At 31.1% G+C, this 72089-nt stretch overlaps 2 protein-coding genes and 1 non-coding gene across 4 annotated transcripts; all 3 read right to left on the bottom strand.

Moving 5' to 3' along the window:
• Positions 1–25301: 25301 nt before the first annotated feature.
• LOC139876823 (probable folate-biopterin transporter 8, chloroplastic) lies at positions 25302–28933 on the bottom strand. Of its 2 annotated transcripts, none has more exons than XM_071864197.1 (2): positions 28285–28933; positions 25302–27102 (listed from the first exon to the last, which is right to left on the bottom strand). In XM_071864197.1, the coding sequence occupies exons 1-2, from the start codon at positions 28784–28786 to the stop codon at positions 25955–25957; spliced, it is 1650 nt and encodes a 549-aa protein (XP_071720298.1). In that variant the 5' UTR covers positions 28787–28933; the 3' UTR covers positions 25302–25954. The 2 variants fall into 2 exon arrangements, with proteins under 2 accessions (XP_071720298.1, XP_071720299.1); XM_071864198.1 differs by having other exon boundaries at positions 25302–27091; positions 28285–28483.
• Positions 28934–30193: 1260 nt separating this feature from the next.
• On the bottom strand, positions 30194–33628 carry LOC139876927 (haloacid dehalogenase-like hydrolase domain-containing protein At2g33255). The gene is made up of 5 exons (XM_071864324.1): positions 33135–33628; positions 32775–32817; positions 32181–32241; positions 31941–32075; positions 30194–30674 (listed from the first exon to the last, which is right to left on the bottom strand). Exons 1-5 carry the CDS (start codon positions 33583–33585, stop codon positions 30510–30512), a joined length of 855 nt encoding a protein of 284 aa, XP_071720425.1. The 5' UTR covers positions 33586–33628; the 3' UTR covers positions 30194–30509.
• An 8396-nt stretch (positions 33629–42024) lies between these two features.
• Positions 42025–42131, bottom strand: LOC139879294 (small nucleolar RNA R71). The gene has a single exon (XR_011770142.1). It is a non-coding gene; the product is annotated as a small nucleolar RNA R71 (small nucleolar RNA).
• Positions 42132–72089: the final 29958 nt, after the last annotated feature.

Genomic DNA, 72089 nt, shown 5'->3' on the forward strand with positions numbered 1-72089 from the left:
TTTAACTGCGACTAAAGTTTTAAAATCGACAAACCGGTCATTAAACGGTAAAAACCCCCCTTTATAATAATAATATTACTTATATATATATATGTATTTCTATAAAAGTAAACTAATATAGCGTTAAGCTTTGTTTAAAAAGATTCCCTGTGGAACGAACCGGACTTACTAAAAACTACACTACTGTACGATTAGGTACACTGCCTATAAGTGTTGTAGCAAGGTTTAAGTATATCCGTTCTCTAAATAAATAAATATCTTGTGTAAAATTGTATCGTATTTAATAGTATTTCCTGCAAAAATATAAGCTATTTTATATACTACCCCGCTGCACATCAGTTGTCTTCTTGATCTTGTATGTTGATGATATACTACTTATTGGAAATGACATTCCAACTTTGCAAGATGTCAAATCTTGGCTTGGAAAATGTTTTGCCATGAAAGATCTTGAAGAAGCTAAGTATATTCTAGGAATCAGGATCTATAGAAATAGATCCAAAAGGCTTATTGGTTTGAGTCAAAGTACATACATTGACAAAATCTTGCGAAGATTTAACATGCAAAACTCCAAGCGCGGAGCATTGCCCATGCAAAAGGGCATAACCTTGAGCAAGTCTCAAAGTCCTATCACACCTGATGAGATAAGACGAATGAAATGTGTTCCGTATGCTTCGGCTATAGGATCCATTATGTATGCCATGTTATGTACTATACCTGATGTCTCGTTAGCTTTGAGTTTGATGAGTCGTTATCAATAGAATCCAGGTGAAGAACATTGGATTGCTGTTAAGAGCATTCTTAAATATTTGCGGAGAACTAAAGATATGTTCTTGGTTTACGGTGGTTTGGAAGAAGAGTTGAGTATTAGATGTTATACAGATGCTAGTTTCCAAACTGATCGAGATGATTCTCGATCCCAGTCAGGGTATGTCTTTGTCATGAATGGTGGGGCAGTTGATTGGAGAAGCTCAAAGCAGAGCACAGTTGCACAGTCTACAATGGAAGCAGAATACATTGCTGCCTCAGAAGCTGCTCAAGAAGCTGTCTGGATTAGGAAGTTTATTACTGAACTCGGAGTAGTTCCCAGCATTGAATCCCCTATGGAAATGTACTGTGATATTCAAGTGCTATTATACTTGCGAAAGAATCACGTGTACGTAAAGGTAGCAGACACATTCTTTGAAAGTTTGACTATATTCAAGAAGTCGTTGAGAGGAATGATATTAGTATTCTTAAGGTTCATACAGATGATAATGTGGCTGACCCGTTCACGAAGCCCATGACACACAACAAGCATGATGATCATGCTAGTAGTATTAGACTTCGTTATGCTATGATCTTTTTAATTTGTAATTTAGCATTTGGATATTTTTGGAACATTAAACAGTTTTATCATAATGAATTGATATATTGATGGTATGTTCATTTTCATTTATATCACTGTGTTTAATATTAGCATGTTTAATCCATGAGTAATTGTTGATTATTCAAAATCTCCATAATCAATCATGTTATGGGAATAACATGAATTAAGATTAATGTGAATGTTGGTTATATTTATTGATGATAAATAGTTAACTTGTTGAGACCAAAATTCATATGTATTCATTGATGATGAATATTGGAATGACCCAACCATAAGATGTCACTACATGGATCATTGTCAGTAGTGAATCTTTTAGTGATTATGTCTTTATGTCCTTAGACTTGAGATGCACGCCAGTTTTGATGTGTGGAACATTGTACTTTGATATGGTTAAACGCTGTCCTGAATAAGGCTGTTATAAAGGCCATTATTGGGTATAATGTAAAGCTCGTGATAGACACGTGTATACAATATAGGATTTGTTCCTCTAAAATGTTTGGAGTTAGATACTTTTTGAGCTCCTCGATGAATGAATAAGATATTTGTGTGGCCGCACCCAGATGTAATTAAGATGATACTTAATTAATTTGGTGATCTAATTCAGTTCTAAGATCGAGAAACAAAATTGTTAAACAAATGAGAATGACCGATGATCCATATCTCAAGTTTAACTAAAGTATCTGAAACAAAAGGACGAATAACATTTAAAACTTACCATAAACAGTTTCGAGAAACTACCCTCACATGAATTTGGGGACAATGACGTGTTGCTAGACGCTTACCATTGTTTGTATAGTTACTTGGTGTTGTGCCATGCACAAGTGGGAGTCTGTAGGATTAATGTGCAAGGTACAACATATAACTATATGGCCAACATCATTTGAGCCTTCGGGGTCACACACATATACACCGAGACGTCAAATAAAATATATATATATATGATGTATATATATTACTCAAGTAACAAAATAGTAAATCGAAATTAATTCATTTACTATTCATATGAATAGTAAATGAATCGAAATTAATTAATTTACTATTCACATGAAAGCGACGTGATAGAAATTATTAATTATAAGTTACATAACATACCCCTGAAGTATTTGAGAAATACGACTTTATGATACAAATTCACGCGTAGGTTCACGGATGAAATATTAAAATAAAATATCTATATATATTGTACCATATTACGGAGTAATAAATCTCTCATTCTTCTTTCTATGAACTAAAAATTTTGATTTCATAATATTAACCAAAGGTTGATTAATATTACTTGGGTTTGAACTAGCATCCATTGACGGTCGTTTGAAGTGTAGTATGGACTATCCAAAGAGACGGTCATACTTTTGATCGTAAGTTTCTCTCCGTCTCATCAATTTCTCCAAGAAAGGTATATCGTCAACTCCTCTTTTGTTTTATATTCATGACAATTATTATGGTGTAACTGGATCATTAGAAAAGATTAATCGTGTGCATGTTTCATTAAATAAATGAAAATTTAATCTTGTTAAATTTTGTTCATAAAATAATAAAAGATTATTATTTTAACTATTCGCTGCGTTAATCTGATTTGGTAAAAGTACACACGATTTTCCATCAATTGTTGGCCTTGGATCCATATCCTTTTTGTGATCATTTTAGACTTTTCATCTTTTAAGGACGCTTGACGAGTTGATATCGGTCCTTTTGGTCATGTTGGTTCTTGTGGTCTGGTGGTTTTAAAAGGTGCAACATAAAAGACATCTGATTATCCCTCCCCCTCAACATGATCTTTTTTTACTATTTCTGAAAATTATTTGCTTAGCAACATATATAGGCTTCATAGACATTCATCTATTCCGCTTGCTTTGCATTAGCCTCTTTTACTGTTTTGAAAGCTTCCACTTTCTTTCGTTGCTCCTCTGATTTCTTGAAAATTGAAAATGTGCATGAAGAACCTACAAAACAAAATTTATCTTCATCATCAGAATCATCATATATCTTTATCTTCGGTTAACGTCCATCCTCACACTTCCTCTCATATGCATGACTTTTCAATGTATGGTTCTTATATATGTTAGGCATCATTTTTCTTGGTTTGACCTCTCTCCCCTTTTTGTCAGCACCATTGGGGTTTGAAAAGGTACAAGGAGCATTAGTTTATGTGCCATTAGCAAGTATACGCGAAAGAACAAGTTCACTAACAAGAAAGAAAGAGGTTCAAGATTACGCTCATGATATGGGTAGGCGTATCTTCTCGATTTTTTTTTTAAAAATAGTAATTTTTTTTAAGTCACTTTCAAAAATGGAAATTTATCAAAAATCGTTGCAAAAATGGTAAAACCGAAGTTTGAAACTTCGGTTTTGCCAAATCCGAAGTTTCAAACTTCGGATTTTTTATTTTATTTTATTTTTTTTACAAAAAAAAATTAATAAAAAAAGCAAAACCGAAGTTTGAAACTTCGGTTTTTTTTTTTTTTTTTTTTTTTTTTGTTGTAAAACCCTATGTCCATCCTACTGCTCTTGCACAATAGGAAAGAGAGGCAAAAAGAAGAAAAGAAATTGGTGTTTTAGTTGCAGGTTGGAGGGGACTCTTTTAAGAAGATGGCTTTGTGTGAGGTGGGGGAAGATACACGTCTCCTATCTGTACTCTTTATTTATTAAAATTTATTTATGAATCCTCTTATTTATTGAAGTGATATTTTTAGTCCTTAACAATTTTATATGCACTTGTATCAACTGCAAAGCAAAAAAAAAAAAAAAAAAAAAAAAAAAAAGCAAAACTGAAGTTTGAAACTTCGGTTTTGCTTTTTTTATTATTTTTTTTTGTAAAAAAATGAAAAAAATAAAAAATTCGAAGTTTGAAACTTCGGATTTGGCAAAACCGAAGTTTCAAACTTCGGTTTTATCATTTTTGTAACAAAAATTCCGATTTTTCCATTTTTGAAAGTGACTTAAAAAAAATTACTATTTTAAAAAAAAAATATTCGTATCTTCTAAGTCTTGGCTTTCATTTAGAGTTCGGTTATACTCGAATATTATCTTTTGTGTAGGGCTTTTGATGAAGGCTTTGAACTCTTCGATTGCGGTATCAACTTTCTTCACACGATCCGTAACTTCCCAAACTACAATTTTAATACGATCTTTAATGATAGGCTTCAAATGGACAATAAGGGTGGTTAACTATAACTTGATGATTGAAATATGGTAACTTGGAAGTGTATGTTGTTGGCACAGGGCCATTTATGAACTTGGCCGATTGAATGGAGAACCAACACAAGTGTTTTCATGGTCCTAAATATCTTCCTCCTCCTCTTCCTCATCATCGTCATCTTCATCTTCATCATCGTCCTCCTCAAGAATAACATTAGGATCTGTTTCGAATATGACATACTTTAAATCATCATATTATAATTAGCCTTTGTTCATCAACATGCGCCAAGATCCCATGTTATGATTTCATGGATAACAAAAATTGATATCATTGGAGAAATGTCAGTTCTGTCGAAATCAAGAGAGCTATCAGGAGCATCCATATTTCTATTTGATATAGTTAAGGTTGTGAAAAGGGGAATTTTTAATTCATCCTGTTAGGGTTTTTGATTAACTTAGTTTCATCTGTAAGATGTTGAATATCAGATTGAGCAGACGAAAATGGAATGTGGCCGGAAAATAAAAGTGGTCGGGGTTTTACTTGAAGAGATAGTTAATTTCTTGAAGAGATAATTCGGAATAGACGTAAAATGACAAAAATACCCTTACATGCTATCAGCATTTATTCCATGTCACTCTTAGAAGAAAAATAAAAATAAAAAATCACGTAATTATTTTGAACCGGGAAGACCGGTAGGAAATAATGTTTTGTTGATCACTTTTTAAAAATTTATATGTCATAATAGTATTAGTTTAGGTATATATACAATGCAACAAAGGTAAAAGTATATATATTCTATTTGTAGCTTCAAGGGCAGAATTATTAAATGACAAAGGAGGGTAGTGGCCACCCTAAGAATTTGAGAAAGTACTGGGATTTGTAGTCCTCTAAATTACGGACGTTTAGACTTTTGAATCAACTGAATCAGAATTCGTATGAAGAAGATATGTCCAGAATTGTGAAGGCCCGCAGAATTAGCCAATTTTAACCGTTTTGGTCATATATCTTTCATACTAACTCGTATTTCATTGATTTAAAATCTCAAACGCTCGCAACTCAATGGGCTACCATTTTCTTTTTTAGATTGCAGTAAAATCGCACCCGCCCGTGTGATTTTAAGTGTTTACTATCGGTCAAGAAAGACATTTATAATTTCGCAGATCTTGAACTTCTCATTACAAATCTTCAAGTTCTGCCACTGTGTAGCTTTAATCCGATATAAAACATGTATATTTAAGATTAAAATAATATTTTTTGTTATAAATCATAGACTTGATAAAGTAAGTTTAGTGGCCGACACTTTTGATAAAGTAAATTTAGTGGATCAACAAATTTGGTGGATCAACTCACGGAGATATTACTATTCCACCTAACTGCACAGTGAATTATTGTACTATAAATATGCGATCGATTGTAATCAGTATGTGTACCAATATTTCAATTTACTTATGAAGCTTACTTTTCCTTTCTCCATTCTTATAATACTACAAGTTCTTAATTAGGGCATAGACTACTAAAGGTAGTTATATACTACTAAATTACAACACGTTATCAGCATGAAGAGCTCTGTATATTAAGGTGATTCTTCCAGTTGCCCAACCACCACTTCCACCTCTCAAGATTCCCGCCGGCAGTCGGCCACCATCCTTCGCCGCTGAAACCGTTGGACGATCTTGAAACCTCTTATGTGTCTTCTGATCAAGAATTTATCAGCTTGAGTTCTTCCACCACTGAGTTATACTCATCAGGTATTCCAAAATTTGTTGACGATATTTAATTTACATTACTTTGACTTAATTAATTAACAAGGAATTCGTACCTCAAAACTATCCTCTTCTTTTATCAATATTAATTGATATCTATCTGCTTGCTTGAAACGAAATCGAGAAAAACTTTGAATGTGAACTATAAGTGGTTGTTGAATGAGTATGTCCTGGTGTTGTTTTCTACCGACAATTTTCTTATGCTTTGTATGCTTGTACTCCATGCTCTGTTGCTTGTACCTTTCGCTGGGTCTTCTTTGTAGCTTTTAAAGTCTTATACTTTTTACATCTTCACTTGTATATCTTCACACTTGAATTAAAAATACCCTTACAATATTATAGTAGTAGAACGAACTTACTTAGAACTTAAAACTTAGAAATTAAATTACAAGTGAATATGTGAATATGATACGGAGTAAAATATTGTTGTGTGTTCGAACGTACTATGTGTTTAGAGAATATAATCCTCCATGGTAATTATTGGGGAGTTGGTGAGTGTAAATCGAGGAGTATTAGATATTGACTACTGAATTTCTTTCTTTTTCTATCGTGTGACAGAGAGTATATATCCCCCTATTCAACTTGGCCTTCCTTTGTATTAATTAAATAGAAAACAGTAGTAAAGACTTAACTTTTAAATATAGATTAATCTTGAGTGTAGAAAGTGTCTAAACCACTAAATCTTGTCTGTGTCGACAGTCACCTTTTGAACACGAAATTATCTTAATAATGAGTTCTTACTCCGTAGTATTTATTTATAAAGTTTTTTTTTTATAAATATGTATCTTTGTGTTATGAAAAAGGTATGACGAATGAAAATTGGTTTTAGCCAAAACTCTCGTCTTAATCTTATTTTCTTAGGTTTTTGAAATCATATTTGTTACTAAACGATTTATTTCAAGACCCAAACCTTCCAATATATAACTGAAATGATGAGTTTTATGGTGGGTTTTGGATTCGACGGAACATTTCGTAATATATAGTAGAAAAATAAAATAGTAGAGACCGGATAAAATATATCTTCAAATGAGACCCAGTTTGTACAAAATTGTGATCACAAATTTTTTTTTTTTTTTCCCTTTTTGTTGGTCAATATATATGTTTGCGAGATATGTGATGTTAGGTTAATATGAAATAGAGGACACATATATTTGTTATGAATTCGTGTACCAAGGTACTGGAATTTGTATGTATATATACACATGTTCCAGTTGAATCATATGAGGAGGTGGTTGTATTATTTTATTTGTAAACTAAGCGGTGAAATCCAAATAATTAAGAGTGTATATTGAGATAAAGATAATAAATATTGTATATTGTCTATTTACATTAATAATTTGGCTAAGTTTGTCATGAATCAAAAGTGGGACCGAAAAGATGCGAAAATGTGGCAAAGATTTCGGAAAGGTAAGTATATTATAATTAACCACTATAATAACTTCACTAATTATTAATATTAATATATTTATCTCTAAATTACTCGTATTATTTAAAATTTAAGTTTATTCTATAATATACATATCAAGACAAATTATTACACTGATAATATTTGAGTCTCATGCCAATATATTAAATGTAACTTGTTTGCAGGTAATATAATTTATTATCTTGCTGAAATTTTTACTCATTATTTGTTTATCTTATTTGAAGTTTTAATATGAATCTTGCTGACATACAACATCAATTAAATTATGGAGACCTATGTATTGCAGATAGTGGTATCACACACACTATACCCAAATCTAAGAAATATTTTATTGATTTAAAATCAACAACTATACATACAATATCAGGTCTTGCAGACTTGATAAAAGGAACGAGAAAGGAAAATTTTGTATACAAAATGGTACAAATTTTTTGATAAATAATGCCTTATTTTTTCCACGGTCAAAGATAAATTTGTTTAGTTTCTCTGATATATATCATAATGGATATGATTATCAAGTCAGTGACTACAGAAAATGAGAAATATTTAAGCATCACTGACAAGAATCGTGTAGTTGAAAAACTACTTAGACTTGATTCTGGATTACATTATACACATATAAATGTACTGAAGTACATATGAATGAAAAGCGCATATGATTAAAAGTGTATATGATGAAAAGCACACATGATGACAAGAGAATATGATGAAAAGTGCATATGATGACAAGCGCATATGATGACAAGCGCGTATGATTAAAGCGCGTATGATTAAAAACACATATGGTGATTAATGAAAAATCACATATGGTGATTAATGAAAAACATATGGTGATTAATGAAAAACATATGGTGATTAATGAAAAAATCACATATGATGATTATGAAAAGTACATATGGTGATTAATGAAAAGCACATATGATGAAATGCACATGTGATGGGAAGCACATATGATGATTAATGAAAAGCACATATGATGATTAATGAAAAGTATATTGAGAAAATGAATCACAAATGTTTCTTGAAAGAATTCAAGGTGAGATATGTGGATAAATTCATCCATCATGTTGACCATTTAGACATTTCATAGTTCTAATAGACGCATCTAGCAGATGGTCTCATATTTGTCTACTATCAAGTCGAAATGTGACATTTGTAGAGTTCCTTGCTTAAATTATTAAAGAGCACATTTTTCGATCACACCATTAAAAGGGTGAGATTTGATAATGCTTGTATGGATTGTTGTTGAACATCCTGTTACTTATGTGCATACAAGAAATGGTTTAGCTGAATCAATAATTAAACGGTTACAGCTAATTGCTAGACAATTGGAAATTGAAAATGAGAACAAAATTCTTAATATCTATATGGGGACATGTAGATTTACATACTACGACATTAATTCGCATTGGACCAAATGCAAGTCATAAATATTCTCCCTTACAATTTGATTTTGGCCAAGAGCCAAATATTTCTCACCTTAGAACATTTGGTTGTACAGTGTATGTTCTAGTTGTACCACCACAACGCATTAAAATGGGTCCTAAAAGGAGGATGAGAATGTATGTTGGATATGAAACATCTTCAATCATAAGATATATTGAACCCATGACGGGTGATGTTATTACAGCACTTTTTGCTGATTGTCATTATGAAATATTGTTCCCTAGATTAGGGGGAGAAATGAAATATAAATAAAATGATGTTTCCATGTTGTGAACATCAATTAAGGTATATTGATCCTCGCACAAAAGAATGCGAAAAGAAAGTTCAAAAATAATGCATATGCAAGAACTTTCAAATCGATTACTTAATACATTATAGATACAAAAAGAGTGATTAAATCATATATAATAGCAGGAAATACTCCAGCTTGAATTGAAATTCAAAAATCTGGAAATAATGTCACTCATGAGTCTTTGCCATGTCTGAAACGTGAGAGACCAATTGGTTCTAAAGATAGAAAATCCTCGAAAAAGAAAATCAGCTGATAATGAGGTAAAAGAAAATGTTCAAAAAAAGAACCACAAATCAATACTCCTTCTGCAGAGGATATTGATGATGTAAATACATAAATTGCAATAAATTATGCAATATTATAGAATCGAAACGAAATGACAAATATTGATGAAAATCTTTCATATAATGACATCATGAATAAAGATGATGAGCTGGAACCAAAATCTGTCATTGAATATCAAAAAAGACATGATTGAGCTCAATGGAAAGGAGCAATACGAGCTGAATTAGAATCGCTCAATAAAAGAAAAGTTTTCGGATCAATCGTTATACTTATAAAGATGTGAAACATATGGGATACAAATGAATTTTTTTCCGAAAAAGAAATGTACAAATTAAGTTACAAGGCAAAACTAAACTTGTAACTCAAGATTTCCCACAAAGACCAGAAATGAATTATGAGGAATACTTATCTTCCTGTAATGGATACAAATTACTTATTAGATACTTAATCAACCTGGTACTTACTTAAATACATCTCATGGATGTTGTTACTACTTATCTATATGGATCACTTGATAGTGATATACATGAATATACCTGAAGGGTTTAATGTGTCATAAGCGTCTAATGTAAAACCCAAGGGAATGTATTCCATTAAATCACAAAGATTTTTATATGGGTTTATACAATCGGGACGTATGTGGTATAACCGATTAAATGACTACTTGATAAGAAAAGGGTATACATATAAACTTATTTGCACATGTGTTTTATAAAAACAATGTTCGAATATGTGATCGTAGCTGTTTATATCAATTATCTTAAATAAAGAAATCTATGAAGCCATTCAACTTCTAAAGAAAGATTTTGAAATGAAAAAAAATCAAGTATTACGTTGATTTACATATTGAGCATATTGTGACGACCCGGAATTTTCCAACCAAATCTAAACTTAATTTGTAAATGATTTCGACACGATAAGCGAAGTCTGTAATGTTGAGTCTCAAAAATTTTGAACTATTTCATATATACATTTGATCTTTGACCATTTTCGACGATTCACGAACAAGTGTGTGTAAATAAATGTGTATATATAAGTACATGTATTTACATATATATAAAAATATATATAATAAATTGATTTAATAAAATACGCTTTAATCAATTAGAATTGTAAATGTAAAAATAATATATAATTAAGTTGCTATTAAATTGAATATATTCATATATATATATAGATATATATATATATACATATATATATATACACACATACACACACACACATATATATATATATATATATATATATATATATATATATATATATATATATATATATTCTATACCTAAGTAATTTTATATATATGTAGAAATATATAAAATTTATATTAAATACTTAGTATATTATATACTTAGTAAATATGATATAATTAATAAATTGTAAATATATAAAATGTAATTACAAGCTGAATATATAATTAATATGGTAATATAATTATTATCTTCATTATTAATATGAATATCAATATTAACATTATTAATATTATGGTTAATATTGTTATAATTATAAATAAAAGTTTATAATTCCCAAAATAAAGATGTTAAAAATAAATGATTAAAACTATAACTTTAATTATAACTGTGATTATTATTAATAAAAATTACCATTTTATTTAAAATTGTTATTTTCATTATTTCATTACTCTTATCATTATAGTTATCATTATCATGTAATATTTCAATATTACTATTATTATTATTATTATTAATATTAAACCTATTATTGTTATTACTAGTATTAATATTTTACCATTATTATTATTATTATTATTATTATTATTATTATTATTATTATTATTATTATTATTATTACTATGAACATTTTTATTATTAATAATTATTATTTTCAGTGTTATTATTATTATTAGTTATTAATATTAATATTAATAGAACTATCAATATTAATATATTTATATTTAATTAGTTAAAAAATAATAAAATAAATGAATTATATCCCAGAAATCAGTCTAACGTTGCCCTCAACTGTATTAGGTTTGTGTTTGTGTCTCCAATACATTTCACGTCTGTATCAAACGTACCAAAATATATTCCATCATGATCTCCCTTTATTTTTTTTATTTATTTCTGCTGTACTGAGCGAATATTGATGTCGACCGATTTGATTATAAAATAAGTAAATTATATAACGCTATGGACTTACTCATTCAGTTCCGTCATCCTCAGTATCAAATATCACCTTATTCTGTTTTTATTTGAATTAATTTAATTAAATTTCTTTTGAAGAAAAAGACGACACTCTGTTCTTATTTTTTTTTTACAATTACTTTAATTCGAATACCAATTTAAATTTTGTTAATGTAGTTTTATTAGGAATGTTTTACTTAATCTCTCTGCAAAAATTGAATTTACAATTCTTGATATCAACTTCGAATTCCTGAGTCAAAGTTTCGTTTTAAAAAAGTTAACAGGTTGTTCTTCAAGCAAATTTGAATTCTCTGTTCTAATTCAAGTTTAATTACTGATTTCAAAAGTTTATAGAGATGATTTAACAACTATTTCATGTTATAATCATAACCTAATTGTGTCCCAATTTTTAAATCACTAATTGAGTTCATGAACTCAAAAACACGACAGTTTTATTTTAATTTTTTATTTCTGTTAATTAATCCAATTCAACGGAATCTCAGACGTTTCTGTTTGAATTGAGAGTCTTAAAATCAAATGAATTAGTTGATGTTATGAAGAACTTGTAACTGATCGGTTTTCGAATTGAAGAATGAGAGAAAGAGGGATAAATAACATAACGGGTTATAAATAATTGGAGAGGGTTAAAAACAGATAAACAGATCATAGAGCAATGGTTTAAGAGAGTATTGGGTTAGTCTGTGGTCACGAGTTCGAATCCAAGGGATGGCTGTTTATTTTTGAAACTCCTTTCATGTGAGGTAGTTTTTTTTTATATATAATTCTATTATTATTATTATTATTATTAATAATTATTGTTAGTATTAATTATTATTATGATTATAATTATGATTGTTATTATTAGTATTATATTGATTACCATATTTATAAGTATTATAGTCATTATCATTATTATTATGGTAAGTATTAATAATATTAGTATGAGTAGTAAACTTACCCTTTTAGTATTTTTATCATCACTATGATTATGATTATGATTATGATTATCATTATTATTATTAGGAAAGAAATAAAAATATATTATTATCATTAATATTAGAATTTGTATCGTTTTATAAATATTAGTATCATCAATACATTTACAATTATTAATATCATATTTATCATTATTATTGTTATAAGTATTATCATTAATATTATCATTATCATTATTATTATTATTATTATTATTATTATTATTATTATTATTATTATTATTATTATTATTATTATTATTATTATTATTATTCTTATTATTATTATTATTATTATTATTATTATTATTATTATTATTATTACTACTATTAGTGAAAGGATTATTATTATAGATATTATAATTATTACTATTATTACTGTTATCATTAAATTTATTAAAAATCAATATCATAACTATCATTAACTGTAAAATTAATATTTTTACAAGTATTATTATTAATATCAATTGTTATAATCACTAATAAAGTTATTTTTAACATAAGTATATTATTAATGTTATTATCATTATTTTTGCTAATATTAACATAGTATAATTAAAACTACTATTTTGATAAACAAATGAAATACATGAATATATATATATATATATATATATATATATATATATATATATATATATATATATATATATATATATATATATATATATATATATATATATTTAACACATATAATATAACAAGATTTAATATTTTTGGATATAAGTTAGTAATATAAATAATTATATCATAAATAATAATATATAGATTTATTCAATTTCGATTATATGTTTTAATAGATATACAATCAATATAGGTTCGTGAATCCGAGGCCAACCCTGCATTGTTCAATGTCGTCATCTGTATTTTTACTACAAAATACAGTATAGTGAGTTCATTTGATTCCCTTTTACTCTTTACATTTTTGGGACTGAAAATACATGCGCTGTTTTTACAACTGCTTTATTAAATGTTTTTGAAATATATTTTGAACTGAGATTACATGAAATGCTTTTATAAATGTTTGACGAGATAGACACAAGCAAAACATTCCTCGAATGAATTATGTGGACGTGATAATTGCCACCATTGAATTATGTAGACGTGATAATTGCCACAATTGATATGAATATTTTTCCTCTGATTATTATTGCTTGATAACCTAAGAATTAGGGAACATCACTAATTTTGAGAATTAGTGCACGCCTAATTGACGCGAATCCTAAAGGTAGCTACCAGGTTTAACACCCCCACTCAGAATGTTCACTAGACGGAAGGGCTAGTGGGCGTGGTGTTTAGTACTTCGAAGTTTATATGATTATTATACAGACGAGATGTTCTGTTTTGGGGATATTATTTATGCGCATTATATGTTAAGGTCGGTTACCAAGCCAAGAAATGAAAGTAAAGTGAATTTTATGTATCGAGAGAATGATTTTATACACAGATTATATGTATGTTATTTTTGTGCCCGAGATATGTGTACGGTTACTAAGATTTATGAAAGATGATTTCGTACACGAGAAAGGTGTACTGTATTTAAAAGATATCGCATGTACATTACAGGTGGGTATAGGATTTGGGTCCATTTGTACCATGCAGCATTTAAATCTGGTGGTCTATCAAAATAATGAATTTTATTGTTTTATAATAAACCTATGAACTCACCAACCTTTTGGTTGACACTTGAAAGCATGTTTATTCTTAGGTATGAAAGAAATCTTCCGCTATGCATTTGCTCATTTTAAGGATATTACTTGGAGTCATTCATGACATATTTCAAAAGACATTGCATTCGAGTCGTTGAGTTCATCAAGATTATTACTAAGTCAATTATAGTTGGATATATTATGAAATGGTATGCATGCCGTCAACTGTCGATGTAATGAAAGTTTGTCTTTTAAAAACGAATGCAATGTTTGTAAAATGTATCATATAGAGGTCAAGTACCTCGCGATGAAATCAATTGTAATGTATTCATCCAGATGGATTAGGACGGGTCATGAAAGTTGGTATCAGAGCGGTGGTCTTAGCGAACCAGGTCTTGCATTAGTGTTTCTAACTGATAGTTGATTAGATGCATTAGTGAGTCTGGACTTCGACCGTGTCTGCATGTCAAAAGTTTTGATTATCATTTAGTGTCGAAAATTATTTGCTTCTCATCTTTAAAGTCTAGACACGTCTTACTGCTTCTATTGCATAGACTGTGTATAGATAAATTCATATCTTAGCGTATTTGTTATTGTTACCTTTGCCTGACAGCTTCCGTAGATTTCTTCGTAACTTATGGGATTTTAGTATTATATATGCATATGTAAATTATGTATTCCAGGGTACTAATCTACATCCTATAATCTATTTATCATCGAAAAATCCTTCATCTGATCGTACAAGATGAATCCCTCAACCAGTTCGAATTCCTCGGATTCCGACAGCCATTCCGATATGGAGTTTCACCTAAGCTCCGGAAGCAACGTCACCATAATGAATCAACCAATCAGCCATCCCCAATTCATCTGATGGGTTCGTAGTCGACTTAATCAATGAAGACGCGAAGAAGGCGATCCTTTTCACCAACCGAATTTACCTCTTGACGAAGAACCCGAATTACTTACCGGTGAACCAGTCCGAAACACCATTTTCACCCTCATTTACCGAATATCTCGCCACGATTATATTCTATCTAAAATTCTAAACCTTATTCATCTACTCGTTCTGACCGACAATCATCCCGGAGTAATACAAGAAGTCAGCGAACTTTGCGCTCGAGTAATCAATTTGGAGAATATGGTGCAAAATTTACCAGCTTCAACAACATCACCGGTACTAACAGTACCATCAATAAACAACACCAGTACCATCAAACAATCCATGCTTTAACATCTCATTCTCCACCTCGAGTATAATCATCGTTCTACATCAATTATCTTCGTTCTTCATGGCGATTATGTAATCTCTAAAGTCTTAGAGATTATTTATTCTAGCTCAAAAAGAAAAGCAAATGAGTTTAATGTTATATTAACTCATTAAATCCATAATTACATCTGAAGAAAATATATATGTATATATGTTTTCGTAAAGATTGTAATTAAAAATTCTTTTGTACAAACTGTTAATGGTGAAAATATTTTAACGGGTAGGTGATACCCTAGGAATATTTAGATTTCACATTAATAAGTTGCACTGTACATTCTTCGAATCTGAATCAACGGTCATTTACTATCCTACTTATATCCACAGATATACGAATCCGTTCATCGCGAAATAACCATTTTCATTCAATTTCATATTTGGATTTTGACCTATCAGAATCCAACAAGTGGCATAATGAAGAAAACATTGGACAAATTAAAATTTGTTAGAAACAGACAAAATTAACTATGAGAAAATTTTTGTTAAGAATCCACACTAACTGTTTCCAGCTAACTATTCCTAGCTAACTGATTAAATTTTATTTATCGCAGTTTATTTATCGCAATTTAATTATCGCAATTTATATTCTCACAATTTTATTTATCGTCATTTAATTTCTGTTATTTACTTTACGCACTTTATTTATCGTCATTTAATTTTTGTTATTTATTTTACGCACTTTAAATATCGGGACACGTATACAAGGTTTTGACATATCATATCGACTCATCTATATATATTATTTGGAATAACCATAGACACTCTATATGCAGTAATGTTTGAGTTAGTTATACAGGGTTGAGGTTGATTCTAAAATAATATATATACTTTGAGTTGTGATCGAGTCTGAGACATGTACACGGGTCACGATACGTATTAATTAATTCGAATATTATATATTAAACTATATATGAATTATTGGACTGTTAACTGTGGACTATCGATTGTGGACTAATAACAATGGACAATTAAAATGAATTAAAATATTGATTATAACATATGAAACTAAACATTTCTTCAAGTTTGCCACTTGATTTCATCTTAAACTTCAATCGTATCTTGACGATTACAATCTGCGTTCAAACCTTTCATGATTCTTGAAAACACCTCAATCGAGAGGATGAACCAATCGCACTTCAACTACGGAAGAAAAGATTGGTGCATATAGTTATACACATGAAAACACTCGGAACCTGAGTAAACGTTTAACATGTAGCTGTGCTAATTCCTTTGGCATTGTTATTACCGAAAATAACATTGCAGTCCTTTTTCAAATTAGCCAATTTTGTCACAGCTCCAGCAAATCAACTTCGACTTTCATTCGGATTAGCCTTATTATAGCCTTGATATATAAGTCTGCCTTTCGTCATCGTTGTCGGGGAACCTTTTATATTCCACCACATTAGCAGTAAACTAACCAGCAACCTTGTTGCTCCTTGGCTTAAACCTCTCCGATAAATCACTATATTTATCCATTGAAACCCTATCATATAATCATCCGCATCTTGTAACGAGAACTGCCATACCAATCACCGGGAATCAATAATCAGTACTTTGAAAAATCACAGTATGTCTACATCAACAGTTATATGTATAACATTCATCTCTTAGAATTATGATCTTCCATTCTGAAATTTTGAAAAGCACCTAGTCTACGAACCAATACTCGGAATGCTGAAAAAGCTGAATGAAGCAGTAAAAACTTTAAACGATCTTAACAGCCAGAAGTTTGATAATAAAGAATAGCATGTTGGAAAAGCTCAGAAAAGTTAGAACTAGAAAACGGATTGAGCTAACCACGAAGGAGGCCAAGGACAAATACAAGGACCAAACCATATATTCAAAGAATCCAGATAATTCTGTATCCAATGAAATCTTTAGAGAAAACCTTGCTCTATACTCATATTAAATCTTGTGGAAAATCTTTCTTCATCAACCTTCGATCTTAGAAATTCTGAAAATATCATCATAAATATCTTCGATATTTCTGAGGATATTTTCATAACTCTTCTTATCCGAAATTAGTTATCTCTTCGCGCTATCTGTGTTACATCATAAAAGAAACTATTTTAGTTTCTAAATTCTAAAACCTTCGAGTTTAAAATATGAATGATTTTGAAGTAGTGTTGGGAACTGAAGCATGAGTTAGTATAATATAATGACACTTGATCAACGTGATTATATTACAGTAAGTCATGCTGAGTTTCTAATGAAACGTGATGATTCACAGACCGTTACATCATCATGTGCCATGTTACACGACTCTTACATTCTACCTAATCTCCAAACATATTAAGAACATAACTTCTTGATAAATCTATTTTCCAGGATATTCTGGTAATTTAACCAATCAAGATCGTGCTATTACAATTTCTCTCTTAGAACGTTAGTCCTGTTCCTTCAAAACTTCATACTTACGAATTCTGGACCATTACTCGCTTTACTAGAGGTCGAGAATATAATAAAAAGGCAAGGGGCTCCAAAATATAAGAGAAAATATAAAGTCCAATAACAACACGGAGGTTACAAACCGGGGATATTAATACGAATAGCAAGATAAAGACACGGTATAATTAAGAATAGTATCACCCCAAGGTAATAGTAGAAGTAAACAGATTTTTCTGGTAGAAGATTGAAAAGAAGGATGACAGAAGTGATAATTAGGAAAATATCAATGATTAGAACTGGATTAAGCATTTTCACAATCTTTTGGATGCATGAACTAAGAAAGAAAGTATTAGAATGGTGAGAATATTAGAGCGGAAGAGTTTAAATTATAATGGAAATATCAGACAGAGTAATCGAGGCAGATCACCGTATTTAATTATAGAGATCTTAATTTCCTTACTCGTCGAAGAATCAAATCTTTTAGATTTTGAAGATCCTCTTTAAACTCCTTGAATTCCGGAAATCAGTCCTATCTATGTCAAAAGATATGACGAATCTGCATTTACTCATCTCGCTCTTTTGTGATAGCTTCACTCGTACGCTTCATATAATCGAATCATTTTGTCTACATTACTCAATAATGATAAAACTCTATTTATCAACTCATAATTATCATGAAAACATTTTTATTGTTAGCCATGACGACCTCGATCAAATTTCGGGATGAAATTTCTTTAACGGGTAGGTACTGTAACGACCCGGAATTTTCCAACCAAATCTAAACTTAATTTGTAAATGATTTCGACACGATAAGCGAAGTGTGTAATGTTGAGTCTCAAAAATTTTGAACTATTTCATATATACATTTGATCTTTGACCATTTTCGACGATTCACGAACAAGTGTGTGTAAATAAATGTGTATATATAAGTACATGTATTTACATATATATAAAAATATAAACAAAAGTATATATAATAAATTGATTTAATAAAATACGCTTTAATCAATTAGAATTGTAAATGTAAAAATAATATATAATTAAGTTGCTATTAAATTGAATATATATATATATATATATATATATATATATACACACACACACACACACACACACATATATATATATATATATATATATATATATATATATATATATATATATATATATATATATATATATATATATATATTCTATACCTAAGTAATTTTATATATATGTTGAAATATATAAAATTTATATTAAATACTTAGTATATTATATACTTAGTAAATAAAATATAATTAATCAATTGTAAATATATAAAATGTAATTACAAGCTGAATATATAATTAATATGGTAATATAATTATTATCTTCATTATTAATATGAATATCAATATTAACATTATTAATATTATGGTTAATATTGTTATAATTATAAATAAAAGTTTATAATTCCCAAAATAAAGATGTTAAAAATAAATGATTAAAACTATAACGTTAATTATAACTATGATTATTATTAATAAAAATTACCATTTTATTTAAAATTGTTATTTTCATTATTTCATTACTCTTATTATTATAGTTATCATTATCATGTAATATTTCAATATTACTATTATAATTATTAATATTAAACCTATTATTGTTATTACTAGTATTAATATTTTACCAATATTATTATTATTATTAATATTACTATGAACATTTTTATTATTAATAATTATTATTTTCAGTGTTATTATTATTATTATTAGTTATTAATATTAATATTAATAGAACTATCAATATTAATACATTTATATCTAATTAGTTAAAAAATAATAAAATAAATGAATTATATCCCAGAAATCAGTCTAACGTTGCCCTCAACTGTATTAGGTTTTTGTTTGTGTCTCCAATCCGTTTCACGTCTGTATCAAACGTATCAAAATATATTCCATCACGATCTCCCTTTATTTTTTTATTTTTTTCTGTTGTACTGAGCGAATATTGCTGTCGACCGATTTGATTATAATACAAGTAAATTATACAACGCTATGAACTTACTCATTCAGTTCCTTCATCCTCAGTATCAAATATCACCTTATTCTGTTTTTATATGATTTAATTTAATTAAATTTATTTTGAAGAAAAAGACGACACTCTGTTCTTATTTTTTTTTACAATTACTTTAATTCGAATACCAATTTAAATTGTGTTAATGTAGTTTTATTAGGAATGTTTTACTTAATCTCTCTGCAAAAATTGAATTTATAATTCTTGATATCAACTTCGAATTCCTGAGTCAAAGTTTCGTTTTAAAAAAGTCAACAGGTTGTTCTTCAAGCAAATTTGAATTCTCTGTTCTAATTCAAGTTTAATTACTGATTTCAAAAGTTTATAGAGATGATTTAACAACTATTTCATGTTATAATCATAACCTAATTGTGTCCCAATTTTTAAATCACTAATTGAGTTCATGAACTCAAAAACACGACAGTTTTATTTTAATTTTTTATTTCTGTTAATTAATCCAATTCAATAGAATCTCAGACGTTTCTGTTTGAATTGAGAGTCTTAAAATCAAATGAATTAGTTGATGTTATGAAGAACTTGTAACTGATCGATTTTCGAATTGAAGAAGGAGAGAAAGAGGGATAAATAACATAACGGGTTATAAATAATTGGAGAGGGTTAAAAACAGATAAACAGATCATAGAGCAATGGTTTAAGAGAGTATTGGGTTAGTCTGTGGTCACGAGTTCGAATCCAAGGGATGGCTGTTTATTTTTGGAACTCCTTTCGTGTGAGGTAGTTTTTTTTTATATATATAATTCTATTATTATTATTATTATTATTAATTATTGTTAGTATTAATTATTATTATGATTATAATTATGATTGTTATTATGATTGTTATTATTAGTATTATATTGATTACCATATTTATAAGTATTATAGTCATTATCATTATTATTATGGTAAGTATTAATAATATTATTATGAGTAGTAAACTTATCCTTTTAGTATTTTTATCATCACTATGATTATGATTATGATTATGATTATGATTATCATTATTATTATTAAGAAAGAAATAAAAATATATTATTATCATTAATATTAGAATTTGTATCGTTTTATAAATATTAGTATCATCAATACATTTACAATTATTAATATCATATTTATCATTATTATTGTTATAAGTATTATCATTAATATTATCATTATTATTATTATTATTATTATTATTATTATTATTATTATTATTATTATTATTATTATTATTATTATTATTATTATTAATATTATTATTACTACTATTAGTGAAAGAATTATTATTATAGATATTATAATTATTACTATTATTACTGTTATCATTAAATTTATTAAAAATCAATATCATAACTATCATTAACTGTAAAATTAATATTTTTACAAGTATTATTATTAATATCAATTGTTATAATCACTAATAAAGTTATTTTTAACAAAAGTATATTATTAATGTTATTATCATTATTTTTGCTAATATTAACTTAGTATAATTAAAACTACTGTTTTGATAAACAAATGAAATACATGAATATATATATATATATATATATATATATATATATATATATATATATATATATATATATATATATATATATATATATATATATATATATATATATATATATATATATATATATATATATATATATATATATATATATATATATATATATATATATATATATATATATTTAACACATATAATATAACAAGATTTAATATTTTTGGATATAAGTTAGTAATATAAATAATTATATCATAAATAATATTATATAGATTTATTCGATTTCGATTATATGTTTTAATAGATATACAATCAATATAAATTCGTGAATCCGAGGCCAACCCTGCATTGTTCAATGTCGTCATCTGTATTTTTACTACAAAATACAGTATAGTGAGTTCATTTGATTCCCTTTTACTCTTTACATTTTTAGGACTGAGAATACATGCGCTGTTTTTACAACTGCTTTATTAAATGCTTTTGAAATATATTTTGAACTGAGAATACATGAAATGTTTTTATAAATGTTTGACGAGATAGACACAAGCAAAACATTCCTCGAATGAATTATGTGGACGTGATAATTGCCACCATTGAATTATGTGGACGTGATAATTGCCACAATTGATATGAATATTTTTCCCCTGATTATTATTGCTTGGTAACCTAAGAATTAGGGAACATCACTAATTTTGAGAATTAGTGCACGCCTAATTGACGCGAATCCTAAAGGTAGCTACCGGGTTTAACACCCCCACCCAGAATGTTCACTAGACGGAAGGGCTAGTGGGCGTGGTGTTTTGTACTTCGAAGTTTATATGATTATTATACAGACGAGATGTTCTGTTTTGGGGATATTATTTATGCGCATTATATGTTAAGGTCGGTTACCAAGCCAAGAAATGAAAGTAAAGTGAATGTTATGTATTGAGAGAATGATTTTATACACAGGTTATGTGTATGTTATTTTTGTGCACGAGATATGTGCACGGTTACTAAGATTTATGAAAGATGATTTCGTACACGAGAAAGGTGTACTGTATTTAAAAGATATCGCATGTACATTACAGGTGGGTATAGGATTCGGGCCCATTTGTACCATGCAGCATTTAAATCTTGTGGTCTATCAAAATGATGAATTTTATTGTTTTATAATAAACCTATGAACTCACCAACCTTTTGGTTGACACTTGAAAGCATGTTTATTCTCAGCTATGAAAGAAATCTTTCGCTGTGCATTTGCTCATTTTAAGGATATTACTTGGAGTCATTCATGACATATTTCAAAAGACGTTGCATTCGAGTCGTTGAGTTCATCAAGATTATTACTAAGTCAATTATAGTTGGATATATTATGAAATGGTATGCATGCCGTCAACTGTCGATGTAATGAAAGTTTGTCTTTTAAAAACGAATGCAATGTTTGTAAAATGTATCATATAGAGGTCAAGTACCTCGCGATGAAATCAATTGTAATGTATTCGTCCAGATGGATTAGGACGGGTCATGAAACATATGACTAACGACTTACTTATCCATCAAACAACTTATATTGAAAATATTTTTAAAACATTTTAATATGGACAAGACAAAAACCATTAAGTACTCCTATGATTGTTAGATCTCAATATTGATACTTATCCATTTCATCCTCTAGAAGATCATGAAGATCTATTTCGTTCAGAAGTTCCATATTTTAGTGCAATTGGGGCTCTTATGTATCTTACAAATTATACAAGACCTGACATTTCTTTTGCAGTTAATCTGTTGACAAGGTTGAGCTCAGCCCCTACCAAAAGACATTGGAATGGGATCAAACACATATTTTGATACCTTCGGGGAACTACTGATTTATAATTATTTTATTCTAACAACTCGAAACAAGATTTGTTTGGTTATACAGATGCAGATTCTTTATCTGATCCACATAAAGCTAAATCTCAAACTGGATATGTATTCCTAAATGGAGGCACCGCAATATCATGGCGTTCTCAAAAACAAACACTTATTGCAACATCATCAAATCATGCCAAAGTGATTGCATTACATGAAGCCACTCGGGAATGTTTTTGGTTAAGATCAATGACACAACTCATTACTGATTCTTGTGGACTAGAACACGATAAAAGTCCAACAACTATCTATGAAGATAATGCAGCTTGCATAGCACAGATGAAAGAAGGGTATATCAAAAGTGACTGAACGAAACACATACCTCCTAGATTCTTCTCATACACTCAAGATCTCATCAAAGACAACCAGATTGAAATGATATATGCAAAAACTCTGCCGATCTTTTCACCAAAGCACTTCCAACTGCTATTTTCAGAACGCATGTTCACAATATTGGCATAAGGCATGTTCAAAAGATGTGACGACTCAGCGATGTCTACTTGAGGGGAGTCCACTCTATGCTGCACTCTTTTTTCCTTGACTAAAGTTTTTATCCCACTGAGTTTTCTTTAGCAAGGTTTTTAACGAGGCAGTAACATGTAGTTGATTTTTAATGAAACAAAATTGTCGTTCAAGGAGGAGTGTTATAAATCATAGACTTGATAAAGTAAATTTAGTGGCCGACACTTTTGATAAAGTAAATTTAGTGGATCAACAAATTTAGTGGATCAACTCACGAAGATATTACTATTTCACCTAACTGCACAGTGAATTATTGTACTATAAATATGCGATCGATTGTAATCAGTATGTGTACCAATATTTCAATTTACTTATGAAGCTTACTTTTCCTTTCTCCATTCTTATAATACTACAAGTTCTTAATTAGAACATAGGCTACTAAAGGTAGTTATATACTACTAAATTACAACAGGTTGATATTTATAGAGATCAAGGCACATGTTAGATTTAGATTATCATCATCTTCCCCCAACACAAAAGTAATAATCATGTGACATTATCATTATCATTATCATTATCATAATAACCGACTATCCTAATAACACTATCCTAATTAATTAAGATAGTTATATAAGGTTAAAGTAGCCGAGGCTCGGTTTAATTAATTAGTTTTGTATTGTTACTTTTTAAGTACGAGCCTTATTGAATTTTTTTCTTATATCCTTTGTTAGAGATGCTTTCTTTTTAAAAATGTCTCCCGTTCTCTGTAAAAGCTTTCGTTATTTTTGCAAAAAAAAAAAAAAAAGGTATCATGATTACAAACAGGAAGGTGATACTCACACACTAGTTTTTAATTCATACACACTTTATTTCTTAAAATTTACAATTATATTCTTATTTTTACCTAAGTTAACTTTCATTATTGTAAATATAAATATAATTGTAATTTAAGTATGTATGGATTAAAAACTAGTGTGTGAATATTACCTCTCAAATAAAAATAACATCATCAACATTCACGTCAGACAACAGTCAACAGACGAATTACTTGACATTGCCTACAGCACCATGATAAACATCTTGGGAGTTGGGATTTACTATTTAGCAGCCCAAAACAAATTTACACACCAACGCACTTGAAGGCGCAACACACATACTCCAGTTTCACTTCAACAAACAAACAACCAATGTATACTTGATTGTAACTTCAAAATTAACATTATCGACACACAATGTACAGCAACAACACAAACCATGCCAAGAGGTTCAACTAAGAATATTACATCTTCTAGACTTTAACCGAGAGAAGGAAAAAGCCCTAATTTTATCAAAAAGGCATTTTGTAATGTTATTTGACCTGAAAATTATGTAATTCCGTAGCTGCATTGACAGGGGACCTATTTTAGCTGCAATGATTTTAAGCATTCGAGTCGTTCCACTTAAAACACAACACAAATCAACCAACTAGTACAAACGGGTAAAGACCGGGCCTTTTTTACTTAAAACGGAACACAAGTCAACCAACTAAGCCAAACGGCCAAACGGGTCAACATTACCACCTCCACTTTAGAACACAATACAAATTCAAAAAATAATTCTTGTATTTACCATGGAACAAAATCGAATCTAATCCAATTTATCGAAAGGGAAAAGAATCAACCTTTTTCACATGTTTTAACTATACATCCTTCCAAGAGCTCAACCTATTCTAGTAGCCTCTGTTAACATTCTACTTCAAACATTATGTCTAAAGACTGGATAATGACAGATCCACCACACATGTGCATTAAATATTTGTACTGCACCAAGTATTTAACGCATTAAATATTTGTACTGTACAAGTATTTAACGCACATACGTAGTAGATTTATCAATTTGAGTGGTGCATATATCAGCGCCCCTAAAGATTCTCTACTTGTGAATCTTTTTCACATTGTAGCCTCAGATTCTCTCTCTCTTCTATAAACAAACACCATATTAAACACAACTCTTCCGACCCGTCTCGATTTTCTCCTCCGTTTACTCAAACCCGTTTTCTTTTCCTTTCCAGCTAAAGATTGCGATTCGGGTAGACTTCGAATCCAAAAAACCGGCATCAATGCTGCAAAAAATTGTATCGCAATTCCTGTCGGAAGGTTTGAATAGTCCGTAGTCGATATTCCAAGCAACGAAGCCAATCCGACACCTAAAAACCCGCTACATATCGATGATAAACAAAGAGCCGATGCCAAGAATGACATCAGCGACCCTTCACAACCCGCGGGAGCTAACTTTGCAAATAGGACTTGAAAAGGCAAAAGCTTGAATTGTGCAATCATTTCGGCAATACCCGAAATACAAACAACAAAAATGTTGTTTGGGATTCCAAATTTTAGATTTATTTGCTTTACGAGAGCAAGATCAAGAAGTAAAGAAGACGCGTAAAGAATTTGAACAATTCCAACTAGTTTTCTCATTGAGATAGTTTTGAAATAGCGGTTGTAGAAGATGGTAACAGCTAACAGAAGTAACTGACCGATAACTTTTGACATACCGATAATCGAAGGATCAAGATTCAACATTTGTGTTTGGTAACAAAATAACGAACCGGATAGGATTGGAACAATTGAAATCGAAGCTACAATCCAAGAAAGCGAGCGAAATATACCCTCATCCCGAATCGCTAAAACGAGATCCGAAAACTGTTTCTTAATAGTGTGTGAGATTGGTTCATAAAGATTTGAACTTTTTGGCAAACTAAAAGTTTCTTCGTTTGTTGTTAAAGATGAGACGAGTTGGAGAGAAAGTAATGATGCGAAGATTAAGAACATGAACTTCGGTTGACGTGTTTTAAGTAAGAAAAAACCGCCTAAACAGTTGCCGAGGACCCCACCAGCAGCTAAAGCCATGAAGGCGTACGATTGGAGACCGTTTATTTTGTTTTTTTGACCGTATTCTGCAACGAGTGCGTCTTTTGCGACTTCTGTAATCGATGCTCCGAGATTAAAAATTAGAACGCACGCCATGAGAACTGGTAATGCTTCACTTGCAATTGGGATTAATGCCATTGAACCCCATGATAATATCTGCAGCACAACTGAAAAGTGGATAACAAAATCTGATAAATCGTTTGATTGAAATAAGTTCAATTATTTTTGTAACAATAGTCTTCTGTAATCAAATCTAAAATACATATATTTGTATGAACCGATAAAAATTGGTTTTTACACGACCCGGCCATTTTGACACCCCTGAATCTAAGTAACCGGGACATACACATCATCTGTGATAACAAGACAGTTGAACATAGAGTAGAAGCAACACAAACTGATGAACATTTCCAACTAAACATTAGTTTTTTACATGACCGTCCATTTTGACACCCTGAATCTAAGTAACTGAGACATGCGCATCAGCTGTCTTAACAAAACAGTTGAGCATGGAGTAAAAAACATCATCGCATTACAATGAAATAAAAGAATCCACGCCAACTAATGAACACTTCCAACTAAAAATTTGTTTTTAACAAGACCCGTCCATTTTGACAACCCTGAATCTAGGTAACTAAGACATACGCATCAGCTGTCTTAACAAGACAGCTGAACATAGAGTAGAAAACATGTACAATGAAAATACAAGATTTTACACAAACTAAGATTTCCAGCTAAAAAATTGTTTTTTACACGACCCGTCCATTTTGACACCCCTGAATCTAGGTAACTGAGACATACGCATCAGCTGTCGTAACAAAACAGTTGAACATAGAGTAGAAAACATCAATGCATTACAAAAAATTAAATACAAGAATCACACCAACTAATGAACATAAAACGCGTTCAAGACTTTACTACGGATTAGTGTTTTGCCAGAACCCTTGAATTAAATTTCCAACTGTTATATAAATGCTAAACTTCAAAAGTCTATACATGTGTTGTTGAGTTAGAAGCTATATGAATAATTCTACATGAAACTTGATTCAATTCCTCTTCAAAACAAACTACAAAAAGCTAGTAAAGAAACTACAAAGGGCTACATATGTTGTGGAGTTAGAAGTTATAGTGTGTATCTATATTGGAATAATATTTTCACAATAACTAGTAAAAAACTACAAAGAATGACAAAAGCTCATAAAGTTAGGATAATTAAGGTAATAAATTAGCCTACCCAAAAGAGTTAGGTGAAAATTAGCTGTGTTTAACTACCTAATCACACACACACCCACCCACACACACACACACACACAATAACATGAATGTGAATTCAGAAATGAAGAGCTAACCTCCAATTGAGATATAAGGAAGTCTATGAGAACCACCAATGAACAAAACATCTGATAAGATTCCATAAATGGGTTTGGCCACCATTGGAAGATTACCAAAATTCTGCACTAACTGTAAAGTTGAAGGATTCATATTCAAATGATTAGCCATATGAAAATTCAAAGCTAACCATGGAAAACATCTAAATCCTTGAACCCAATATCCAAACCCACAAAGATTTAACAAATCTTGAATCCCACTAAAGTTTCTATCTTTTTTCTCATTTTCCTTTGTCTTGACCTTATTAAGATAAAACACAACAGGGTCAACCATATCAGCTTTATTAGGGTTCCTACAATTAGGGGTTTTCAACATTTTGATGGGTTTTGTTTTTTGAAGTGAATTAACATGGTGGGGTGTTTTAAATCTTAAAAAAGATTGATTCTTTATAGGTTTGTTAAATAATGGATGAAATATAAATGATGGGTTTCCATTGCAAACTGCTGATGTTGATAAAGCCATGGGTTTTCTTGAACCTTTGAGCAACACCCACTTTGGTGTTGTTGAATTTATGAAAAAAGACTACAACTTTATGATGTTTAAAGAAAAAAATACAAGATTTTAGAAAGATAGATGGATCTAGACAAATATAGATACAGATGTGAGGGTGGAGAAAAATATACAAAGGATCCAAGAAAGAGAACCCTCCAGAGAAGGAAGGAAAATATAACACCTGTGTTTGTATTCCTATTAAAAAAATAAAATTAATATGATTTTGAGGTTTTTGTTTTGGGTGTGTGTTTTAGAAGAGATCCAAATAGGACCCAATGAAATAAAGACAGTTAGCCCTTTTTTTCTCTTTCTATGTCGATACGACATGTGGTGTAATAACTAAGGTTGGTTTTGTGGGGCTTGAGTTCATGGTCGATTATAAACTCCAAATTATTTGCGAAAAATAAATTAAAAAAAAATTAACGATATTTTTCTAATTGTAATTATTATAAACCATAAATAATACCCACGTCTTAGGTTTTTCATGGTCGATATAGCATAATTTTTGTGGATGTGTTAAATTGTTAGGCATAATTATTTTGTTTTAGTTGATGTAGTGGTATGCAAATTAGACTTTTATACATGAATTATGTATTATGTATTGTGTAATGTAAACAAATAAAAATAGTTTTTATAGTATAGAGATTAGTTTCCACAAATAGTCAAACGGGTATGTCAACATTCTTGAAGGATAAACACAATAGACTTATGTATCATGATTCCATTTTGTTTAAAAACTCACCTTGCATGATACAGGTTTAGTTACATTAACCATTACAATCTACATTCAAAATTTTCAATAAATAACCAATGAGGGCTGTTTGGAGCCTATGAAAGAAACACAAATATTAGTATTTATATAAGAAAAAATTTCCAGTACATAACCAATGAGGGTTGTTTGGACCCTATGAAAGAAACACAAAGATTAGCACTTATGAAGTTTTCTACCGATAACTCTTAGGATTGTCGTTAACGTGTACAAATATGTTAGACATAGATGATATATTTATTTTTTAATGATGGGTTACTAAAACGTACAAGTCTTTTTTGTATGTATACAACAGTTTTAAGAATTGTCATTAGAAAATGATTGTGTCAGGAAAAATTCTTATATCCAGTATCATTTCTTTACTTAAATGAGTTAAGGCCTGTTTATTTGTCACTTAATTTACAAATTGGTCTCTTTGTTTCATAAAACATAGAATCATCCTCCAAAATAAGAGAAAAATGAAAACATAAGACTATAAGAGTAAAATGAAACAAAAAAAGTAAACAGCCCCTTAGATTGCTTAGGTCAAGTGGTTCACTCTAAGACCTTTAACTAAAACTCATTTATGTCATCCAAATCACAAACATCTTAAATTCACACACTCATTATAAATATCAAAACATACAATGTTATCAACATTGACTGTTGACTTTAAACAATCTTCATATAATATACAGTAGTTCCGTAGTTCCATTGCTATGATAGAATACCCCACATACCAAAATGTGTTATCTTTCACCAATACTTTGGACAATTTGACCAACTGGCTGACATTAAAGTAACCAAATTGTATTAGATTCCTTATGTTTAGGCTGCTTCAACCCACAAAAATCATGAAGAGTGAGGTCTGATTTGTGTTCAATTGGGGTACGAAACTCAAATGTTGTACGAAATTTCAGTTCACAACTCTCAATCTCCATATTGTCAAGGCGTTAGGTCAAAATTTGACTCCAATAGAGAATGAACTTGAGCAAGTGAGGATACCTTGTAATCTGGTTTAAGTTCAACATTGGCATATTCAGGAGAATCATACCTCCCTGTTTCATCAAGCAAACATGTAACTGCTCCAGCCCTTTTGCCACAAGCAACCTGCGATCAAAGGTTTCGAATCATGAAAAGTAATGAGACATAATATTCGATACCAATACCAATTTTGGGCAGTCAGTTCACGTGGGTCAAAATCTGCTAATCTATGTTAATTGAAAGACTTTCAAAGCTCAAGAAAGGTGGAAATTTCACCCGTTTACACCTGAATCTATGTTATTGATAATGATATTTTTTTTAACTAAAGAAAACTTTGAAGAAGATGAATCCAGTATATTCAAAACTAAAGAATTAAGGGGCAAAAAGTAACAATATAAATTGGAAAAAAATGTTCTTATGATTATAAAAATATGACTAAATCATAATACAAAACGATATAATAAAAAATATCGCCCCTAAAACTGATTTTTACATCTATCATGCTTGCATAATATGTCAGTTAATCTTATCATTTTATTTATTTTTTGTCAAACTCACGTAATCGCGGTCCAATGAACTAGTTTTGGCTTAAACTAAAATGGGTTGGTCAAAAATCACTCAGATCTTAATTTATAATGCACAGATTATATTAAATCAGTTTGGTCAAACATAAGAAAATAGCATCGTTAGGATATATTACTTTTGTAATCAAATTTTGACACATTAATTATGTAAACATACTGCGCATAGAGTGTTTCTGGTCATCCCAACCAGTACCAGATATGACCCATTTTACATTCAATCCAAGCAACCTACCCTTTTTGCCACCTCTAAAGATCAAGGTAGGTTTTCCATTGCAAAAAGACCATACCTCTTTTGAAATTGTCAATCATAAATAGTGTTTTTACAAGAACAAGGGTTAATGGCCGAACAGTGTCAAGGTAACTCATCAACCTTGAGGTTGTGAGTTCGAATCGTGCGGTGGACTATTTGTAATATGGGTAATGGGTGTGCGTTTGTCGTTAAATAAAATCCAATAAAATATCAAGGAAGTTCAAGAAGTAGGTTACTGAGGTCCAAAGTTAATACATTTTCAAGAAAGAAAGTTGACAAGAAAAGTTGACTAAGTCTGATTATGGAATCCTAAAGTAGCTTTTCAAATAAGTTACCATCATATATATATATATATATATATATATATATATATATATATATATATATATATATATATATATATATATATATATATATATATATATATATATATATATATATATATATATATATATATATATCATAACTAAATGTAAAGTCTAATAGCATTGAGCTCATAGAGCCTTAAAACCAACAATTTTTTTCAAATAAGAAAAACATTAAACGTAGATTGCTTACATCATCCTTCAGGCTATCCCCGATCATCAACACTTCATGGGGTTCAACTTCCCATGTTGAACATATATGAAGCAAGGGAGCGGGGTCTGGTTTATAAGGACGAAATTCTCTACTCAACGCTGGGGAAAATGACATCTGTAACAAAACATAAATCATATATATAGGCTTTTAATAAGAAAAATATTAAAGATGACAAATGAGTAAATAATGAAAAACTAAAAAATAAAATGAATGAAATACCCCGAATCGTTCATGAAACAAATCAACAGCTGATTTTACATTCCGAGTTATTAATCCCCTTCTGCAAACAGAAATTTACAAATAGATACATGTATCAGATCAGTAATTCCAAAAGTGACGAAATAGGCCGATCTAATGGGTTCGGTCACTTGATCAGGTCCAAACGGGAAAAATCATGGCAGATGCTTAGTTCATCCTTGCATACTTCCAATTAGAAAGAATTTTACTTTTTTATAAACAATCAGTGTGTCCATTATGATTTAGATGGTTTCATTGCATTGACAATACACTTTCACCGGCTTATAAAACTTCAGATATAAAGCATGACCGAATTGATCCATTCATGAACAAATGTCTTATAAACTGGCACCTATACAGTGGCGGTACTTAGTGTATCCCAAAGGGGGTATCCGCCCCACCTGGATTTAACGGGAAAAAAAAATTTCACTAAAAAAAAAAATTACCAAAAAATAAGGTTTTTTTAGTGTTTACCCGACTTTGAAAAATTTATTAATTTTTTACACTCGCCCCATCTGTATCCGGGTTCAAGTTCCGCATAGGTGACCTATACTATTTTGCAAGACATAATCGAACCTGATATTCCTCGAGTTAAGAAAACCGCAAAGTTCTGCAGCACCTGCATTGTGGTTTCAATTATAAAAAGATAAGTTTTTACATTTTACCACAGCACTACCTAATGAAGTTCTTCTGTGATAAGGCTCTAATAACCACATATTATATTTATTTTAACCAAAAAAGGATCAAATTTGCAAAAGATAAACAACTTGTTTATTTATGGAAAGATTTCATAAGTACAAACTTCAACTTCCTCATATGTACACACCATTAACACCTTTTCTAGACCTTAACATATGTAATTTTAGGCATATAATATTACAACTAATATAACTAATTTAGAAATAAAATATAAGGAAAAAAATATAATATTATTACCAGGCATAATCTGTAACCGATCCATTCCTTGTTGTTCAAAATCCGCAATAACTTCATAAGCTTTTTGTTGTTTATCAGGGCTCCATTGTTCAATATGATGTAATATGTCAATACCTGAAGGTGAATTTGATTTAATTTTAGTATATTGATCTTCACCTAATACGGCTTTATACATGGCTGTGAAATCAATAACGGGAACCGTTAGGGTTCCGTCCATGTCAAAAACGACTCCTTTGAGAAGAGATTTAACCGAGTTAGAAGATGAGTGATGAAACGACATCGTTTTGGATAAGGGTTTGAGAAATGCTCTTGTGAGCGGTGGGAGATGTGATTTGAGCATATGTTTTTGGGTTTGGGGTTTGAGTTGGTGAGGTAGTGAGTGGATAGAGTGACTCATGAGTGGTGTTGTGAGGAGTGAAGCCAAACCACTTGTTTTTGCTTTTTCTCCCATTTTCTTTCTTTTGCAACAAAATATATATTACATTATATATTTAAAAAAATCTGAAGATCTAGCAGGATAAATTTACCCTTACTTATTTTGGGTTACTATAGGGTTAGTACATACTAAGTTATACCTTTAAATTATTTAAAAATCACTCCTTTATTGAGTTGTTTAATTAAGTCAAATAGTTTTGTGCAAAATGGTACACGTTGTACATACTTCTAAATTTAATAGGAACTTCGTTCCGTTTATGTTGTCGCGTCAAACGTTTAAACGTTTTTCAAAACTTTCTTGGTTGATTTTATTAAGGGTTTTCGTATTAGTCTACACCATGTATGGATCACACTTCTTCTCGTCCTCCGTTTAGGGATGAAGCTTACCATAAAGATCTTTGTTAAAAACTCTTGAGCCACTTTGAATGGCAGTTTTATAAAATTTGTTAGGGAGTCTTTGCGCTCATAAAATATTCCTTTTAAGGATAGACATGGCAAAAACGCGGGCCGATAAATCAGTTTTCTGATGTACACTCGGTGGTCACCCTATTGTAGGAAAGGCACTAGGTGGGTTTTTACTCTCAATATTTCACGGCTAATCGCAACACCCTCGTAAACATCATTTGAAAGGACTCGTTCATATACATTATAAACGATTCACAATAGTTGATTACATCGCGAGGTATTTGACCTCTATATGATACATTTTACAAACATTGCATTCGTTTTTAAAAGACAAACTTTCTTTATATCGAAAATTGACAGGCATGCATACCATTTCATAATGTCCAACTATAAATGACCTAATCTGTCATTTACTTAATAATAATCTCTACTGAACTCAACGACTTGAATGCAACGTCTTTTGAAATATGCCATGAATGACTCCAAGTAATAGCTTTTAAATGAGCAAATGCACAGCGGAAGATTTCTTTAACACCTGAGAATAAACATGCTTTAAAGTGTCAACCAAAAGGTTGGTGAGTTCATTAGTTTATCATAATCATTCATTTTCATCATTTTAATAGACCACAAGAATTTCATTTCCAGTTCTCCTAATATACGTCTCATGCATAGAGACAAAAATCATTCATATGGATTGAACACCTGGTAACCGACATTAACAAGATGCATATAGAATATCCCCATCATTCCAGGACACCCATCGGACATGATAAAATCGAAGTACTAAAGCATTCCAAATTTCAGAATGGGGCTTGTTGGGCCCAATAGATCTATCTTTAGGATTCGCGTCAATTTGGGGGTCTGTTCCCAAATTCTTAGGCTACCAAGCTAAAAAGGGGCATATTCGGCTTCGATCATTCAACCATATAATGTAGTTTCGATTACTTGTGTCTATTTCATAAAACAGTTATAAAAGTTGCGCATGTATTCTCAGCCCAAAAATATAAAGGGTAAAAAGGCAATTGAAACTCATCATACTGTATTTTGTAATAAAAATACATATGACGACATCGAACAAGTATAGGGTTGGCTTCGGATTCACGAACCTAAATTAAGTATATATATATATATATATATATATATATATATATATATTTATATGTTGGTCAATATTTGTCTAACAAATTAGGTTATGTCATAGTGTACCACAATCCTAATGCTCGAGACTAATATGCAAAAGGTCAACAAAAGTCAATTTGACTCAAAATAATTTCCAAAATCTATACATGATTAATATATAGTTTAAATATCGTCGTTTTATTTTTTAAATATTTTTAAAAGATTTATTAAAATAAATTATATAAATCATTTATTAATAAATAAAATTTTATATTAAAATTTATATAATAAAATATACTTTTATATATATTAAGTAATAAAATTTATAGAGTTCATTTAATATCATAAAGATAATATGATAGGTATTATTAAAGTAATTTTATTACACGTAGTAAAATATGTTTGTATCACATATTTATTTGATAAAATAATATCTATAATAATAGTAAGTAAAAGTTGTATTATTTTGTAATAATAATTATTATTATTCTATTAATACAAATATCAATATTTATAATTACTAAAAAATGATATTATGATAAAATGGTAATTCTAATTATGATAACTTTAATATTTACGATACTTTTAATATTATCTTTAAAAATAATAATTCTATTTAAAATGATAATAATAATGATATTTTATAGTAACAATGACATTTCTATTAAAATGATAATTTTTGTTAAAATGATAGTTTTAATACCAATGATATTTTTAATAATAATAGTAATGATAAAAATAATAAGAACAATAATTTTATCTAAATCAATATCTTATAATATTTTAATTTCATCATGATGCTCTTACTCATTATTTCCTAATCGTTTCGTTTAATAGCTTTTAATCGTCTTTTATATCGTGTTCATAATAATGATAATAATAGTAATCAAAATAATTAGGTGTTACTAATATTAGTTTTAATTACAATAATACTAATAATGATAATTATTATGACATTATTAACGATAATACTAATAATTATTTTAATGATAATAATAATAATAACAATAACCATTTTTAAATAATGATATATATATTAATAATGATAATAATAATAATGATGATAATAATAATAATAATAATAATAATAATAATAATAATAATAATAATAATAATAATAATAATAATAATAATAATAATAATAATAAGATAAAACTAGAACGACGAAAATAACGACGATAATAATAATCAGTTTTAATAATAATACAAAAATTCGATTGACTATAACTTCAAATCCGTTCATCGAAACCATTCGATATCTAAATGAAAAGTTCTTAATTTTTCGCTAGCTTTCCAACGACATGAATATCTTATACCTTATCTCAACTGCATATGTAACTAATTCAAGATTCAACACATCATATCTAATGGCAATATCAAAATTACAAGCATGCATAATCCTAAATACTCGAGCACTAGTCAGGGATATACTAATAGTATATAAAAGTTAAGTTATGAGTGCTCACGTATCAATATTGAGATTTAATATTGCAGGAAAGGTACGTAAACACACCGGAGACGATAAACACTAGATTGACCTCACGAGCATACCCTCGAACATTACCCATTACCTCCATAGCTATAACCCATAATTTTCTTAGCTCTGCCCCGCTCAAAAAATCCATTTTGAAAATAACTCGCTCATGACCTCGTCGTAATATTTTATGTATAATACTACTAATAACACTACCTAATAATACTAATACTAATATTAATATTAATAAGATTAATATTGATAATCTTAATATTAATAATAATAATAATAATAATAATAATAATAATAATAATATAATTATATATATACATAGAGAAAGAAGTCGTGAGATTGAATGAGAAGCTGAACCAGTTTTCGTTCGTATATAAACACAATTTTTGCCCACTTACCCACACCATGCGATCGCATGGGTTTTGGTGGTCACAGCCATGCGATCGCATGGATGCTATGACCAGCTCTCATTCGACCTTTTAATTACCGACACCCACGTTTTACTTACATTACACCATATGTAAAATTTATATATTATTTAATATATATTATATTTAATCTTTAGAATTAATTAATTATTATATTATATTTATGTGCATAGTAAAAATGTAAATTTTGTTCAAATGACTCGTACGTTGTCACTCGACTCATGTACCACTTTCGGTTTTTCGAACGCATTTTCGTACGTTTAGAAAACTAGCCTTTTACGTTACGCGACGTGTACCCTTATTAATAATTTGACTTACTCATCAATAAATTACCTTATAAAAAATGTAACTTATAAAATTGAGTGTTGTGGTCATTTGCTTCTATAAATCAGTGACTCGTTGTTTATCAAAATATATTATTTTAAATCAGGACGTTTTATGACTAAGTTATATATATTTATATTTTCATTTCGAAATATAAATTTGAACTATTTACTTAATATAGTTTTTCAAAACTAATGTCATTCAAAACTTATATATTTAGAAATCTTTTAAATATTAAGAATTACTATTTCGTAACATTTGTATTTTAAAGTTTAAAAAAATTTATATAGTTCATTTATATACAATCGTTCATAAAACATTTTAATAACCAAATTATTTTATATTCAAAAATCATTTTATTACAAAGGTTATAATAGTAGAAGTTGTTATGTCATAAGACATTTTTAATAATAAAAGTCTATTATATTGAAAAGACGTTTCTGTTTAAGAAAGTAAAATCATATATGAATCATATCAGGTTTCAAGGTTTTAATTTCCATTTTAATCATTGATAATGCTAAAAACGAACATATATTTCATAGCATTATTCCCCAAGAAAGACAAGCTTTTAGTTGCAAATGTTCTATTTACAAGTGATATTCGTTTAAATATTAAACGGTGAGGACAAAAGACAGATTCGACGAATTGAAGACGCAAACGACCAAAAACTCAAAAGTACAAAATACAATCAAATAGGTTCCAATTATTGATAAGAAACGTCTCGAAATTACAAGAGTACAAGATTCAAAACGCAAAGTACAAGATATTAAATTGTACGCAAGGACGTTCGAAAATCCGAAACCGAGACCAGAGTCAACTCTCAACGCTCGACGCAACGGACTAAAAATTACAAGTCAACTATGCACATGAATATAATATAATATATAAATAATTCTTAAAAATTATATATATATTATATTAATATTTAAAATCGTCGGCAAGAAAGAAGCCAAAGCTGGTGAGCTGGAATTTCAAGCTCCGCGACTCGCAGAGTTTGAAGGCAAAAAATGCCGCGAGTCGCGGAGTTCCCCTGGACTCAATTCCCTATAAAAGCAAACGCAGTTTTATCGCAAAAACCATCCATAATTCAATCTCTCTCTATATATGTATACGTAAATATATTTATATTTATATTTTAATTTTAATTTTAATTTTAATCCTAATAATAAGGGTATGTTAGCGAATGTTGTAAGGGTGTAAGTCAAAATTCTGTCCGTGTAACGCTACGCTATTTTTAATCATTGTAAGTTATGTTCACCCTTTTTACATTAATGTCTCGTAGCTAAGTTATTATTATGCTTATTTAATCCGAAGTAATCATGATGTTAGGGCTAATTACTAAAATTGGGTAATTGGGCCTTGTACCATAATTGGGGTTTGGATAAAAGAACCACACTTGTGGAAATTAGACTATGGGCTATTAATGGGTTTTATATTAACTAAACAATACCTTGTTAATTTAATATACAAACTTATAATTCGACGTATTTATATATAACCACATACGCTTGACTGGGTACGGTGGGCGGGATATCTATAAATACCAATAATTATTCATTTTACCGGACACGGAACTGGATTAATAGTTAATAGACTTGTTGAAACAGGGGTGAATTACATTCAAGGGTAATTGGTGTAATTGTTAACAAAGTAGTAAAACCTTGGTTTACACGCAGTCGATAACCTGGTGTATTCATTAAACAAAGTATTAAAACCTTGTTACAATTCGAATCCCCAATTAGTTGAAATATTTGACTTCGGGAATAAGAATAATTTGACGAAGGCTTTCGCTCTTTATATTTATGACTGATGGACTATTATGGACAAATCCGTATGGACATATTAAATAATCCAGGACAAAGAACAATTAACCCATGGGCATAAAACTAAAATCAACACGTCAAACATCATGATTACGGAAGTTTAAATAAGCATAATTCTTTTATTTCATATTTAATTTCCTTTATTTTATATTTAATTGCACTTCTAATTATCGCATTTTTATTTATTGTTATTGTATTTAATTGCACTTTTAATTATCGTACTTTTTAATTATCGCAAGTTTATTTTATCGCACTTTTATTATTCGCAATTTCATTATCGTTATTTACTTTACGCTTTAAATTAAAGTCTTTTTAATATTTTATATTTGGTTTTAACTGCGACTAAAGTTTTAAAATCGACAAACCGGTCATTAAACGGTAAAACCCCCCTTTATAATAATAATATTACTTATATATATATTTGTATTTTTATAAAAGTAAACTAATATAGCGTTAAAGCTTTGTTTAAAGATTTTCCCTGTGGAATGAACCGGACTTACTAAAAACTACACTACTGTACGATTAGGTACACTGCCTATAAGTGTTGTAGCAAGGTTTAAGTATATCCATTCTATAAATAAATAAATATCTTGTGTAAAATTGTATCGTATTTAATAGTATTTTCTTGTAAAATATAAAGCTATTTTATATACACCTCGCATAACATCAAGTATTTTTGGCGCCGCTGCCGGGGACTCTTAAGCGCCGAAAGCGCAACGCTAAATATTTATAAAAAAAAAGATTTTTATTTTTAGTTTACTTTTATAAAAATACGTTTTTGTAAAAAAATGTTTTAAATATTCGAAAACATAGAAAATAAAAACAAAAATATAAATATTTTTTAAGAATTTATTAAATATTTAAGTTTTATAAAGTTTCTTTATTTTTATTTTATAAAAATATAAGTTTTATTTAAATATTTTGTGTTTATTTAGAACATATAAAAAAATTAATATATATATAAATCTATTTTTAAGATATTTTTAAAATTATAAAGTAGTTCTATTTTTATTTTAGTTTTTAAATATAAGTTTTTATTATATAAATATTTTTATTTAAACATAAAATATAAAACAGAATATAAAAAAAAACGCGTCGAATTTTAATCAACCTTTCATTTGAATTTTGGAACCCCGCGACTCGCGGAGTTTGCTGCTTCAGGCACCGCAACTCGCGGAGCCACCCTGACACCGACAGAAACCCTAATCAGCATTTATTACGGATAATTATTATTATTATTAATAAACCCTAATTACTTAATTATTATTATAATTAGTTTAAGTTTTTAAATTAAATTGTATTTTAAATTTTAATTAGTTTTATTATATATAAAAATTAATAGTTTTATAAAATAAATAATATTAAAATAATATTTTTATAAAAATTGTAATTTTTACAACTTTTTGTATATTTTTATATTTTGTCCCTTTTTAATTATTTTAGCATAATATTTGTATTTTTCGCTAGTTTTTAGTTTTAAACTTAGTTTTTGCCATAGTTATTTTTTACTTCTAGATTTTTAGGCTTTGCCGTAAAATTCCTTAAGTGCTTTTTCTTTAGACTAAAATTTAGGTACTTTAGAATTTTGCGACGCCTTTTTAAGTTTTAGTTTCTTTTTAAGTTATTGCCATTTAGGATATAGTTTTACTTGTAAGCTTTAATATTTTTAGACGCCTTTTTACCTATGTATCAATTATCATTCCAATTAGTAATCTCAATTTGCGATTATAATTTTAAGTTAGTGATAGTAATAAGGTTGGGTTAGTCTAGTGTTTTTAAGTTCTATAAGTCACTCTTTTTCTTTCTTATTTTTATTTTTCGATCTTTTTCCGACGCACTCTTTTTCTTTCTTATTTCTCGTCATTATAGTTTTAGGAAATAGATTTTTATTCTACTTCTTATCTAAATTTCTTAAAATTACGAAAATTTATTTTAAGTGGTTAAATTGATAGACATCAAAATTTTCTGGTTCGTAGTAATAGTTGGATTTGTACGTGGACCGGGTTATTGGAGCCAAACAGTCCTCAATTATATTGAGACCAAACGAATCCTGCCCCTCTGCTGCATCTTTTGGCTATTCGAAACGTGGGCAAAATCAGAAAAGTCTATTAATTGGATAACTTATATAATTTTTCTTTCCTTTTAAAAACTAATAGGATATTCAGTGAATGCACCGAGCAAGACATTTACCACCTTTTGTACGTTCACCACCTGTAACTAGATCAAGACATTTAGCAAATATTACCGCCGTTGATTTTTCTTTAGAATCGTCATCCAGTCGACCAAGTACTCCAGTTCAAATTTCCGATAATCCATTTTTTGAACCCGACCTCACAATTGAGAATCCGGAGAATATTCAGGGACGATTCATAGATCCTGAACCATTAAATTTTCCTCCGGAACCACCAATCATTCAAACAGAAGTTGTTGAGGAACGAACCATTAAATCAGAATCCTCTAGTGATTCCGATTCAACAAATTCAATTATGGAGAATCTGGAACCTTTAAGTATGGAAGACCGAATGAGAGCTAAACGCACTGGCCAAGGTCACGCAATTACTCATCCTGACATTAATGCGCCAGATTATGAAATCAAAGGACAAATTCTACACATGGTGACTAATCAATGCCAATTTAGTGGTGCGCCGAAGGAAGATCCAAATAAACATCTACGTACCTTTAATAGGATCTGCACACTATTTAAAATAAGAGAAGTGGAGGATGAACAGATATATCTCATGTTATTTCCCTGGACTTTAAAAGGAGAAGCCAAAGATTGGTTGGAATCGTTACCTGAAGGGGCGATTGATACATGGGACGTTTTAGTTGAAAATTTTCTTAAACAATTCTTTCCGGCATCTAAAGCCGTAAGACTTCAAGGAGAAATTGTTACGTTCACACAGAAGCCAAATGAAACTCTATATGAGGCATGGACAAGATTTGGAAAGTTATTAATAGGATGTCCGCAACATGGTTTAGATACCTGTCAAATAGTACAAATATTCTACCAAGGATGCGACATCACTACAAGAAAAGACATCGATATAGCAGCTGGTGGTTCCATTATGAAGAAAACCGAAACTGATGCTTATAAAATTATTGATAACACTGCTTCCCACTCACATGAGTGGCACCAAGAAAAAGATATCGTTAGATCATCTAAAGCAGCTAGAGCCGATTCTAGCCATGACTTAGATTCCATTTCCGTAAAGATAGATGTTGTCAAGAGACGAATGGAAAAGATGACTAAGGATATTCACTCAATACGAATTAGTTGTGAGCAGATTGGAGGACCACATTTGATAAAAGATTGTCTCAGTATTGAATTAACAATGGAACAAAGAGAGAATATTTCATACATAAACCAAAGGCCTGGAAATAATTATCAGAATAATTATCAACCGCCAAGACCAATTTACAATCAAAACTAGAATTATAACTGAAATATTCCATACAACAACCAACAAGGTCCTAGCAATCAACAAGTATCCAACAATACTTACAACCAGCAAAGACCTAATTTTCAAAACAAACCACCACAACCCGATGATAAAAATCCGAATTTAGAAGATATGATGACGAAGCTAGTTGAAACTCAAACGCAGTTTTTCACATCTCAAAAACAAACTAATGAACAAAATGCTCAAGCATTTAGAAATCAACAAGCTTCTATTCAAAACTTGGAACAAGAAGTAAGTAACCTAGCAAGGTTAATAGGTGAAAGAAAACCGGGAAGTTTACCTAGTGATACAAATGCTAACCCCCGGAATGAAACAGCTAAAGCCATTACCACAAGAAGTGGTACAACACTTAAACCACCTGAAATACCTGTAACTTCTGATGAAACTATTCCTACTTCACAAGAACCACAACCTGATCAAGATAAGGAAAAAGAACCGGTAGTTGAAAAGGTTAATGAAGATAACACAGTTAAGGATAAACCTTATGTTAAACCATACCAACCACCACTTCCTTACCCGAGTAAAATGAAGAAAGAGAAACTTGAAGCCGAGCAATCCAAATTCTTGGATATGTTTAAACAGATAAATGCAAATCTTCCTTTCATTGATGTGATTTCAGGAATGCCTAGATATGCTAAATTCTTGAAAGATCTAATCTCAAATAGAAAGAAAATGGAAGAACTCTCGGCTGTTACCATGAACGCTAATTGTTCAGCAGTGCTGTTGAATAAGATACCAGAAAAACTATCTGATCCAGGAAGTTTCACGATTCCATGTTTTCTGGGTAGTCTTAGTTCAATAGAAGCATTGGCAGACTTAGGTGCTAGTATAAATTTAATGCCGTATTCACTATACGCTAAACTAGACCTTGGAGAATTGAAACCAACAAGAATAAGCATACAACTAGCCGATAGATCAATAAAATATCCTAGAGGGATAATGGAGAATATGCTAGTTAAAGTTGGAACTTTAGTATTTCCAGTAGATTTTGTTGTTCTGGACATGGAAGAAGATTCTCAAGTTCCTCTCATATTAGGAAGACCATTCTTAAACACAGCTAAAGCAATGATAGACGTGTTCGGTAATAAATTGACCCTAAGTATAGAGGATGAGAGTGTTACCTTTTCAGTTGATAGAGCAATGCAACAACCACAATCTGCAGATGATACATGTTATTATATTCAAACTATAGATTCACATGAAGAATTATTAGAAGAATTTCCAGAATTACAAGGAACAGGAGAATGTTCTTTAGGAGAAGGTAATGAACCAATAGATGAAGCTGAAATGTTAGCTACACTTATAGCTAATGGATATGAACCAACAACAGAAGAAATTCAAATGCTAAAAGAAGAAGACAGATATCGATATAAATCATCAATAGAAGAACCACCAAAATTAGAGTTAAAGCCACTTCCAAACCATTTGGAATACGCTTATTTACATGGTGAATCTGAATTACCTGTAATAATATCGTCTTCTCTTACTGAAAATGAGAAATCACAACTCATTTCTGTGTTGAAAGCTCATAAACCAGCCATTGCATGGAAGATTCATGATATTAAAGGAATAAGTCCTTCGTATTGCACACATAAAATCCTTATGGAAGAAGGTCATAAAACGTATGTGCAACGCCAACGAAGACTAAATCCTAATATGCAAGATGTAGTTAAAAAGAAATTATTAAACTACTAGATGCAGGTTTAATTTATCCAATCTCTGATAGTCCATGGGTAAGCCCAGTTCAATGCGTGCCTAAGAAGGGTGGCATGACTGTCATTACAAATGAAAAAAATGAGCTTATTCCTACAAGGACTGTAACAGGATGGCGTGTATGTATTGATTATAGAAAATTAAATGACGCCACCAGAAAAGATCACTTTCCCTTACCTTTCAATGATCAAATGTTGGAAAGGCTAGCCGGAAATAGTTACTATTGTTTTCTTGATGGATTTTCCGGATATTTTCAAATTCCAATAGCACCCGAAGACCAAGAGAAAACCACATTCACGTGCCCTTATGGTACTTTTGCTTACAAATGCATGCCATTTGGACTTTGCAACGCCCCTGCAACCTTTCAAAGGTGCATGATGACAATTTTTCACGACATGATAGAAGAATGCATGGAAGTTTTCATGGATGACTTTTCAGTCTCCGGTGATACATTTGAAACATGTCTAGCTAATCTTGAATGAATGCTTATTAGATGCGAACAATCAAATCTAGTTCTTAATTGGGAGAAATGCCATTTTATGGTTAAAGAAGGCATCGTTCTTGGTCATAAAATTTCAAAAGAAGGAATTGAAGTGGATAGAGCTAAAGTAGATGTAATTGCTAAACTTCCACATCCCACCAATGTTAGAGGAGTTAGGAGTTTTCTAGGGCATGCCGGTTTTTACCGACGTTTCATAAAAGATTTTTCTAAAATTGCCACTCCTATGAATAAACTCCTAGAAAAGATGCTCCATTCATCTTTTCAGATGAATGTATCAAATCTTTTAATATTCTTAAAGAGAAACTCACTAATGCACCGATCATGATAACACCAAATTGGAATCTACCATTTGAACTAATGTACGATGCAAGTGATTTTGCAATGGGAGCCGTTTTAGGACAAAGGATTGAAAAACGATTTCAACCTATATATTATGCTAGTAAGACGTTACAAGGAGCGCAAACGAATTACACAACTACTGAAAAAGAACTCCTTGCTATTGTCTTTGCTTTTGACAAATTTCGTTCATATCTCGTTCTAGCAAAAACGGTGGTCTATACCGACCATTCTGCTCTTAGATACCTATTTTCGAAACAAGATGTTAAACCAAGATTAATCCGTTGGATCTTACTCTTACAAGAGTTCGATATTGAAATCCGAGATAAAAGAGGAGCAGAAAATCTCGCCGCTGATCATCTTTCTCGTCTTGAAAATCCCAAATTAGAAGTTCTAAATGAATCGGCCTTACAAGACAACTTTCCTGATGAATATCTATTGAAGATAGATTATAATGAAATTCCATGGTTTGCAGACTATGCAAACTACTTAGTTTGTGGATTCCTTGAAAAAGGATTATCGTACCAAAAACGAAAGAAATTCTTCAGTGATATAAAACATTATTTCTGGGAAGATCCACATCTGTTTAAAAGTTGTCCCTATGGAATAATACGCCGATGTGTATTTGGAGATGAAGCTAGTAAAATTTTAAACCATTGTCACACAGGACCAACAGGAGGGCATTATGGGCCTCAATTAACAGCAAGAAAAGTTTATGAAGCTGGATTCTATTGGCCTACAATTTACAAAGACGCACACCTTCTTTGCAAATCCTGTGATGCATGTCAAAGGGCCGGAAAAATAAGTCAACGTGATGAAATGCCACAAAATGTCATACAAGTATGTGAAGTATTTGACATTTGGGGTATTGACTTTATGGGTCCATTTCCAAAATCTCATAATAATCTCTATATTCTCGTAGCCATTGATTATGTATCTAAATGGGCGGAAGCACAAGCTCTCCCAACTAACGATGCACGAGTTGTAGTCAACTTTTTAAAACGTCTTTTTGCAAGGTTTGGAACACCGAAAGCTTTAATAAGTAATCGGGGTACTCATTTCTGTAATAATCAACTTGAGAAAGTTATCAAAAGATATGGAGTAACTCATAAAATCTCCACTGCATATCATCCACAAACAAGTGGACAAGTTGAAAATACCAACCGAGCTTTAAAACGTATTCTAGAAAAAACCGTAGGATCAAATCAGAAGGAATGGTCCATTAAATTGGAGGATGCACTCTGGGCTTTTAGAACAGCCTACAAAACTCCAATTGGAACCACACCTTTTAGACTCATCTACGGAAAAGCATGTCATCTTCCAGTAGAAATTGAACACAAAGCATTTTGGGCTTTGAAGACATGTAATCTTGATTTACATGAAGCCGGACGTCTACGATTAAGTCAACTAAACGAATTAGAAGAATTAAGACATGAAGCATACGAAAATTCGTTAATCTATAACGAAAGAACGAAGAAATGGCATGATAAAAGAATCAGAAGTTCAAAAGAATTTAAAGAAGGAGACAGAGTTCTTCTTTTCAATTCACGATTCAAGCTATTTTCTGGAAAATTGAAATCAAGATGGTCTGGACCATTCATAGTCAAAAGAGTTTTCCCATACGGAACGATAGAATTAATAAATTCAAATGGGATTGAATTTAAAGTTAATGGTCACAGAGTTAAACATTACATACATGGTTCGATGAAAGTTGACAATGAAGTTAATCATAACCACCCAAGAAAACCTTCAAAATGAAAACATAAATATGTTATCAACAACATATAAAAAATCAAAATTAGAATATAAGGAGGATTCAAATTTGAGTGATGAAGAAGAATTCTTATACAAACCTCCCATTCCAAGAAACGAAGAAAAATGTGAACAAGAAATTCAAATAGAAGTGAAAGAACCAAGGAAAGAACACCCGAAAAAGGTTTACAAACCAACTCGACTTACTAAAGCAGGAGACCCGGGTGAATTTATCATTTCTTGCTTACTTAATGATGGTGCTGTATATAATGGACTCGCAGATTTAGGAGCAAGTGCAAATATTATGCCTCTTTCCTTATACAAAAGATTAGGTATGGGTAAATTAAAACCAACCAAAATAGGTGTTCAATCATTTGACCAAACCATTAAACACCCGGTTGGAATAGCAAATAATTTACTTGTTAACGTGGGAAGTTTGACCTTTGTTGCAAACTTCATAGTGATTAATATGGAGGAAAACCTTGATATTCCTCTAATTCTAGGTCGCCCATTTTTAGCAACCACCGAGGCATTCATTGATGTAAGAGAAGGTAGAATGACACTTAGGGATGGTGATACATCGATCACCTTTGTGAACCGAAAGTTTAGATCTCCACCAACCAAAACTGTTAGACCAATAAAAACGCATAAGTGTGGGGAAGATGAAGAAACACTTAATGATGATCCAATCACAAAGAATGCCGTTGATGATACGAAATTAGATGAACCCATTTTTAACAGTTCAACGAAGAAACTTTATAAATGGATTCACGATGCTAAGATTAAAGGAAACTTTAAGTTATATAACCGATTAATATCCAATTTATCGTCAAAAGAAAAGGCGATGTTAGTTGAATTTGTGAAAGTTACGGAGGAAATCAACAAATGGATTGAAGTAAAAGTCAAAGATATACAAGTTGTTGATGATTCAATTGAAAATAATGTTAATCACAATTTCAACTAAGTATAGGGAGGTTTATGTATTTCTATTAGAGTTAGATTGTCTGTTTTCGTGTAGTTCTCGAAAATGGAACCCGAATGGTCTTTCCCTAGCAGACCCTAAAGAACTAGTCTTCTCCCCCCATTCTGATTTTTTTTTTTTTAGGTTTTTACTAAATGAAGACTGCCTGTGAACTAAACCATGGTCTAATGCTACACGCTTTGATCACTAAACGTAATAATGACACACTTCTAAGTGAAATAGTATCAGTAATCAGAGAAAGATTGGACGGAGTAAGAAAAGAATCCAGATGCGAAGATAATAAGTCACAATTTGGTAAAGGAAAATCAAAATCCGCAGCGAAAAGAAGAGCACGACACCTAGAAAGATGTCACAAATGCGGAAAATGGTTACATGGAGGTAAATGTTCAAATAATCAAACCTATTCAAATACCGAATTTGTTACTTTATGCAGAGACGGACCGTTCATATGTTTAGAAGAAAAGACACTGAATGCTCGAGGTTACGCCTATGTAGCTATGGAAAACCAATTAAACCGACTATCTTATGAATGAGATAGATCATATAACTAAGAATACTATCTCACAGGTAAGTCTGTACAGTTTTTATTTTTATTTTTAACCTTTTGATAATAAACGTTAATTTGTTCGCTATAAAGTATTAAATTGGTATTGAATAAAATTAGGTTTGGCGACCGAAATTATTGATATCATACAAAAATTTATTACATCACTGCAAAATTTAACGTTTATTCTTAAGGTATAATTATCTTTAATCAATCAACCCAAAATATTTCAAAAATTCGTCATGAGTTAAATTAGGTCATGGAACCGAAATTACTTTACCGAAAAGAGGGGCGTATATTTTTGATAATATTTGATTGATTAAAGTGGGATAAAAAGCCAAAAAGATTTTTAATTTTATTTTTACCATATTTTTAAAATTAATATATAAATCTTAAATTAATATTGTAAACTTTGTAAAATCAATATATTTAAAATTGTAAATATTTGAAAAATTAATATAAGTTTGTTGTGAATTTATAATATGAATTTTTAAATTAAGTTTGGTGTGAATTTTTAATTTTTAAAATATGAATTTTATTTTTATGCATTTTAAATTGTAAGTTTGGTGTGAATTTTTAATATTAATTTTGAATTTTATATTTAAATTGTGTGAATTTAAAAACAAAAATTTACTTTATTTCGGTAAGTTAAAAATATAATTTTTAAAATTCGTCGTAAGTTGAAGACTAGGTCTTTAAACCAAAATTGTTTACCCAAGGGAGGGACGAGAACTTTTATTATTATTATTTTTAATCTTATTGAATTAAAGTATGCCAAAAACATTAAAAAAACCAAAAATCTAAGCTTTTAAAACAATCGCTTGAAAAAGATAAATTTTAAAATTTTGTTGAAGGACGGACTAGGACATCGATCCGAAACGACCTCGTCCTGAATAACAAGGGAAACAAAATTTTAAAATTAATTACTTAATTGTTTTAATTAGTATAAGATATATATAAAAAAAAATATACAAACTCCACGACTCGCGGAGTTTGAAGGGTCAAACACCGCTACTCGCGGAGGGACCAAAATACAGAAAAAAATAAAACGCAAAAACTGATCAGTTGAACACCACAACACAAAAAATACTGCGAAACAAACCCGAAAAAACCCGAAAAAACACTCCCAAATTCACAATTTTTCACCGTTAATCATCAAATCTTTTACTAAAATCATGTTAAGAAGGATGCTATCAAGGAATTACTCAAGAAAAATGGTAAATTTCTACACCTAAACACCATTTAATCCGAAAATTGGTGTTCTTGAGCAATTTTATACCCAATTTAATTTTAATGCTTTTTAGTGTAATTATGCTTAAATTGTTTATGTATTATGCTTGTATAACCTAGATTGATGCTATTTAACATGATTAGAAGCCTTAAACTTCAAATTTTGAGTAATCTAGGGTTTTTGTTCTTGAGCAAATTTGGGGCTTTTTGATATAAACAAGTTATGGCCGATTTTTGTCATGAATTGTTGTTAAATTAAATAGTGTAACATGTTTAGGTAGTTAAATGATCCAAACTTTGAGCCTAAGCATGATTTTGAGAATTAAAGTGGAATTTTTCAAGTCTAAAATTCATGAACTTGATTTTTGAGAGATAATGCCATTTGAAACTTGTTTAATTGCTAGTAATGATTATTTTGACATGTTATTTGAGTTGAATGCTTATGAACTTGGCGAACATTTTCGTATATGCTTATTTGAAAAAGTGTAGATTTGATGAAAATATGAAAATGAGCTTAAGTTTGATATAAATTGATCATGTCATTGTAATTATTTTGATTGATGATTTTGCTGACACTAATGCATATTTGGATGCACAAAAATTGTGTTTGATGTGTTTTGCAGACTGAAAGGGGTGAATCTTCATCCCAAGCTCGCAATGCTCCTGCTGAGAATGCGGAACAACAGGAGGTGGATAACTACTACAAACAAGATATACCTCATCCAGTCATGACATTTTCTGATATGCACTTGGAAGATTTGCACCCGAACCTGAGATTTGACAGACTTTGGATAGATTATCCAAAATACCAAAGGGGTTTGCATACTCTTCATTCTAAAGCTGTTGAGGTACCTAGGGTCCATTAGAAGCTGTAGAATTGGCCGGGCCAATTAGGGAATTACTTGCACAGAGGTATGGTAATTCTACTTTTAACGATTGGGTACGGTTATTCAACATGCGTAGACCTGTATATAAAGTATGGTGTGAAGAATTGTTATGTAGTATAGAATTAAATGATCAGGTAGCTAGTTTAACCGATCGATCTTTTATTAGATTTTTGTTAGGAGGTTCGATGCGCCACATGTCTTTACTAGACATGGCTCAGGCTTTACGTATATATATGCCTGAGGAGCTCGCATCTGCCGATTGTAGAGGGTTGATACTAAATGGTAGAAAGATAGACGAAAATTTTGATACGCATGGTGTATGGAGTCAAATGACTAGCCATCGCCGATTTAAAGGGGGAAATTACTCTTATTTGGATATAGATAGAGCTGAATTAAGAGTAATTCATAGGTTTTTAGCCAATTCGATTACACAACGAGGTAAGAACAAGGAAAAGGTAAATGAATCAGGATTTGTTTTACCACATGTGTATTCGAGACCCACAAAGCGCTGTAAGTATACCTTATTGTGTGGGTTATTATTTATCAGCTATGGTTAGGGGGATGAGACCGCATAGCATAATAGGAGGTGGTATATTTATTACTTTGATTGCTGAATATCTCGGTGTGGATATAAGTCGGGGGGGATTACTAATCGAAGAACCAGAACCCTGAGATACAATAGGTTTAAATTTATACCATGGTGCAAAAATTTTGAAGAGGCGAAATAACGCCGCAGTACGATATAATGGTATACATCCACAGTTTGAGAGAAACCAACAGCAAGGTAATGTAGGAGGGGGGAAATGAAATGGCAGAAATGCAAAGGTTTATAGCTTCACAAGAGTATGAAAATGCTATACATAGAGCATTTGAAGATTGGCAAGTTCATCAAAACCAAATCATAGCTTATTGCCAACATATAGGTAGAAACTATATTCCTACTCCATCGCCCATATTCCCTCCCTGGTCTATAGAGATCCAACCACCGTATCCTACGTATAACCCAGCCGAAGCATTTTATAGTACATATGGTTATGCATGGAACCCCTACTGGTATCAGTATCATCCCTAGTCTACTTAGTTTTTTTTTAATTTTATTTGTAATGTTGATACATTTAATACTTATGTTGGATTTGTAATAGTTTTATTATTTTCTAAATTTTATTATTAAATTTTAATAATTTTTGAATGTGGGGTAATACACCAAACTTCAAAAAAAAATATATATATGTTTGCAGTTTATCTTATGTACACAACAGGGTAAAACAACGCATTTTCAAAGACTGGCATTAAGTTCAGCAAAAGCAACTAATTTTGACGACAAGATGCAAAATAAATGTGATATAACAACAAGACGGAATGAACAAATGATATGCACCATTTATCATTCAGCAAACAAACGCCAATATGTTTGGAAACTTTGGTAAAATTTAATCATTTTCACACAAATAACCCTCAATAATTTAAATTGTTACTGATTTCTTGCAAATGAGGGCATTGCAAGATCTTAAGTGTGGGAAGGGGTTAAATTCTTTCGGATTTTTAAAATTTTTTATCTTAAATACTTGGTTACCATTAAAAATACTAGTAAAGCAGTAGTTGTATTAGAACCTAGTGCTCTCTAATAATAAAGAACAGCCCTAGTCTTATATACTGACTACCCAATTCTAGTAAAATTTTTAAAAATTTTTTTCAACTAAATGAACTCAAAATCATGTTTATACATATTTATGAACGATAAAATTAGGTGTTAACACCGAAATTATTGTTACCTCGGAAAGGACATAAATTGAGAAACAAACCAAAATGTTAAAATTCATTTAAAATGGAATAGAGGACAATAAAAAGGAAAATAAAAGCCAAGTGTGGGAAAATTCTCCAAGTTATTCAAAACATATGTCACATATTTTTCTACAAATAACTGAAAATACTTTTGCCTTGGACTAAACTAAAAAGTTTTACCTGATTTACTGTAAGAAAGATGGATCTACACGATGAATCAATTCCATCATTAAAAGGAAGTAAAGTCTTCCGAAAAAGAAACGCGCTTCTTGATTTAGGTCAGGAAGTTGTCGTCCAGACCAGCTGTAGTTGACGAAAAATCTAGAAAAGTCATCACTAAAATCAGCAGGAAATCCACGGACCTCAGCATCAAACAGGGTCGCCAAGTGGTCAGACTTATCCTATCCATGAGAGGATCTGTCTTGTAAAATGGGGAGGGCACCGTGCAAATTAGCTTGATAAGACTAATGAATCAGATCCCCAGAAAGGATAATCTCCTTAAAGATCAAAAATCAGCTTTTAAGACTGATATTACTCAATCCTTGAGATTGACCTTAAAGATTAAGAATTACAAACTCATGGAATTCAATGATATCTAAACTCGAGCCTGAACGAGAAAATATTTTGATCAAAATTACAAACCGATTTGTTTTCTAAAAACCCATTTTCAATGCGTTCATTACCATTGAACGTAAAATCCTAGGAATTCACCTGGAATTCATTAGGTCGCCTGAACCAAATCGGGTGTCAACCGTAAGAACGGTGGTTGCATAGCATGGTCAAAGACAGGACCCTATGCCAGACCGACAAATTAAAAGGGTGAGCTTTACTATTGCTCCTACAAAGGATAGTAATTGCGTCCGACACGTTATAGACCATAATTAAAAGCATGTCAGGAGACATTGCCTTAACAGTTGCTTGTTCAACGCTTTCCTTTACAACCGGACGGTAGTTTACCGAAAGGTAATATACGGGACAAGTAAACTGGACGTGTTGCTTTCCTAATACAAGGTTAGCAAGTGGGTGACACAAAACCGCAAGTTTTGAGCTAAAATTTTCAAATCTGAAACCCACCAAACCCACAAAAATAATTTGCAAACACCGGTGAAGGGTTATTCCGGAAAACTTATCTAGGGTAAAAACTAGATTTAATTTTCAAAAGATCAAATGTTTTCATAAAGATCCAATTTCCTTAATGGATCTAAATTTTTATAGTCATGTGGGACTGTAAACCATATCGTTACTACCATTGTTTATACCACCGTATAGAAATCACTGATGTACAAAGTGTGAAGAATAAAGAAGTGATTCTAGTATTTCAAGACTATATTGCTTGAGGACAAGCAACGCTCAAGTGTGGGAATATTTGATAATGCTAAAAACGAACATATATTTCATAGCATTATTCCCCAAGAAAGACAAGCTTTTAGTTGCAAATGTTCTATTTACAAGTGATATTCGTTTAAATATTAAAAGGTGAGGACAAAAGACAGATTCGACGAATTGAAGACGCAAATGACCAAAAAGCTCAAAAGTACAAAATACAATCAAAGAGGTTCCAATTATTGATAAGAAACGTCTCGAAATTACAAGAGTACAAGATTCAAAACGCAAAGTACAAGATATTAAATTGTACGCAAGGACGTTCGAAAATCCGGAACCGGGACCAGAGTCAACTCTCAACGCTCGACGCAACGGACTAAAAATTACAAGTCAACTATGCACATGAATATAATATAATATATAAATAATTCTTAAAAATTATATATATATATATTATATTAATATTTAAAATCGTCGGCAAGAAAGAAGCCAAAGCTGGTGAGCTGGAATTTCAAGCTCCGCGACTCACGGAGTTTGAAGGCAAAAAATGCCGCGAGTCGCGGAGTTCCCCTGGACTCAATTCCCTATAAAAGCAAACGCAGTTTGATCACAAAAACCATCCATAATTCAATCTCTCTCTATATATGTATACGTAAATATATTTATATTTATATTTTAATTTTAATTTTAATTTTAATCCTAATAATAAGTGTATGTTAGCGAATGTTGTAAGGGTGTAAGTCGAAATTCTGTCCGTGTAACGCTACGCTATTTTTAATTATTGTAAGTTATGTTTAACCTTTTTACATTAATGTCTCGTAGCTAAGTTATTATTATGCTTATTTAATCCGAAGTAATCATGATGTTAGGGCTAATTACTAAAATTGGGTAATTGGGCCTTGTACCATAATTGGGGTTTGGATAAAAGAACGACACTTGTGGAAATTAGACTATGGGCTATTAATGAGTTTTATATTAACTAAACAATACCTTGTTAATTTAATATACAAACTTATAATTCGACGTATTTATATATAACCACATACGCTTGACTGGGTACGGTAGGCGGGATATCTATAAATACCAATAATTATTCATTTTACCGGACACGGAACTGGATTAATAGTTAATAGACTTGTTGAAACAGGGGTGAATTACATTCAAGGGTAATTGGTGTAATTGTTAACAAAGTAGTAAAACCTTGGTTTACACGCAGTCGATAACCTGGTGTATTCATTAAACAAAGTATTAAAACCTTGTTACAATTCGAATCCCCAATTAGTTGAAATATTTGACTTCGGGAATAAGAATAATTTGACGAAGGCTTTCGCTCTTTATATTTATAACTGATGGACTATTATGGACAAATCCGTATGGACATATTAAATAATCCAGGACAAAGAACAATTAACCCATGGGCATAAAACTAAAATCAACACGTCAAACATCATGATTACGGAAGTTTAAATAAGCATAATTCTTTTATTTCATATTTAATTTCCTTTATTTTATATTTAATTGCACTTCTAATTATCGCATTTTTATTTATTGTTATTGTATTTAATTGCACTTTTAATTATCGTACTTTTTAATTATCGCAAGTTTATTTTATCGCACTTTTATTATTCGCAATTTCATTATCGTTATTTACTTTACGCTTTAAATTAAAGTCTTTTTAATATTTTACATTTGGTTTTAACTGCGACTAAAGTTTTAAAATCGACAAACCGGTCATTAAATGGTAAAAACCCCCCTTTATAATAATAATATTACTTATATATGTATTTGTATTTTTATAAAAGTAAACTAATATAGCGTTAAAGCTTTGTTTAAAGATTTTCCCTGTGGAACGAACCGGACTTACTAAAAACTACACTACTGTACGATTAGGTACACTGCCTATAAGTGTTGTAGCAAGGTTTAAGTATATCCATTCTATAAATAAATAAATATCTTGTGTAAAATTGTATCGTATTTAATAGTATTTCCTTGTAAAATTTAATAGTATTTTATACCCCTTAGCTTTGACATCAATCATGACTCGTAGGATTAAGTCTAAAGAAAAAATCAAACGTAAGGAATCATCTTAATGTAAAAATGTCGATCTATTTAACTTGTCAATATCTATTTTCTAATTTACCTATATTCCCTAATTTCACTTTCATAATACCTAATATGAAGGTTAATTAATTTATCTTATCAACAGTTACGAGGCAATTATTGTAAGGCATGTATTGGAATTTAACAGAAGTTTCCATCAATCTGACTTGCTCTCGCTACTTGACACTTTGTCCTTACTCGAAGATCACTTTACCAATTATTTCGAATACCGTTAAAAAGGAAAGGTTTTCTAAATCAAAGTGGACCTCTCAATAGGGACTCATAATCATAAATCAATGTATCTGATAAATCAATCATTTGATATCATCTTTTAATTTCATTGATAACTATTAGAATGTATTTTGAAATAATTACGTTTATATAAAGTATTATACGTCTAATACTTTGTTAGTGTTTTCAAGTTATAATATATACACATATACATATATAATCATGTTCGTTCATATAATGGTTCGTGAATCGTCGTAATTTGGTCGAGGTTAAATGAACGTATGAACATAGTTTTAAAATGTTTGAGATTTAACTTAACAAAATTTGCTTATCGTGTCGGAATAATATAAAGATTAAAGTTTAAATTTGATCGGAAATTTCCGGGTCGTCACAGTACCTACCCGTTAAAAAAATTTCATCCCCGAAATTTGATAGAGGTCGTCATGGATAATAATAAGAACGTTATTATGACGAATATAAGTTGATAGTTAGGATTTTATCATGATTAAGAAATATGAATAAATAATTCAATTTCTTGAAGCGTATGAGTGAAGTTATCGTAAATGAATGAAATAAGATTATAGTGATTCGTCATATCTTTTGATGTCATCACAATTGATCTCCGAATTTAAAGGAAATCTTTGTAATCTATATTGGATTTGATTCTTTGGCGGTTAAGGAAATTATGATCCTCTTCTAATTAATGCGATAATCCATCTTGATTTCTCTGTCGGATATTTTACAATAAATCCACCTCCTTCGTTTCCTTACAACTCACACCTTCTAGTCTTTCTCCCTCAACTCATATTTTAAAGTATTCGTCAATATGCTCCATCCAGTGCTGATTCTCGATATATTCCTCACCTTCATATCTGTCATTCTTCTTTTTCATCTATCGCCGGAAGAATCTATTTACTTCTACTATACTCTTGGGTTTATAGTGTTTTTAGTTCTCCCGTGTCTTTATATTGCTATATGCATCGATATATATGGTTTGAAATTTCTGGGTTGTTGTTGGGTGTTAACACTTATTTCCTTATGAGGTAAGGCTTAGTGTGCCAACACGGTACTAGAAGTAATCTAGCTTTAGGAGGGCGTGTGTTGCCGATTGATGTTTGCCCTTGGGAAATAATCCCTGCAGACCCGGTTCACAAGTGTAGAAACTTGTGGGGTGGCTTAATCAATCTGTCGTCCGTAGAGCGTAAAAGTGCTAGCAGGATGACTTCTAGTGAGAGAAAGTGCTAGAGAGAGAGAGATGAAGTCTCAGCTCTCAAGTTTGTCTAAATGTCTGAACTATATAAAATGACGACCCAAGGGGTCTATTTATAGTGTCAGATCCACCGGATTGTTCGGGGACACGTGTCAGATGATGATACGTTCTGTTACTTGTGATCCGAAATTCATGCTGAAAGTGGCGTTCTCCGGCCAGGGCTTACGCGCTAGGCGGCATTCAGGGCTTACGCATGACGGAGCAGCCTGCACAGCTATCACACCCCCAGTTAGGGCCTGGGCGAAATGTGACTTAATATCAAAATATACCAACATATTATAATAACGAGAACAATACTAAATGAGAAAGTTAAAATTTATGGAGTACGCAGCGGAAAATGAAATGTCGTTACAAAGGAGTAAAGTAAATGTTTAAATGCAATAATAATAAATACTATAATCTCTTGATCCTATGTCCAAGTAGCATCACATAAGTAGTAGATAAGTAAGTTTGAATCAAACAGCACCTGAGACAAAACATGCTAAAGTGTCAACCAAAAGGTTGAGTGAAGTTCATAGGTTTAACAAAAGTTTGACCGTTGTTTTAGACCACAAGATTTAGTTTGTAAAGTTGATCTCCCGCAGGATCAAAAAGTTATGCCAAAGCGTGATATTTAGACTAAACGTTCAAGTTTGCCCCATGACAAGTTGTGTCTGTCCTTGTCGGTTTAATTTCATTATCAAGTAATACAAAGACTTAGTCAAATGTATCGGGGATGTTACTCCTGATAGGCCTACCCCCAATAATTAAGCATGCAGCAGCAACTAAAAATATCACTGTCGGGACTTAGTCGGACATAGCCGGGTATAGCATAGTTTAACAGTTTGGTACTTGTGTCTATATTGTAAAAAGTAAAAACAGCATGTGTCTCACCTCAAGTAAAGTAAGTAAGTTTGCTAGCAATAAAGAGGGGCTATGAATTCACCTTAAATAGCAGTTGAAGTATTCCACGCAAGAAGGAAAGTAAAGCAAGTAAGTGATCTGGATATCAACCTAGAGGTATAACGTTTGATTAGTTAATGTCTAACTGACATAAAGTATGTTTATTAATATAGCAACTATATTGACAGTGACGGTTTTCGAGAAAAGTTCCTATTTCTCAAAAGTTTCTATTTTTGGAAACTTACTATTTATGGAAAGCTTCCACTTATAGTAAGCTTCTAGTTTAAGAATGTTCGGGTTATAATTCTTAACAAAGATGTTGTACAATCTCGCCCAAACTTCGTTGCTAACATGCAAGTTACTCGAATGATCTATTGTTACCGAGTGGCCCAGGATCTCTTGACCAGAATCTAAGTCTTGGCATTCGAGATCCACAAGCGTCCCATAATGGTAACAAGGATCACCCTAGGCCACAAGTAGCGGTGATGTTTGTAGTCTTTGTACGTTATCTTTAATTATAACCTTCACGTTAGGTGCGTATATACATATATATTCATTAATTCGATTTTAATTTTAATTCCTATATATTAATTCATAAAAATACTTTTATAATTTTTTAGTAACATATATTACTAATTATAACATGTTATTTATTTTATTTTTAATTGCATATAATTTATAACATTATTTACATGTTTTGGTAAAAAAAAATAATAAACTGAAGTAAAAAGTAAAAAGTAAAAAGTAAAAAGTAAAAAGTAAGAAAAGAATACTTACTAGTAGTAATTCTTCAAAGAGAGAATGAGAGAAATTTTGGTGTGAGTTTGAATGAGAAATGAGGGGTATTTATACTTGAAAAAATTAGGTAAAAAGAATAAAATAATTAAAAGAAAAAGAAATATTTTAATTTTTAATGGGATTTTAAAATTCAAAAGTATTAAATGTTAGGTCATGAGATAATACACAAAATAAAATAATAAAAGTAGTTTTTCCATTATAATTTTTTAATTAAAAAGTATTTTATTTATTTATTTATTTATTTATTTTTAAATTCATTTATTTTAAGGATTTTTTTATATAAATAAACAAATTGATTTAGTGTTTTTCCAAGAATATTTGTCAATATTTTTTTTATTTAATTAATAAATACAAATTTTGCATAAAAATAATAAATAATTCGGTATTTTATATTTTTAATAATAATTATGATTTTAATTATTAAACTATAGTTTTAGTAAGTTTGCAAATATTATTACATTTATATATAATTGGATTTATTATATAGTTAAATATATAATACCTTAACTAAATAATAAAAGTGATACAAAGTTTATATACTTAGTTAAATTATGTCAAATTATATAAATTAATAATATATTATTTATTTAAGCGTACATTGTTGACTAAAAATTACTATTCGGTCAATATTTAATTGTATATAACAACCCTTACTACATATAGTCAGGCAGATAACCCTAGGGTTAATTCAGTAAATTTAGAAGTCGAAAAGTGAGGGTTGTTACAGTACCTCCCCGTTAATAAAAACTTCGTCCCGAAGTTTTAGGTAGACTTCTCGGATGCATCAGCGGTTGAGAAGATATGGGGATATTTCTGTTTCATTTGGTCTTCACGTTCCCAGGTATACTCGGGGCTACGTCGTGAATTCCAACGGATCTTAACAATAGGTATGGTGCTTTGTTTTAAGCGTTTAGCAGATCAGTCCATGACTTCTACGGGTTCCTCTATGAAGTGCATTTTATCATCAATGCGAATGTCATCCAAAGGAATAACGAGAGTGTCATCAGCAATACACCGTTTAAGATTTGAGACATGAAACACATCATGTACTTGACTGAGTTCGGTTGGTAGTTCTAATCGATATGCCACGGGACCAATTCTTTCAGTGATTGTGAAAGGTCCAACATATCGTGGACTGAGTTTACTTCGTTTACCGAAACGGACAACACCTTTCCAAGGGGATACTTTCAACATGACTTTATCTACAACTTGGTATTCGATGTCCTTTCATTTCTTATCGGCATAACTCTTCTGTCGGCTACGGGCAGTTTCTAAACGTTGCTTGATTTGAACGATCTTTTCGGTAGTTTCGTGAATAATTTCAGGACCAGTTAAATGTCTGTCCTCAAGTTCATCCCAACACAGAGGGGATCTACACTTCCATCCATATAGAGCTTCAAAAGGTGCAGCTTTAATGCTAGAGTGATAACTGTTGTTATAAGAAAATTCAACCAAAGGCAGATGTCTATCCCAGCCTTTGCCGAAGTCGATAACACAAGCGCGAAGCATATCTTCCAATGTTTGCGGATGATAAGTGATGTTAAAGCTAAGGTATACGAAATAGTTTATATTTTACTAGGAAAAACTATTAAATACGATACAATTTTACACAAGATATTTATTTATTTATAGAATGGATATACTTAAACCTTGCTACAACACTTATAGGCAGTGTACCTAATCGTACAGTAGTGTAGTTTTTAGTAAGTCCGGTTCGTTCCACAGGGAAATCTTTAAACAAAGAGTAACGCTATATTAGTTTACTTTTATAAAAATACAAACATATATATAAGTAATATTATTATTATAAAGGGGGGTTTTACCGTTTAATGACCGGTTTGTCGATTTTAAAACTTTAGTCGCAGTTAAAACCTAATGTAAAATATTAAATAAATAAAAGACTTAATTTAAAGCGTAAAGTAAATAACGATAATGAAATTGCGAATAATAAAAGAGCGATAAAATAAACTTGCGATAATTAAAAAGTACGATAATTAAAAATGCAATTAAATATAATAACAATAAAAAATGCGATAATTAGAAGTGCAATTAAATATAAAATAAAGGAAATTAAATATGAAATAAAAGAATTATGCTTATTTAAACTTCCGTAATCATGATGTTTGACGTGTTGATTTTAGTTTTATGCCCATGGGTTAATTGTCCTTTGTCCTGGATTATTTAATATGTCCGTCTGGTTTTTGTCCATAACAGTCCATCAGTCATAAATATAAAGTGCGAGTGTCCTCGTCAAATTATTATTATACCCGAAGTTAAATATTCCAACTAATTGGGGATTCGAATTGTAACAAGGTTTTAATACTTTGTTTAATGAATACACCAGGTTATCAACTGCGTGTAAACCAAGGTTTTACTACTTTGTTAACAATTACACCAATTACCCTTGAATGTAATTTCACCCCTGTTTTAATTATTCTAGTGGCTATTAATCCATTCCCGTGTCCGGTTAAATGAACGATTATTCGTACATATAAATACCCCGCCCATCGTGTCCGATCGAGTGTATATGGTAATTTATAGGGACGCCCAATTGTAAATCTTTATATTAACATTAACAAACTATCATTTAGTTAAACAAATATAAAGCCCATTAATAGCCCATAGTCTAATTTCCACAAGTGTCGTTCTTTTGTCCAAACCCCAATTATGGTACAAAGCCCAATTACCTAATTTTAGTAATTAGCCCAACATCATGATTACTTCGTTTTAAATAAGCATAATAATAACTTAGCTACGAGACATTAATATACAAAGGTTGAACATAACTTACAATGATTAAAAATAGCGTAGCGTTACACGGACAGAATTTCGACTTACACCCTTACAACATTCGCTAACATACCCTTATTATTAGAATTATAATTAAAATTAAAATTAAAATTAAAATATAAATTATATATATATATTTTACGTATATATGAGAGAAGAGAGAAAAAGATTATGAATTGCGATCAGAATTCGGTTGCTTTTATAGGAAAAGTTGATTTTTGGGGCTCCGCGACTCGCGGTGAAATCCTCTTCAATCTCCGTGAGTCGCGGAGAATGAATTTACAGCTCAGTCCTTGGAGTCTTTCTCTGCCGACGGTTTTTTTTATTTATAAATATAATATATATATAATTAATATAATTAATTATATATTATATTATATTTATATACATAGTTAACTTGTAATTTTTAGTCCGTTGCGTCGAGCGTTGAGAGTTGACTCTGGTTCCGGTTCCAGATTTTCGAACGTCCTTGCGTACAATTTTATATTTTGTACTTTGCGTTTTGAATCTTGTACTCTTGTGATTTCGAGACGTTTCTTATCAATAATTGGAACCTCTTTGATTGTCTTTTGTTCTTTTGAGCTTTTTGGTCGTTTGCGTCTTCAATTCGTCGAATCTGTCTTTTGTCTTCACCTTTTATTATTTAAACGAATATCACTTGTAAATAGAACAATTGCAACTAAAAGCTTGTCTTTCTTGAGGAATAATGCTATGAAATATATGTTCGTTTTTAGCATTATCAAATATTCCCACACTTGAGCGTTGCTTGTCCTCAAGCAATATTGTCTTGAAATACTAGAATCACTTCTTTATTCTTCACACTTTGTACATCAGTGATTTCTATATGGCGGTATAAACAATGGTAGTAACGATATGGTTTACAGTCCCACATGACTATAAAAAATTAGATCCATTAAGGAAATTGGATCTTTATGAAAACATTTGATCTTTTGAAAATTAAATCTAGTTTTTACCCTAGATAAGTTTTCCGGAATAACCCTTTACCGGTGTTTGCAAAATATTTTTGTGGGTTTGGTGGGTTTCAGATTTGAAAATTTTAGCTCAAAACTTATGGTTTTGTGTCACCCACTTGCTAACCTTGTATTAGGAAAGCAACACGTCCAGTTTACTTGTTCCGTATATTACCTTTCGGCAAACTACCGTCCGGTTGTAAAGGAAAGCGTTGAACAAGCAACTGTTAAGGCAATGTCCCGTGGCATGCTTTTGATTATGGTCTATAACGTGTCGGACGCAATTACTATCCTTGGTAGGAGCAATAGTAAAGCTCACCCTTATAATTTTTCGGTCTGGCACAAGGTCCTGTCTTTGACCATGCTATGCAACCACCGTTCTTACGGTTGACACCCGATTTAGTTCAGGTGACCTAATGAATTCCAGGTGAATTCCTAGGATTTTACGTTCAATGGTAATGAACGCATTGAAAATAGGGTTTTCAGAAAACAAATCGGTTTATAATTTTGATCAAAATATTTTCTCGTTCAAGCTCGAGTTTAGATATCATTGAATTCCATGAGTTTGAATTCTCAATCTTTAAGGTCAATCTCTAGGATTGAGTAATATCAGTCTTAAAAGCTGATTTTTAATCTTTAAGGAGATTATCCTTTCTGGGGATCTGATTCATTAGTCTTGTCCAGCTAATTTGCATGGTGCCCCCCCATTGTACGAGATAAATCCTTCTCATGGTTAGGATAAATCTGACCACTTGGTGACCCTGTTTAATGCTGAGGTCCGTGGATTTCCAACCGATTTTAGTGATGACTTTTCTAGATTTTTCGTCAACCTACAGCTGGTCTGGACGACAACTTCATGACCTAAATCAAGAAGCGCGTGTCTTTTTCGGAAGACTTTACTTCCTTTTAATGATGGAATTGATTCATCGTGTAGATCCATCTCTTCTTTTCTTTCATCGGGTAAAACAGTTTAGTTTAGTCCAAAGCAAAAGTATTTTCAGTTATTTGTTACAGATATATGTGACATATGTTTAAAATAACTTGGTAAATTTTTCCACACTTGGCTTTTTATTTTTCTTTTTATCGTCCTCTATTCCATTTTAAATGAATTTTGACATTTTAGTTTGTTTCTTAATTTATGTCCTTTCCGAGGTAACAATAATTTCGGTGTTAAAACCTAGTTTTATCGTTCATAAATATGTATAAACATGATTTTGAATTCATTTAATTGAAAATTTTGAAAAATTTTACTAGAATTGGGTAGTCAGTATATAAGACTAGGGCTGTTCTTTTTTATCAGAGAGCACTAGATTCTAATATAACTACTGCTTTACTAGTATTTTTAATGGTAACCAAGTGTATAAAGTAAAAAAAATTTTAAAATCCGAAAGAATTTAACCCCTTCCCACACTTAAGATCTTGCAATGCCCTCATTTGCAAGAAATCAGTAACAATTTAAATTATTGAGGGTGATTAGTGTGAAAATGATTAAATTTTTACCAAAGTTTCCAATTATATTGGCGTTTGTTTGCTGAATGATAAATGGTGCACATCATTTGTTCATTCCGTCTTGTTGTTATTTCACATATATTTTGCATCTTGTCGTCAAAATTAGTTGCTTTTGCTGAACTTAATGCCAGTCTTTGAAAATGCGTTGTTTTACCCTGTTGTGTACATAAGATAAACTGCAAACATATATACATATTTTTGAAGTTTGGTATATTACCCCACATTCAAAAAATTATTAAAATCTAAGAATAAAAGTTAGATAATTATAAAAATGATTACAATATTAACAAAAATATTAAATGTATCAATAATTACAAATTACAAAATAAAAATAAAATAATAAGTAAACTAAGGATGATATTGGTACCAATAGGGGTTCCAGGCATAACCATAGTGTAGTGACCCGAACTTTTCCATGTTTATATATATTAATTGAGATTGATATTTACATGATTAAATGTTTCCAACATGTTAAGCAATCAAACTTGTTAAGACTTGATTAATTGAAATAGGTTTCATATAGACAATTGACCACCCAAGTTGACCGGTGATTCACGAACGTTAAAACTTGTAAAAAAAAAACTATATGATGACATATATATGGTTATATATATAGTTAACATGATATTATGATAAGTAAACATATCATTAATTATATTAACAATGAACTACATATGTAAAAACAAGACTACTAACTTAATGATTTTGAAACGAGACATATATGTAACGTTTATCGTTGTAACGAAATTTAATGTATATATATCATATTAAGAGATATTCGTACATCATAATATCATGATAATATAATAATTTAAAATCTCTTTTGATATTATAAACATTGGGTTAACAACATTTAACAAGATCGTTAACCTAAAGGTTTCAAAACAACACTTACATGTAACGACTAACGATGACTTAACGACTCGGTTAAAATGTATATACATGTAGTGTTTTAATATGTATTTATACACTTTTGAAAGACTTCAATACACTTATCAAAATACTTCTACTTAACAAAAATGCTTACAATTACATTCTCGTTCAGTTTCATCAACAATTCTACTCGTATGCACCCGTATTCGTACTCGTACAATACACAGCTTTTAGATGTATGTACTATTGGTATATACACTCCAATGATCAGCTCTTAGCAGCCCATTTGAGTCACCTAACACATGTGGGAACCATCATTTGGCAACTAGCATGAAATATCTCATAAGATTACAAAAATATGAGTAATCATTCATGACTTATTTACATGAAAACAAAATTACATATCCTTTATATCTAATCCATACACCAACGACCAAAAACACCTACAAACACTTTCATTCTTCAATTTTCTTCATCTAATTGAACTCTCTCAAGTTCTATCTTCAAGTTCTAAGTGTTCTTCATAAATTCCAAAAGTTCTAGTTTCATAAAATCAAGAATACTTTCAAGTTTGCTAGCTCACTTCCAATCTTGTAAGGTGATCATCCAACCTCAAGAAATCTTTGTTTCTTACAGTAGGTTATCATTCTAATACAAGGTAATAATCATATTCAAACTTTGGTTCAATTTCTATAACTATAACAATCTTATTTCAAGTGATGATCTTACTTGAACTTGTTTTCGTGTCATGATTCTGCTTCAAGAACTTCGAGCCATCCAAGGATCCATTGAAGCTAGATCCATTTTTCTCTTTTCCAGTAGGTTTATCCAAGGAAATTAAGGTAGTAATGATGTTCATAACATCATTCGATTCATACATATAAAGCTATCTTATTCGAAGGTTTAAACTTGTAATCACTAGAACATAGTTTAGTTAATTCTAAACTTGTTCGCAAACAAAAGTTAATCCTTCTAACTTGACTTTTAAAATCAACTAAACACATGTTCTATATCTATATGATATGCTAACTTAATGATTTAAAACCTGGAAACACGAAAAACACCGTAAAACCGGATTTACGCCGTCGTAGTAACACCGCGGGCTGTTTTGGGTTAGTTAATTAAAAACTATGATAAACTTTGATTTAAAAGTTGTTATTCTGAGAAAATGATTTTTATTATGAACATGAAACTATATCCAAAAATTATGGTTAAACTCAAAGTGGAAGTATGTTTTCTAAAATGGTCATCTAGACGTCGTTCTTTCGACTGAAATGACTACCTTTACAAAAACGACTTGTAACTTATTTTTCCGACTATAAACCTATAATTTTTCTGTTTAGATTCATAAAATAGAGTTCAATATGAAACCATAGCAATTTGATTCACTCAAAACGGATTTAAAATGAAGAAGTTATGGGTAAAACAAGATTGGATAATTTTTCTCATTTTAGCTACGTGAAAATTGGTAACAAATCTATTCCAACCATAACTTAATCAACTTGTATTGTATATTATGTAATCTTGAGATACCATAGACACGTATACAATGTTTCGACCTATCATGTCGACACATCTATATATATTTCGGAACAACCATAGACACTCTATATGTGAATGTTGGAGTTAGCTATACAGGGTTGAGGTTGATTCCAAAATATATATAGTTTGAGTTGTGATCAATACTGAGATACGTATACACTGGGTCGTGGATTGATTCAAGATAATATTTATCGATTTATTTCTGTACATCTAACTGTGGACAACTAGTTATAGGTTACTAACGAGGACAGCTGACTTAATAAACTTAAAACATCAAAATATATTAAAAGTGTTGTAAATATATTTTGAACATACTTTAATATATATGTATATATTTTTATAGGTTCGTGAATCAACAGTGGCCAAGTCTTACTTCCCGACGAAGTAAAAATCTGTGAAAGTGAGTTATAGTCCCACTTTTAAAATCTAATATTTTTGGGATGAGAATACATGCAGGTTTTATAAATGATTTACAAAATAGACACAAGTACGTGAAACTACATTCTATGGTTGAATTATCGAAATCGAATATGCCCCTTTTTATTAAGTCTGGTAATCTAAGAATTAGGGAACAGACACCCTAATTGACGCGAATCCTAAAGATAGATCTATTGGGCCTAACAAACCCCATCCAAAGTACCGGATGCTTTAGTACTTCGAAATTTATATCATATCCGAAGGGTGTCCCGGAATGATGGGGATATTCTTATATATGCATCTTGTTATTGTCGGTTACCAGGTGTTCACCATATGAATGATTTTTATCTCTATGTATGGGATGTGTATTGAAATATGAAATCTTGTGGTCTATTGTTACGATTTGATATATATAGGTTAAACCTATAACTCACCAACATTTTTGTTGACGTTTTAAGCATGTTTATTCTCAGGTGATTATTAAGAGCTTCCGCTGTCGCATACTTAAATAAGGACAAGATTTGGAGTCCATGCTTGTATGATATTATGTAAAAACTGCATTCAAGAAACTTATTTTGTTGTAACATATTTGTATTGTAAACCATTATGTAATGGTCGTGTGTAAACAGGATATTTTAGATTATCATTATTTGATAATCTACATAAAGCTTTTTAAACCTTTATTGATGAAATAAAGGTTATGGTTTGTTTAAAAATGAATGCAGTCTTTGAAAAACGTCTCATATAGAGGTCAAAACCTCGCAACGAAATCAATTAATATGGAACGTTTTTAATCAATAAGAACGGGACATTTCAGTTGGTATCCGAGCGTTGGTCTTAGAGAACCAGAAAATTTGCATTAGTGTGTCTTATCGAGTTTGTTAGGATGCATTAGTGATTCTGGACTTCGACCGTGTTTTCTTTAAAAATGATTGCTTAACATTTTTGTTGGAAACTATATATTTTTAACATATGAATATTATGTGATATATTAATCTCTTAACGTGTTTGATATTATGTGATAGATGTCTACCTCTAGAACAAGTCCCATTGACTCACCTAATAATAATGAAGAGTCAAATGTAAATTGGAATGATTCGTGGACTGATTCACAAGTTCCCGAAGAGGAACCGGAAGAGGAGTCGGAACCGGAAGAAGAATTGGAACCGGAAGAAGAATCGGAACCGGTGGGGGAAATAATAAAACGGTTAAGTAAAAGAGAATCCTCAACCAACCGACCAAGGTTAATTATGGTCAATGGTGTTTCCGCCAAGGAAGCAAAATATTGGGAGGATTACCAATTCTCCGACGAATCGGATTCCGACGAGAATTCCAATGATGTTATAGAAATTACCCCAACTGAATTTAAAAAGGCAAAAGAAAATAATAAGGGAAAGGGCATAAAAATAGAGAAATCTAATTCCAACCCCGATGAACTTTATATGTATCGTCAACCCCCGAAGTCCTTAAGTTGTAACAATGACCCGGGAACCTCTAAACCACCAGGTTTTTCTAAACCAATGTGGATCACGACGGCTCGTATTAGGGGAACATCATATATCCCTAGAAACTTGGCAAAACGAACCAAAACCGAAGAAGAAGAAACGAGCGAGTCGGAATAAGATAGTTGTATTCGTGTGGTGTAATATATGTAATATAGTGTTCGTATGCTTTATGATATATGTAAAAATTGCTTGTATTAATAAGTATTTTTTTTATGAATCTAACTCTTGTCTATTTTATAGTTTAAAAACACAAAATGGATAGACAACCCAATATTTTAAGAGACCTACCTGGAGACATGATTGATGAAATCTTGTCTAGAGTCGGCCAGAATTCCTCGGCACAACTATTTAAGGCTAGATCAGTTTGTAAGACATTCGAAGAACGTTCCAAGAATGTCTTGGTTTATAAGAGACTTTCGTTTGAAAGATGGGGGATAGCACATTGGGAAACCCATAAGTTACGATGTGTTTACTTTGACGCATATATTGCGGGGAACCCAAATGCTATTTTACGCAACGGGTTAAGAAATTATTTTGACTCAATATATCCGAATATTGGACTTCGTGATTTAGAAAAAGCGGCTAACATGCAACATAAAGAAGCATGTTATGCTTACGGATTAGTAATGTTCGCTTCTCACCAAAGTGAGAACAAGAACATCGGGCTACAACTATTAAACAAAACGTTTCCACAAGTGACGGAGTCGGTAATTGGGGTAAGAAATGAGGTTTTTAGATTGTTACGGGACTGTTGGACATTACGTAACCCTCGTCCCTTTGATGATGTTACAACACGCTGTCTTATCAACGGCCATAACGGTTATGTTGCACAAGACCAAGGATGGGAAGTAGTCCTAGTAAAACCAGAATGCATGACTTGTTTCTGGACGTATGAATTACGTGTCTTTATTGCCTTTGCCGAACGACTTGTGTACTAGCTAGAATTGTCTTCACAACTATCTTGTATCAAAGTTATTGTGTGCTATATTTCATGCTTTATGTAAAATAAGCGGTATTGTAAGTTTGTAAAATATTGTATAAAAGTTTGAACGCGAAATATTATTACAATCAGTTTTTCATATAGAATTGTAGTAGTTGAATTGTATATTAGCTACTAAGTATGAACTTAACGGGTAGGTACTACCCGAATTTAAACTTATAAAACGCTAATATGAAGAAAAAGCTTTTATAAATGAGTTCATATTATGCTACGAAATACTATTAACTACTCTTAATATTCTGTATGATTAACTTGTTCCATTTAACTATTTTGAAGGAAATGGCACCGACTACTCGACACACCGTGAATATGAATGAAGAGGAATTCCGTACTTTTCTAGCTTCAAACATAGCCGCAGTACAGGCTGCGCTACATACCAACAATAACCTTGGATCTAGCAGTACAGGAAATCGTGTAGGATGCACCTACAAAGAATTCACTGCCTGCAAACCTTTGGAATTTGATGGAACCGAAGGACCGATCGGATTGAAACGGTGGACCGAGAAGGTCGAATCGGTGTTTGCCATAAGTAAGTGTACTGAAGAGGACAAAGTGAAGTGCGCTACGCATACCTTCACAGGTTCTGCGTTAACATGGTGGAATACCTATCTAGAGCAAGTGGGACAAGATGATGCGTACGCACTACCGTGGTCAGCATTCAAGCACTTGATGAACGAGAAGTACCGTCCCAGAACCGAGGTCAATAAGCTCAAGACAGAACTTAGAGGGTTACGAACCCAAGGATTTGATATTACCACGTACGAAAGACGATTCACAGAATTGTGCCTATTGTGTCCGGGAGCATTCGAAGATGAGGAAGAGAAGATCGACGCGTTTGTGAAAGGATTACCGGAAAGAATCCAAGAAGATATAAGTTCACACGAGCCCGCCTCCATACAACAGGCATGTAGAATGGCTCACAAACTAGTGAACCAGATTGAAGATAGAATTAAAGAACAGACTGCTGAAGAGGCCAATGTGAAGCAAGTCAAAAGAAAGTGGGAGGAAAACGGTGATAAGAATCACCAATACAACAACAACAGCAATTACAACAATAATCGCAACAATTATCCCAACAATCGCAACATCAATCGCAACTACAACAAACGGCCCAACAACAACAACAACAACAACAACAGCAACTACAACAATCATCCCAACAACAACAATAACCGCAACAACAACAACAATCAGAAGCAGCTATGCCAAAGGTGTGAAAAGAATCACTCGGGGTTCTGCACCAAATTTTGCAACAAGTGTAAAAGAAATGGTCATAGCGCGGCGAAGTGTGAGGTCTACGGACCAGGGGTTAATAGAACGAAAGGAACAAATGGTGTCGGAACGAGTAATGGCGGAGCAAGTAGTGTCGGAGCAAGTTATGCCAATGTAGTTTGTTATAAATGTGGAAAACCGGGCCACATTATTAGAAATTGCCCGAACCAGGAGAACACGAATGGACAAGGCCGTGGAAGAGTTTTCAATATTAATGCGGCAGAGGCACAGGAAGACCCGGAGCTTGTTACGGGTACGTTTCTTATTGACAATAAATCTGCTTACGTTTTATTTGATTCGGGTGCGGATAGAAGCTATATGAGTAGAGATTTTTGTGCTAAATTAAGTTGTCCATTGACGCCTTTGGATAGTAAATTTTTACTCGAATTAGCAAATGGTAAATTAATTTCAGCAGATAATATATGTCGGAATCGAGAAATTAAACTGGTTAGCGAAACATTTAAGATTGATTTGATACCAGTAGAGTTAGGGAGTTTTGATGTGATAATCGGTATGGACTGGTTGAAAGAAGTGAAAGCGGAGATCGTTTGTTACAAAAATGCAATTCGCATTATACGAGAAAAAGGAAAACCCTTAATGGTGTACGGAGAAAAGGGCAACACGAAGCTACATCTTATTAGTAATTTGAAAGCACAAAAACTAATAAGAAAAGGTTGCTATGATGTTCTAGCACACGTCGAGAAAGTACAAACTGAAGAAAAGAGCATCAATGATGTTCCCGTCGCAAAAGAATTTCCTGATGTATTTCCGAAAGAATTACCGGGATTACCCCCACATCGATCCGTTGAATTTCAAATAGATCTTGTACCAGGAGCTGCCCCAATAGCTCGTGCTCCTTACAGACTCGCACCCAGCGAGATGAAAGAACTACAAAGCCAATTACAAGAACTTTTAGAGCGTAGTTTCATTCGACCAAGCACATCACCGTGGGGAGCTCCTGTTTTGTTTGTCAAGAAGAAAGATGGTACATTCAGGTTGTGTATCGACTACCGAGAGTTGAACAAACTTACCATCAAGAACCGCTACCTACTACCGAGAATCGACGACTTATTTGATCAACTACAAGGCTCGTCTATTTATTCAAAGATTGACTTACGTTCCGGGTATCATCAAATGCGGGTGAAAGAAGATGATATTCCAAAGACTGCTTTCAGAACACGTTACGATCATTACGAGTTTATGGTCATGCCGTTTGGTTTAACTAATGCACCAGCTGTGTTCATGGACCTTATGAACCGAGTG

This window comes from Rutidosis leptorrhynchoides, chromosome 11, assembly GCF_046630445.1.
Source record: "Rutidosis leptorrhynchoides isolate AG116_Rl617_1_P2 chromosome 11, CSIRO_AGI_Rlap_v1, whole genome shotgun sequence".
Taxonomy (NCBI): domain Eukaryota; kingdom Viridiplantae; phylum Streptophyta; class Magnoliopsida; order Asterales; family Asteraceae; genus Rutidosis; species Rutidosis leptorrhynchoides.

Coding starts and splice junctions, on each gene's coding strand:
- LOC139876823 (XM_071864197.1), bottom strand. CDS start 28,786: ATGGCTTTATCAACATCAGCAGTTTGCAATGGAAACCCATCATTTATA. Junction 27,103..28,284: donor TCCTTATATCTCAATTGGAG/GTTAGCTCTTCA, acceptor TCCACTTTTCAG/TTGTGCTGCAGATATTATCA.
- LOC139876927 (XM_071864324.1), bottom strand. CDS start 33,585: ATGGGAGAAAAAGCAAAAACAAGTGGTTTGGCTTCACTCCTCACAACA. Junction 32,242..32,774: donor CTTAACTCGAGGAATATCAG/GTTCGATTATGT, acceptor TTCTGTTTGCAG/AAGGGGATTAATAACTCGGA. Junction 30,675..31,940: donor GGGATAGCCTGAAGGATGAT/GTAAGCAATCTA, acceptor CTTTGATCGCAG/GTTGCTTGTGGCAAAAGGGC.